General features: G+C 31.9%; 3 protein-coding genes across 3 annotated transcripts; 1 reads left to right on the forward strand and 2 right to left on the reverse strand.

Moving 5' to 3' along the window:
* Positions 1-6,237: 6,237 nt before the first annotated feature.
* LOC112769552 (monooxygenase 1) lies at positions 6,238-20,708 on the forward strand. Its single transcript, XM_025814061.3, has 6 exons — positions 6,238-6,482; positions 6,563-6,709; positions 7,643-7,696; positions 7,863-8,034; positions 18,786-19,020; positions 20,001-20,708. The coding sequence occupies exons 1-6, from the start codon at positions 6,400-6,402 to the stop codon at positions 20,528-20,530; spliced, it is 1,221 nt and encodes a 406-aa protein (XP_025669846.1). The 5' UTR covers positions 6,238-6,399; the 3' UTR covers positions 20,531-20,708.
* A 5,586-nt stretch (positions 20,709-26,294) lies between these two features.
* On the reverse strand, positions 26,295-28,648 carry LOC112789479 (protein BEARSKIN2). Its single transcript, XM_025831395.3, has 3 exons — positions 28,370-28,648; positions 27,369-27,646; positions 26,295-27,287 (listed from the first exon to the last, which is right to left on the reverse strand). The coding sequence occupies exons 1-3, from the start codon at positions 28,533-28,535 to the stop codon at positions 26,577-26,579; spliced, it is 1,155 nt and encodes a 384-aa protein (XP_025687180.1). The 5' UTR covers positions 28,536-28,648; the 3' UTR covers positions 26,295-26,576.
* A 10,089-nt stretch (positions 28,649-38,737) lies between these two features.
* Positions 38,738-46,225, reverse strand: LOC114927504 (protein MAIN-LIKE 1-like). The gene is made up of 4 exons (XM_029297513.2): positions 46,109-46,225; positions 40,011-40,726; positions 39,827-39,917; positions 38,738-39,730 (listed from the first exon to the last, which is right to left on the reverse strand). The coding sequence occupies exons 1-4, from the start codon at positions 46,223-46,225 to the stop codon at positions 38,738-38,740; spliced, it is 1,917 nt and encodes a 638-aa protein (XP_029153346.2).
* Positions 46,226-71,029: the final 24,804 nt, after the last annotated feature.

A 71,029-nucleotide genomic window follows, 5' to 3' on the forward strand; every position in this document is an offset into this window, starting at 1 on the left:
GATTAATTTACTAATTTAGAATATATTTTTTATTTTTAAAAATAATAATAAAAATATTTTAATTATAATATATAATTAAACAGATGCATAAAATCTTTTATCTAACATTATATTAAAATTAAATTAAAAAATATATAACAAATTTAATTATTTAAAAAAAAAGAAAGAAAAAAATTGTAAATTATGTTTCTATTATTTTATATAAACATATTTTTCATATAAAGATTTAATTTTTCTAGTATTTATATATAGTTCTAATTTCAAATTATAAATACTAATGTATTATTAGGCGTTAATGTGCCAGTTAATTCAGTCTTTTATTATTAAATGTCTATAAAAAAATTAGTTATGATAATAAGTTATCTATAATTTAATTAAAATATTTTAATTTCAAGTTTTAAAAATAAAAAATATTTTGTTATAAATTATATATAATGAATGATATTTTAAGAATAAAAATGTTTACTAACTCTTTTTAATTTTTATATCTCCATATAATTAATAATATTTAACAAAATTTATTTAATATATATATTTTTGCCCCCACTCCTAAAATTTTCTGGGTCCCTCACTGATTTTTACTATTGTGAAACAAGCTCTAAATTGTCCACACTGGTTTTCAACTATAAAAGAGGAGTATTCTGCCTTAATACAGAATCAAACATGGAGTTTGGTTCCTCCAAAACTAAATGACAATGTGATTGGATTAAAATGGGTCTTTGCCATTAAAAGAGGCCCTGATAATTCAATCAAAAAGTACAAAGCCAAGCTTGTGGCTAAAGGATGTCATCAAACTGAGGGTGTTGAATTCTCTCAAGGAAATATTTAGCCGTGATAAAACCATCCACTATTCGAATGGTTTTATCTATAGCCTTAACTAATAAATGGATTTTACACCAATTTAACTTTAATAACACTTTTTAAAATGGTGAATTAATTGAAACTGTTTTAATGTAACAACCATACGAATTTGTAAGTTCTAATTCTGTTGATGTATACAGGTTGAATAGAGCAATTTATGATTAAAACAAGTACCATGTGCTTGGTTCACTAAACTCAGTGAGACTTTATATAGGTTTGATTTTTAAAGTACTAAGGCTGACCCTTTTCCTTTCATTAGGTTTTCATCCACTTCTAAAATTTTTCTTTTGGCCTATATATGTTGATGACATTGTCTTTACGGGTGACAATCCTAGTGAAAGTGAGAAACTTATTGTTGAACTTAATGCATTATTTTTTCTTAAAGGCCTTGGTACTTTGCATTATTTTTTAGGACTTGAGTTTAATTTCTTATCATCATCTTCTTTGCATATTTTCCAAGCTAAACACATCTATGACTTACTTAATAGGGTTGATATGCAACAATGTAAACCTGTTCCTACTTGCAATATGCTACATTGACACATCCAAACAGGGACGGACCCAGGCACAATAATGAGGGGGCACTTGCCCCCATGGTGTTTTTAATTTTTATTTTAAAAAATATAGTTATATATAATATGTCCCACTTTAAATTTTAAATGATCCCACTACAAATAAAATAAATTCAATTAGCTAAAGTTTGAAATTTACTTTTTTATTTTTCTATCATTTTGACTATTATTTAACCTAAGCAAATTTAATTATTGTACCGTCACTCTTTTATTCTCTTAAACTCTCTTCTTATTTTTATATTTTTAACATTTTTTTTCTATTCATTATCTAGTGGTTATCTTCTCTTCATCAAAAAGTAAATTTTAAATTCTCCAATTTTTTTATATAACTCTTCATGACTCTATGTATCTTTTAATTTCATTGTTTTTCTTTTTGATATTTTCAATTGTAATTTTTAATTCAAACAATTATAGTTTAGGTATTAATCTAATATTTTATTTTTTTATGACTTTATATATTTTATTTTATTATCAATTTATTCATCTTTATTATTTATTTTTTATCTTTTATTCTATTATATGTACCTATGTTGCATATAAAATTTTAAAATGAACTGATTAATTTACTAATTTAGAATATATTTTTTATTTTTAAAAATAATAATAAAAAATATTTTAATTATAATATATAATTAAACAGATGCATAAAATCTTTTATCTAACATTATATTAAAATTAAATTAAAAAAATATATAACAAATTTAATTATTTAAAAAAAAAGAAAGAAAAAAATTGTAAATTATGTTTCTAATATTTTATATAAACATATTTTTCATATAAAGATTTAATTTTTCTAGTATTTATATATAGTTCTAATTTCAAATTATAAATATTAATATATTATTAGGCGTTAATGTGCCAGTTAATTCAGTCTTTTATTATTAAATGTCTATAAAAAATTAGTTATGATAATAAGTTATCTATAATTTAATTAAAATATTTTAATTTCAAGTTTTAAAAATAAAAAATATTTTGTTATAAATTATATATAATGAATAGTATTTTAAGAATAAAAATGTTCACTAACTCTTTTTAATTTTTATATCTCCATATAATTAATAATATTTAACAAAATTTATTTAATATATATATTTTTGCCCACACTCCTAAAATTTTTTGGTCCGTCACTGCATCCAAAAATAGCTTTTGCAGTAAATAGAGTTTGCCAATTCATGCAACAACCCCTGACTTAACATTGGCTTGTAGTCAAAAGGATCTTAAGATACCTTTCAGCTGCTACCTCACATGATTTAATCTTCACACTTAATTCTGACTCTAGATTTATTGCTTTTTCATATGGGGATTAGGCAAGCGATTTGGATGATAGATGCTCAAGCCAGTGAATATTGTGTGTTCTTTGATAACAGTTTCTATTTTTTTGTCTAACCGCAAATAAACAACAGTTAGCCGTTCCTCTATAGAAATAGAATATCGCTACTTAGCTAATATACAGAAGTAGAATTGCTATGGATACAGAAACTGTTTCATGAACTTTCAGTGCATTGTTCCTTCTCTCCTACTATCTACTGTGACAACATTAGTGCAGTTGTCGTGGCCCAAATCAAGTCATGATTGGTGCTCGAAAAACAAGTCTCTTAGTAAGCTAACTAAATAAATTTATAGAAAAACGGACAGAATATCTTTTATTTCTAAAACTTTGTCAATTGAGTATTATCTTCTTGTATCAATAAAAATCTATTTCTAACTACAACAATATATTTTAAATATATCCACAACTAAACATGTCAAAAGTCGCATCCTATATATTAAGTGATAACTAAGACATATAGTTAATCCTATAAATCTTACATAACCAAAATATAATTACTATCTAAACAATCAGAAATTCAAAATAACATAACCCACATGAGGACTCTAACTGTGACATAAAATATTGACATAATCTAGATTTTTATGCAAATGTTCCATTATATATAAATATAACACTTGGATAGAAGAAAGACTCACCAAATGACTAAGACCTACTGTACGATGGGTGAAATAGAACCTGAATTGACACATTATGATAGGGTGAGTTTTACAACTCAGTAAGCAAACATTATATCTATAATCCACATAAGACGATACAAATTTTACTTTGAAAGTTATAATTCCTTTCGGCTATAAGAAATTCATATTAGGTAAATACGCAAATAAATAAATAAGTAATTAAATAAATGAATTGAAATAGGAGTTCTCATTCCAGAAGTCAAATCAAATTGAATGCCACACAGTTGGACGGCTCCACCTCTAAGGGTAGTCCTTTCCTCTAGTGTGCTCTTACGATATAACAGATCCAATATGTGGTTTATACGTTAGGCTAGCAATGTCCCTGCTAGCTGTTAGATGCATCTAAGCTAACGTCATAACCGTCGTTAACTACAGTTTTCTAGGCAGAGTCTCCCGAACCAATATAAACTAAATCACTTATAACAAATCTCTAATGCTTGTAACATATTACTTTTTCATAATATATAAGAATGCATATTAAAATTTAATTAAAATTTAACAAAGTCAAATAAAAATATGGATATCATTTCATGTGTATTTTTATAAATTATAAGTTTTTCACAAATCAATATTCATTCCAATAATTCAAAAATCACAACAATTAAATATTTTCAAATGCTAAAAATAATGATTCAATTCAAATATTGATAATAATATACTTAAAAATAATTATAGACATAATATCCACTCACAACTTGGTTTCACAGAATCAGAAGTAACTCTGAGCGTGTAACGAGCTATCAAATGATGTCCAGTAATTTTACAACTCTAGAAATATGACAATAATAATATTTGTGAGCTACTAATATTTTTAATTAATATAATCTTACTCAATTTGACAAAAGTCCCAAATTTCCTAACCTAATAACCCTAATTTTGGATTTAAGTATATATACCCAAGCATAGGGATGATAAAATTAGAGATACAGCTAATTATTGAGTCAAAGAGTTATCTTGAAGTTTTAATAATAACTAAAACTAAAAAATTGAATGCTTTATTCACTCATTAAACTGAAACTCCATGATTTGAAAATTTGAAAAATGAAAAATAGAGTAGAAAAGGAAAAGAAAATAAGATGAAAAAAGTAAATTTAATGGTATTGTAGTTAGGATGAAAATCTTAGAACCAAGAGAGTAGAATGAAGGAAGAGATTAAAAAAAAGGGAGAAAATTTGAGTTTGTTTAAAAGAAATGAAGAAGGGGGAATGAGAGATAGAGAAGATCAAGATTCCAAAAAGAGAGAAAAGGAGGGTTTAAGATATTTAGTTTCATGCGTGTTGTGATTGTGCTTATATATACTGCTCTTCTCTGTAAATAACACCAATTCAAAATAATTACACTTGATATATCAGAAAATTTTTTTTAGTTCAATTCAATTCTTGCTCTAATTTCTATTTTTACAGTGTCAATTCTCTTACATTCTTATGTATTTCTTTTCTTTTGTAGTGTTTCTACTTTTTTTTATGGGTGATTTAGGTATGATGACATAAATATTTTGAATTTGGGAGGACAATACATCGAGAAAAAAATTTATCTATGAAAAAATTTTCATATCGAAAAAGTGTTCAAGTCTATTCAGAGTAAAAAAAAAATATATCTCATAATGTCGCATCACATTTTTGGTAGATCTAAAAATTAAAAAGACTCGGATTTATTTCAATTTTTATTTATTAAGATGTTTTGCAATCTAATTTTATACTCATTTTTAACCTATAGTTTGGTATATATAAAGAATATTTATTTTCTTCTTTATATTTAAATTCGATATTGTTTCTACTATTTGTAAGTGTTTTTTAATTATATATATGACTGGAATCTTTCTTGTGTCAAAACAATAGAAATATAGTTTGCATGTGTTTTCATTTTTATACATTTTAAATATATACATTTCAATAAAATTATATGAAAATACTAGTGGGACACCCTTATTCATACATATTTTTAATTTATTAAAAATATAACTATTTATATGTTTTTTTTTATTAATTTAAATTTTTAAGAGAAAAATATTATAATATAGTATCAGAGTTTCTATAAACAAAAAATTTAGAGTTCGATTCTTATTAATCTCAAACAAAAAAATTTCAGCATAACACAAACAAAGAAAGAGAAATAAAATTTATGCAAAAATTCATACAAATTCTAAAGGCTCTCTTATGCAAAAAAAAAAAAAAATACATTAGAGATATAAATTATAACTATTTATGTATTTTTTTTATTTGTTTAATTTTTTAGAATAAATAATTTTATAACATAATCAAGGCTTGATCTGGTAATTTTTTTATATAATTTTTATTTTTTGATAAAGAGGACAAGAAATATATGTTCAAAATTTAACATGTAGTTCTTTTTCTAAGCCTGGATCCCGCAAAAAGGTACGGTGCGGTGGGTATATAACAAGAATTTTGTTTGATAGACAATGACTTTTGTAAATAATGTGAATGTTGGTTTTAAAATTGGCCCAATAAAATAAAAATACAATACACCATAAATTATTCACCTAAATCTTAATATTAGAATAAGTATTCGTACATCTAGTGAATTGAACATTATATTTGATATATTCATTATTCATATTATCTAATATTTTTATTATCTACTTATACTTTTCTATATAGCAATACCTATTGAACGAGATGAGATAGACTTAATTAATTATGAGGGAAAAATGATCCGCCTACATTGTTGAATTTATTTGCTCTCCATCTTTAAAGCATGTTAAATAAATTGTATACCCATTTGCCCAAGATGCATGCAAAGTATATTGGTTAGTTGTTGTTGAGACCAATTCGCTTAACTAAAGAAATCGCCAAACTTAGTTATCCTTAGTTAACACATGTAGTACACAGTTGACGAGTCACACAAATTCCTCATATGAACTACTCTACAAGTATATATATATCTAAAAGATCGATCTTGCTCTATTATCTCTCTTAACTTGAAAAACGCAAAGAAGATGGAGAATAGTGCAGAAGATGCTGAGATTGTGATAATAGGAGGTGGTATATGCGGGCTTGCAACAGCACTTGCCCTTCATAGGTTATTGTCCATCCCTAATAATAAACTTAAATGATCTTTATTTCATGACCTTTAATTTAATTATTATTAACTACATGCAGGAAGGGAATCAGGAGTTTGGTGTTAGAGAGATCAGACAAGTTGCGAGCTACAGGAGCAGCTATAATTATGCAGGCAAATGGCTGGCATGCACTTGATCAGCTTGGCGTTGCTTCATCTCTTAGACACACTGCCATTCCAATACAACGGTATGTATGTGTAATCAAAACTCACGTATAATGATTTTTATGCAAAGGTGATAGTTGAAAACTGTTAAATAATTTTGATAAATTTAATTAAATTAACATTTAATAATTTTTTACTATCATCTTTACATGAAAATAACTATATGTGAGCTTTCACCAATATGTATATATATTTCTTCTAACTCATAGCTTTATAATACAAATGAATAAACATATGTCTTATATGCCTTGAAAAAATATCATACTAAAAATAAATATTAAGAGCAGGTGTTTTGGCCTTTTGGGGTAATTGACAAGTATGACTAAGTTTAGATAATTAATTTTTAATTAATTAATATTAGTTATTTTTTATTATAAAATTATTTTTAAATTTATTTTTTTAAATATTTAGGATTTAGAATTTAGAAATAGTATTTAAGATTTTGAATTAAAATTTAAGATTTATAATTTAAAATAAAAAATAATTTTAAAAAATCAGTTAAAAAAATTGATTCCCTTAGCTTGTTGAACTCAATAAATATAGGACACCATAAATATAAGTGAGATAGTACTGTTCATCACTTCTAACATTTAATTGAATGTGAACTAAGGTTATACTAATCTAAGAAATTTGTTAACTATTGTTAATTACGAATATAGAAAGAAATTTTTTAATAATTTAATATTATAGTAATTAAAAATTTATTTATGATTTTCTTGATCAATATTCTTAGCTAAATTAAACTCAAACCCAGGATTATTTTGGAATGACGAGGAATGGTCTAACTTGTTATTGGTCATCGCCACGACCATCAAATTGCTGAGTATATATATTTTTATTTTTGAAGATTTCAAATTGTACCAAAATAAACCCAAAGAAAATTATACATATATATACTAAAAGTGCTAGTACTCAGCTGATTGATCAACTTACTAAATATATACGTATAATTTCAGGGGGAAAACGATATTGCTTAGCGAGGCAGAAGAGGAAAAGGAAACACCTTTGGGGTGAGTTGAGTTGTATACTCAAAATTAGTAACAGAAAGCAGAGTAGTCTCGTTGTTAATTAACATGATTATATATGGGAAAAAACAATATTTTTACCTATGAAAATTACAAACGCGTTGATAAAATTATCTAATAAGATCAAAATAAATTTGTTGTTAATAAACAGAACTAGTAAAGAATTTCGGTGTTTAAAGCGTGCTGATCTAATCAAAGCCATGGCCAATAACTTGCCGGTAGGAACTATACGCACGAGCTGTCAAGTGCTTTCCATTAAATTAGATCCTGTCACACATTTTCAACACCTTATGCTTAGCAATGGTACAATCCTTCAAGCCAAGGTATATATTTATAACTTTCTTTGACTTTGACTTTAACTTTAACTTTGACTTTTCACGTTCCTTATTTAAAATTTAAAAATCATAGTATGTATGTATAATGATAAAAGATACAAAATTGCATGTTAATAAATTTTTGTCAATAATTAACAACATATTAAATTGGATTTGTTTGATTTATATTTTTATTATTTTTAATTTTAAAATTCTGTAGAGAATAAAATAAAATAAAGATGAAATTAAAAAATAAAATTTATTATTTTTAATATTTTTTATAAAATTTTAAAAACAAAAAACACTGAAATAAAAACATAAATTAAGCAGGTTTCGAATTTTAGACGTGTTATCAATTTCTACATATGCATGCGTATACAAATTGACCAAAAGTATTCATACATAAATTATCATTGACCACCCCTTCGTTAAGTATTACGTTAGTGAAAAAAGTCATAGTCACCTAACAAAATTAACTACACTTTATATTTGGAGAAGTTGAAAATGGAAGTTATTAGCAACTATACTTACTCAATTTGGGAAAAAAAATCAGTGCTGCATTGTCGTGCTTAGTCTGATATATATACATAAATAATGGGATGATGACTCAGCTAATTGTTGGTTGATCAACTAAGCATTTACTAACTTCTAAATATAGCTAACAACACTAAAACTAAATTAAATGACAAAATGAAGGTTTAATTACAATCTACTTAATATCTAATATTCCTCCTCAAGTTGAAAAAAAAAATATTAATAATTCACAACTTGTTGATTAAAAACTTGAATAAAGTTGGTTGGACAGACTTCGTTAAAAGATCTGCAACTTGATGAGCTTATTTCACATGAACCAATTTTATTGTGCCATCCTAAATTCTTTTTCGTGTGAAGTGACAATCTATTTCGATATATTTTGTGCACTCATAGAACGTAGAATTCTCAGCAATATATATATATGACTGCCTTGCTATCACAAAAAATGAACAGTAGCTCCAGTGGTGGAGCTTAAAAAATTTGTTTGGAAAACCAAAAATCTTAATAAAAAATTATATAATAATATTTATATTAAAATAAAATTTATAAATATAATTATTTTATTTTTAAATTTATTATTAATATGTAGAATTTTATATGATTAAGATTAATAAAAAATAATTCTGATTTTGATTAATAAAAAGTTTTGTTTAGATTAATAAGCTAATTTGATTTTAAATAAAAAATTAATTTAAAAAAATCAGTTTTTACATGAAAAAATTAGTTTTTGTACATAAAAATTTATTTTTATTTAAATTATATAAAATCAATTATAACATATAAATTATTTTTTAATATTTTAAAAAATTAATTTTATTTTTGATAATATTTATCTTTCAAAAGTCTCAAGATTAATTATTTTTATTACAAATTAAATAATATAATACAACAAAACAAAGTCTTAAATTTTTAATAAAATAAAAATATCAAAATTTATTAATATAAACAATGTTATACTATAATGGCATTAAATTTGTAAAGTTGATTTAAAAATAAAATAATAACTTTTTATTAATAACTGATATTAATACTAGTTATATTATATTTTTTATTATTCTAAAAATAAAATAATACATGAAACTATAGGAGAAGCTAAATATAATTTAGTGTTAATTCTATAATAATATTTAATTTGTAACATTGATTTAAAGATATGTCACTTGTTGATTTAAAGATATGCTATTTGTTATGTCAAATAGGATAGGATAAAAAGTTTGAAAGAATAATGGTGAAGACGAAAATGAAACTCAGATACATAAGTTAAAAGTATATCAATTTAATCAAACAAGCTAATTTTATTTTCTTTAAAGTAGAATTACTAATATTTTTACAAAAACTTTGGGGCCATGGCCCCTTATCCATACAAAACTCCGCCACTGGGTAGCTCTACTTTGACTTCAAGCTCTTTGAGCAACCTTGTAACCCACACAACCTCAGTAATAACATTTTTTTAAGGAAAAAGCTCAACACAACAAGGTGGAGCATATAAAATAATAAAGAACAATTCGACAACTCTAGTCATGACAACCCCTAGTTATCTTCGGCATTGCCATCAACAACCATAAGGTTCACCACCACTCCACTCATCGGAGAGCAAGAAGGATCTACTAATAATATCCACCACATGTGAGCTTTGATTCCTGAAAATTCTATCATTCCATTCTAGCCAAACTGTCCAGATAACAGCAAAGAAGCCAATCACCCACCTCCTCCTCTCACATCTTCTTGCTGCAGCATTCATCCAGCTTTCAAAGTGTTATTTGAGTGTACCAGGCATGATCCATTTCCTTTCAAGAGCGAATAGCCAAGCATACCACACTTGCCAGGAAATCTCAAAACCAGCAAACAAATGAAAAGCAGACTCCACAGACTTACCACATAAGACACATGTACGATCATTTGGGTTAATTACACCTAGTCTACACAGTCTGTCCTTAGTATTCACCCTCCCTACCAACACAAACCAAGAGAATAACTCGATCCTTGGTGGAACGAAACCCTTCCAAATTGCACTTGTGAAGCTATAGCTTGTTATTTCCTCCGGGAGAACCGCTTCCTGCAACACCTGCACAAATGAGTTAGTCGAATAAATACCAGATCTATCAAATTTTCAGACCACTCTATCCTCTCTCTCAGATGTTAGCTTAACAGATTGTAAAACCTGATGGAGTTGGTTTACTAGTGCCAACTCCCACTGAAAAAGCTCTCTCCTCCATTGAAAATTTCATATCCGTTCTAATCCATCCCAAAATTCGCAATCCCAAATAATAAAACCTTTGAAATTTGAGACCGAGAAAAGTCTTAGAAACAACTCTTTAAGAACACCGTGAGGTAACCAGGTATCCTCCCAGAATCGTACTATTTTGCCATTCTCTACATCCATATACAAACCCCTGATCATTTTTCTCTCACATGTAGCTCACTGATTTGTAACTGGCAAATATCCTTCCAAAGACCCCCTTGTAGGTACAGGCTGACCACACAGCATCTCATTCGGATTCGAGTTATTACAGGAGCAGACGACTTTCTTCCATAGGGGACAATCCTCTTTCGAGAACCTCCACCACCACTTAAAGAGCAAAGTTGTATTCCGAATTACTGCGTCTCCAATTCCCAAATCACCTGTTTTTTTTAGAGCCATCACCACTTCCCATTTTACTAGTTGTATCCCATTTCTCCCCTTCTCTTTACTCCACAAGAAGCGCCTTTGGAGTGAGATCAACTTCTCCGCTACCGCCTTCGGCATCTTGTATAGGCTAAGATAGTAGATAGGCAAACTATTCAGAACAGACTTAATAAGAACCAGCTTACCCGCTTTGTTTAGGGTCTTTGCTTTTCACAGACTTAACTTGGCTTCCACCTTATCAATCACCAGTTTTCAAGTCTTCACAAGCCTCGGATTTGCTCCAAGAGAAATGCCAAGATATCGGACTGGTAGAGACTCCTCCTTGCATCCCAGCAACTGACACATCTTACACGCCCAATGCCGATAACTATTAAGCGGAATGAAGCTAGACTTCTCAAAATTGATACTCAATCCCGACATTAGCCTAAAGCAACGTAACAATCGCTTGTAGTTCCTGGTAGTTTCTTCCTCAGTAGGACAGAAGAGAATGATATCATCTGCAAACTGTAAGTGCGACAGCTCAATGTTATCCCTTCCAACCAAAAGTAGATAGATGCGGCCATTCCTCACCGCCTCCCTGATCATCCTATGTAGCACATCAACAACTAGCACAAACAGAAACAGCGATAAAGGATCTCCTTGTCGTAGTCCCCTTTCCATCATGAAAGGCTTAGTGGGGGACCCATTTATCAAAATCGACATAGATGCAGAACAGACACACTCCTTAATCCACCCCCTCCATATATGGCTGAAGCCCATCTTCTACAAAACAATATCCACAAAGCTCCATTTGACCCCGTCGTATGCCTTTTGAAAATCAAGTTTAATAATCGCAGCTCTCTTCTTCCTAGCCTTCAGCCACTGTACAGTATCACAGGCTATCAATGCCCCATCATGAATTTTCCTGCCCTTCACAAATGCACTTTGTGTCTCTCCTACTAACCCTGACATGACCTTCCTCATTCTCCGAACCAATACCTTAGATATGACCTTATACACACAACCCACTATACTAATTTGCCTGAGGTCTTTTATTTCTTTAGCCCCAACAAACTTCGGCGCCAACACCACCCAAGTGATATTCGAATCTCTAGGTAACCTAGAAGACCGAAAAAAATCCAAGACTGCTCCAGTAAACTCCTTCCTAACTTCTTCCCAACACTTCTTGATGAAATTCATATTATATCTGTCACTTCATGGTGCTTTTGTTGACTCGCAATCCCATACTGCCTCCTTTATCTCTTCAACAGATGGCATCAACTCCAGTTCTGTTGCCTTTTCCACATCTATCTGCATTACTAACCCATCCCGAAAGCCTACGTTAGGTGACACCTCCTGTTGGTACAAGTCCTTGTAGAAATCTCTTATAGCCACCTTAATCCTGGCTTGATTCCTCACTACTCTTCCATGAGTCATTAAAGCATCAATCCGATTGTTCCTCCTTCGAGCTGAAGCTAAATTATGAAAGTACCGAGTATTTTTGTCCATATCCTTTGCATGCCTAGATCTTGACATCTGCTTCCAATGTACCTCCTTCCTGATATACCACCTCTTACAAGAGCTGACCAGTGCCTTCCTTCTTGCTTCCAAGGTTCCATCATGCACTCCATTACTGACCATATCGTCTACTTTCTTGATTTTCTCCTCAAACTTTTTAATCCTCATGTTCATAAACCCAAAATTCTCTCTATGCCATTTGCCCAAAGGAATCGTCATGGCCTTTAACTTGTCCAGGGACCGCACCTCCCCTAGACTTCTCCACTCCTCCTTTACCATCCTCAAGAACCCTTCATGAGTGAACCATGAATCAAGACTTCGAAAAGGTCTCGGCCCCCTTCCGACCCTTGCAGCTTCCATCACCACTGGGCAATGATCCAATAACCCTCTTGGACCACCTCGTAGCCTTGTATCGGGAAACTCTTCTAGCCATTCCAAAGTAACCAACATTCTATCAATGCGGCTACAAGATTGGCCCCTGAACTAGGTAAACAGGCGGTCAGATAAGTCTAAGTCCACTAGTTCCATATCCTGAATCCAAGATTTAAAGTCCCTGCCGACCCCGTCAAAGTAGTAGCCCCTTTTCGCTCTTCCACTTTAACAACCTCATTAAAGTCTCCCATAAAACAAAAAGGGACTTGACATAACCCAGATAAAAAGCTCAGCTCTTTCCACACAACCAGCTTTTCATTCCTAGTATGCGCACCATACACTAAACAAATAGCACAACGAAAACTACGCTTGATTAGCTCCCCCTCCATGCACAACCATCTATCCCCTTTATAACAGTTGCCTATCTTAAAAACCGTTTCGTCCCACATCAACAATAGACCGCCTGAAGCACCTTTCACCCTGACATACTCCCATCCTATCGCATCATTTTCCCACAGTTGCACAATATCAAATTTAGTTACTACCTCTCTTTTAGTTTCTACCAGGCCTAACATATGTATATTAAAATTTCGCCTAAAGGTTTTCACCATACTCAATTTTTCAACTCCCGCCAACCCCCCTAACATTCCAAGAGCTAAAAATCATTTAAAACTAGCTATACACACCTTACTCCAATTTTTTGGGCGACTTCTTCTAGCTTTCTCCTTTTGCTTTGCTTATCTTTTCTTCCGGGCTATTGCCTCATTCTGTGCCTGTAGTACTGCCATAATATCATCTTCCTCATTGTACTGAACCGCTCCAGATTCAACTGCCAGGTCCCAAGCCTTCCTGTTCTCTTGCATGTCATTCTCATGTTCATTTGCAGACTCTTCCGTGCCGGTATCACTGTCAGCATCCAGTGTTGCATCCCTCAGGTCCTCTGGCTCTCCCCTTGCACCATCCTCCTTTACCTCTGCCATTACTGCCAGACCTTGGCCTTCCAAACTGTCCGATCCTTTAATCAGTCGAACCCTTTTCGAATATTTTTTGTACGGACCGCAACTTGTCTTTATCCCCTCCCCTGCCAAATCACAACCCCGTTCCCCCTTCTGCATGTCGACGAGCTCAAGAGGACCCACCAACCCATACGAGACCCCCCTCTCAGCCTCGCCATCTCCAAGCCACCATCAATATGCTGCGTCCTTGCCGCACTCGACCCACCAGATTCATCACCACACCCTACTACGTCATTCAATTCGCGTCGCGCCCCACTCGCAGCTGTACTTTCCCTGTACGTACTGCTGATCTCAGCCCTAGGAGCCCTACAATAACTTCCATAGTCCCAGGATAAGGTTCGACCTGAATTTTCTTCCGTAATATTAGGTAGCAATCATACACCGTCAGCCGTTGTCTCTTTAAATCCCTTGATTGTTGTCGTTGCCATTTTAGAATTCAAAAATTTGGTACTCCATTCATTCAAAATCTCTGGGTGTATTACCATTCTGCCCTTCTGCTGTTCTTCATCCCTTGCCACCATGACAACCATCTCCGCCTCCGCTTCCCGTCCCACTACCTGCACGTGACTACATTCCCCAGCATCATAGGCGCTGCCGAGCATGGGCCCACGATTGCTGGCCACGACCTCCTTCAACGTACAACCCGATAAGGCCCAAGCATTACTTCCCGCCTCCTTAACCACCACATCAAACCCAACCGTGCCTACAACGAGATGGATTCTTTCACTAATGGCGCCAAGCCGAAACGTATCAATTAGCACACGCCCCACGCTAAATGACATAAGAGAAATTATCGCAGTATCACATGACACCATCTCACCCCTCTGTTCACCAATCATACGGAACGTAGTGTCTGACCAAACATGTAGAGGGACCCCAACGCACTCCAGCAAAACTCTTCTCTTATCACATCGTTCAGCCTCATTCCATCGTCTAACACTACTGAAGAACGTTAAAAGACTATCTAGTTTCAGAGCAAGAGCCTATTCCACACTACGAAGGCTATCGAAAACTAATAAAGCTTTATACGTCTCCATCTCGCAAATCTTTACCACATTAGACCAATTCGTCCGAGCTGTTGCAGTCAACAAATGAAAATCTATAGTAGAAGTTGTCATCCCAATAATACTCCTATTTAGCCAATCCAAATTAGTGGTATCCGCAGAGACCCAAATTTCCTTTACCGATGAGTCCCCTATATGATTACAAGCCTATGCGTCGTCCACAAGATAATAAGGTTTGCTACCAATAATCCCACAAGTAGCCTCCCCAATATCTGCGCGCCTCCTTTCATATACTTACTCTTCATCCTGTCCGGGGGATTTTCCATCATCAGCCCTACTGTCCATCGCATTCCTTCTCGTACCTCTGGTGTCTACCGCAGTCTTTCCCTTGGAGGTATCCCTCTTGTACTTAGCCTCCCTTACAAAAATCACCTTTCCGTCGTAGCCGCATGGAATTCATTTCTGAGACCGCCCCTCCCTTCGTAGTGTACCTGATGAACGCAAAAAGGTATACATCACCATTTCTCATTTTCCTTGAGAGATAGATGTCATTGATCCTCCCCGTCCATGAAAATAACTGAAACAATTCATACTTCGATATATCTCCCGGTAGCCTATCCACAAAGATGGTGAAAGAATCTTGTTCCAATCTAACATACTCTTCTCGGTTCCAAACCCTAGGATACTTGGTTTGAGGTTGTAGTTGACGAGTCCTACCCCGCCCGGTGTTTCCCCAATTCCCTCTCGAGAAAGAGACTGTATCCTGTTTCTTAGATTTTCAAAAAATCACCTAAGAACACGCAATAACTGGTTGTGGACCTTTTTGTTTCACCACAACTTTCCCAATCAACATTACCATAAGTCTTGACGGTCAAAGGTGATAATGATGAAAATAACAATCCTTGGCCTAGAACAGCTTTCAAGTAGCGCAATACATGGTGTACCGCATCCAAATGTGTAGTTTTTGGAGTAGATATGTATTGGCTGAGCTTATTCACTTTGATCTAGATATAGTGAGATAAAGCAGCCTACTAATAATCAGCCTTCTATAATGTCTTGTATCCTCAAACAATTCACTATTTGAGGCATTCAATTTTACATTAGGGTCAAATGGCAATGAAACAGGTTTGCAATATGAGAATTCAGTATCGTCCAATAGGGATCGGACATAATTTCTTTGAGAAAGAGATATATCTTCTTTAGATCTTGCAATTTCTTAACTAAGAAAATACTTGAGAGGACCTAGTACCTTGAGTTTGAATAGATTTTGCAGTATTTGATGTATTTGAGCAATGACTTCTTCATCTTTGCTTGCCACTATGATGTCATCAACATAAACCAATACTATTACAAGTTTCTTAATTGTGCCTCGATGAAATAAAGAATAATCAAATTTTGATTGGATGAATCCAGCTCCAACTAGTGCAGTGGAGAATTTTGTGAACCATTACCTTGATGCTTGCCTTAAACTGTATATCAACTTGTTTAACTTGCACACTAGCTTCCCAATTTGCTCTCCCTTGTTTAACTTGCACATTAGCTTCCTTGATCGGCGGAGCTGTATCATCTTCCTTCGATGGCAGAATCGTACCATCTACGAATATGAGCTTATTCTTTCTATTGAGGGCCATTTCCATCCATCATTTTCAAGAAAGAAAGTTATCTCCAGTGAGGACTTGCGAGACCAGTGCAAGGTTCGGCTGATCGAAGGAAAGGATCGGTTTCATCAATTGCCGCCATTAAATAAAGAACACGCAAGAAATAGAATAATCTTTGTGGGAGAGAAGAAAATGGAGAAGAAAGAAGATTAAAGAAAGAATTAGAAGAAATGAGGAGAAGGATCGAAAAGATCAAAGAAGGACAAAGAGAAAGTTTGAATATTCTTCTGATATCATATTAGCAACTGTATTTGCTTAATTTGGGAAAAAAATCAGTTCTGCATTGTAGTGCTTAATCAAATGCAGTAGAAGCAGAATAGAATTATTTGCAAGGAGAGTTGTAAAAAAGTGAAGTTTTATAGAAAAATAAAGAGATATTTTATTTTTGTCTACTTTAGTGTAGAATCAAAAATAGAGAAGATAGTAGAGAATAACACACAAATATATCGTAGTTCAGCTATCCAATACAATATAGTCTACATCCAGTCTCCATCACAACTATGATGAAATTTCACTATCTTTTCAACAGATTACAATCACCAATTCTCCCTAGGATCTACCCAATACAATTTGGGATAAGTCTAGATTCTAGCCTAACTTGAACTTGAAATAACTTGTAAGGGAATTTCTTCAGGATCATGACCACAAAACAAAAATACATACAAAATATTTTTGAAATAACTTAGACTTTTTCTCTAAGTCTAGCTCATTATCTTTTTTCACTCATTTATTTTTCTTACAAATCTCACTATTTTATCTTTTACCAATGAAACTCAGACAGACTAAATTGAGAAAAAGAATTATAAAATAGAAACCATGAAGGAAAAAAATTAATAGCCTAGTGAGCTATGGGAATCGAAACTAGTTCTCTCACTCTTTGCCCCAATCTTTGGCCGTTCACCCTTATTATAGAAGAGTGAAGCTTCCTAGGCTTGAAACCTTGCTTCAGCACATGTTGGTTTTTCTTCTCCCAAGATCAGAATCAGCAGCGACGTTCACAGAAGTGAGAGAGAGAGAGAGAGAGAGAGAGAGCAGAAGGAGTAACATACAACCATACATTTCTCTTTCATCCTTTTTCTTCATGCTTCTTAAATCTGGGCCATGCATCTTTTCTTTGACCCCAAGTTTGTTTCTTTACTGTTGATAAGCAGTAGAATACTATTGACTTCATTTTCTTCATTTTTTAAAACAGTGCTTGTAACTCAGAGGATTTCTTCAACATTTTTTGATGAAGCACAAATGGAGAAATCTTTTTTTGTGATTCTCTGCTTGGATGAGATCTTCCCTCTTGTTGTAGTCCATTTTCTTTCTCTTCTTAGAAACTAGCTTTTTGTTCTTTATTGTGCCCTAACTCTAAAAATTTTTCAATCTTTTTTTTTTGCTTCAGAGTGATGTGATGTAAAAGAATGAGATGAGAGAAAAGAGAGAATTTTAATTCGGTGGGTAACAGTGTTCGAATGAAATGAAAACCAAGCTCATGAGTGTGAGTTTTGGTTATGGACCATCGTATAGGCTTTTGTTTGATTATGAGCCAATTTGTTTTTATACTTTTATCTTGTTAAGGGCCCGTTTTTGTTTTAGATGAGAAGCATCTGAGCTGAAAACAAATGAACATTGGGCCTTGAGTGTGTGTGTGAGCCAGATTCCATATGGCTTAAATTATTATTTCTTGGTCAGTTTCAATTTATTTTGTTTTTTGCACACTAAATAAAATTAATTACACAAATAATTTAATATTAATTCAATAATATTTAATCATCATTTTAATTATAATTTAGTTCACTAAACTCAACAAAATATATATATATATATATATATATATATATATATATATATATATATATATAAAATGGGATGATGACTCACATAATACTAAGCATTTACTAACTTCTAAATATAGCTAACAACACTAAAACTAAGTTAAATGACTAAATGAAGGTTTAATTACAATCTACTTAATATCTAATAGAAGTGTAATAGGATAATTGACAAGTAACAAATTTATGTGACTACAATTAGTAACATTATATTGTATCTCTGTTTTTACATGGAGGCTGTTATTGGATGCGACGGGGTGAATTCTATAGTTGCAAGCATGATTGGTTTGCGGCCAGTGAGGTTCTTGCTCCTCTCAACTTGCGTTGCACGAGGCTTCACATATTATCCTGATGGTCATCAATTTGGTGCTGAGTTTGTTATGATAATCAAAGATCAAGTTCGACTTGGAAGGGTTCCAGTGTCTTATAACCTCGTTTACTGGTTCGTCACAAGGCCCTGGACTAATCAAGGTCATTACTTTCATCTAATCACCCTACCCCTATCTTTTTATTGGATCTTATTAATGTATTTTAAGAACTCATTTTAAGAGTATTATAAAAAATATTTTATCAAAGTAATTTATATAAAAATATTTTTTATATAAAAATCTAAATAATTTTTATTATTATATTATTTAAATATGTTTTAGAATACAAAATAACTAAATTTTTTTCATTTGTTTGTTTAAGAAAGCTTCAAATATTAGGTGAATGAGTAAAAATTAAGAGAAGAAAAGAAGAATTTCAAAAATATGAGAAATATTAGTTGAAAAGTTTATTTTGTATATTTTCTTAAAACAATTAACCTTTATTTCTCAATTTAATTATTCGATTAAAACAAAAATAAAGATATATTATAAGAATGTACTTATTATAAGAATAATAATATTTACCTAATAATTTTCGGTCTATACAAATAATTGAATTAAACTTAAAATAAAAAATTATTTTTGTCTTAATATTTTGATTAAATTCTAATTTTATTTTTAATAATTGAAATTAATTTTTTTTAGTATTTTATTTCATCTTATTTCAAAATTCTTTGTACAAAAATAAAATATTTTAATATTAAAAATATAATTAAAATTTAATCCAAATAATAAAGGCTAAAATAATTTTTTATCCAACAAAAATATAACTTTTCTATTTTCTAGGTATGAAATTAACAGTTTTATTAAAATTTGTCCAACACTTAATAAACAAAAAGAAAGTAAACAATCTTATACTACTAGATATAATCTTACACCATTAAAAATACTAATAATAACTAATTAATGACTACAAATTATAAAACTTGTTTGCCTAACACTTCTCTTCTAGGTTAGCTCTATCTTTTGTTATGTCTTTGTAATTTCTATTTCAAGACTCCTACTTATAAGTTATAACACAACAATTTTGACGATTTTGGATCGGAGGAGAACTAATAATCATGTTTGATCCCATAAAAACAGATTCAACCATTTCAAAAAACCCAGTTCTTATGAGACAATCTTTAATGGATTCACTGAAGGATTTCCCGGCACACACAACGGAGATGATAAGAAATTGTGATATGAACATGTTGCATCTCACGGACTTGAAGTACCGTCCCCCATGGGACTTACTTCTTGACAACTTCAGGAGAGGGACAGTGACGGTGGCCGGCGACGCCATGCACGGCACAGGGCCATTCATTGCACAGGGTGGCGCAGCATCCATAGAAGATGCAATTGTTCTAGCTAGATTCCTGGCAAAAAAGATGCACAATAATGATGCTAATAAGAGAGTGCAAGTAGAAGATAATACTCTCATAGAGGAAGCATTTGATGAATATGTGAAAGAAAGGAGGATGAGAATTTTTTGGCTCTCTTTAAATTCTTTCCTTATTGGGAAGAAGCTTGATGCGCAATCCCTCATGGTGAAAGTGACTATCCTTGCCCTCATTGTTGTTCTATTTAGAGATCCCGATTGGCATATCCACTATCAGTGTGGAACTCTATGACAAGAAGAAGATTTAAGGTTGTGTTTGGTTAGAGTATTTTAAAATTTTAAAGCATTTGGAATGTTATATAATTACATTTTCATAATTTAATTATATGTAATTTTAAAATGTTTTGTTTGTATATATGTATAACAAGATAATTAAGTGAATGAGATATACATGACAAGTTTAAAATAAATGATTTCTTTTTACAATTCTGTTAGGGAATCAAGAGGGGGTTCATCCAATTCCTGCCAATTTTTTAATGGGCTGGATCTCAAAACTCATCTTAATAAAAATAAGTCAATATACATGGATGTTTCTTCTGCTAAAGATTAGAATGTTTCTTTTCATACTAAATGGATGTTCTTTTATATATTTTTTGAATTTTTTTATTACAAATGTGAATGTTTTTATTTCTTTAACAATTTCATAGTTTTTTTTTAAATTTTATAGATATCTAATTATTTTTGTCAAAATATAACTGAATATTTCTTTTGTTAAGCATTAGAATATTTTTTCATATTAAATGAATTTTTTTATATTTCTGTAATTGTTCAAGAATAATTCGTACTCTACCACTCTTTCCTTAAATAATTCCTGAAGCTGAATCAAGTGCAAAGCAGAGACCGATTGAATGTGATGGAATCGCGATTTGACCGATTCAAAGGGAGATTGGATGTAATAGAATCGTGATTTGACTGATTTAACGGTGTGTATTTCTGAAACTAATTAACTGGTGACTACAGGAGAAAGAAAATAGCTACTGCATTGTTGAAAGCGTGTGACAAACTTTCCATTTCGTGGGGTCATGAGTTTCTTGCACTTCTGGCTTATGAAGAATGATCTTGGTGCACGCAAAATTATACACAAATGCAGGATACCATGTTGTGTCTAGAGATCCACCATGGACAAGTAATTGGATTGGACGAAAATGTCGTATTCTTATGAAAAGGGCAGAGAGGGCTCTGACGGTGAGAAAGAGGGGTGTGTGTGGTTGTTGGAGGTGGGTAAGTTAATGTGGGAGAAAAAAAGAAGGTTTTTATAGGTTTTAATTAGGTTTACTTAATTGGTTTTAAATTTTTTAAATTTTGAATTTAAAAAATTTAAAATTAATTATTAATAATTATAATTAATTAAATTGTTCAAGTTTTGCCTGGTTAGACATTTAGTTTCTTATACTTTTCTTTCTTTTTATTGTCAATAAGTTTAAAAGTGGGTAATTCCCGTAGACAAATCAATTGAGGGAAAAAATTACATAAATGTCTTAAAGTGAGACTGGTTATATGTATATATTATTTCCATATTTTTGTAAATCGAATTCAATTAATTCGATTTATACTTTCTCAATGTAAATCGAATAAATTAGATTCGAATTACCAGGCTCAGTACTAAATCGAAATAAGTAGATTTGATTTAGTAGTGATACTCTTCTGAAGCCCAACCTATAGTAAATTGAAACAATTGAATTCGATTTATAGACTATAATAAATCAAATAAATTGAATTTGATTTATAGTTGACGAAGCCTTAGGTAAATCGAATTAAGTAGATTTGATTTAGTCTTCGTATACTATATATATAGAATTTGAATTAGCTTGTTTCAAATTACAACCACAATTTTCTCCTCTTCCAACAACCCATGTGAGAGAGAAAAGTGAGGTCCCAACACGACAAGATTTAAAACTGCGGATATGGAAGATGACCCCGATCGTATCTACTGTTTGGATGGAGTTGCTCATATTGCTGGTAGCATCAATGAAAAAGTTAGTAAAGGAAATTTTTTTCTTCAAGATAGATTAGAAATGTTAGTAATATTAAGTCGCTTAGAGTATTTGATTAAAATCGTTAGTTAAAATTTTTAAACTTAGGTATAAATGTTAGTTAGAGTAATGACTTAGAATTATGTTAGAATTTTGAAACTACAAATGTGAATTAGAGTAGTGATTAGAAATTTTGTTAGAATTTTTAAATTATAAATGTTAAAATGACTAGTGACTAGAAGTTTTCTTAGAAATGGGTTCTATCAATACTAATCAGCGGCTTACAATGTCTAAATACATCGATACACAGTGGGAACAACTAAAAAAGCTGGTGGAAATAAGTTGATGACTCGTCAACCTGGCCTCCAAGTCGAACAGGACTCGTCTTCATATTACAATACTACCTGGCTTGTTATCTGGACACCAAATACTCATATTGACAATTCATTGTAGGACTCTTTTCAATTCCCATAAATCTGCACAATAGTTTTCTGCTTAGCCAACCAAACCCTCCTGTAAATCGGTCTAAATCCAAAATATACTTCTGTCGCATTCTGCAGTACATTGGTCGACACAACCGCATCAACTCTGATTATAGGAAGGATGAAAGCAGATATCACATGACAATCAAACTTCCTGTGATCACTAGAGATCGACGTGGTCAAATATGTGTGAGGTCCATTATATTGTCTTACCTCCCAAATATTCTTCCGCTGGCAAAGAGTGATCCAAATCAATCATATGCAACCGTTTCCAAACTCCTTACACTTTTCTTAGTACTTGACATGATCTGATTCCAGCATTCTATACTCAACCCCACAACAGATGCTATAAGTCTTCACACATAAGACGACTTTTTCTTTATTCTGAAATTACTGATCAACTTGAAACTCAACTAGACTTGCTTTATTCTGTGAATCTCAGGCCCCAAATTCGGATTCTATATCCGGGAACCTACGTTGTGTCATGGCCTCCAAGTCTAAAGTCAAAAGTGTCGGGGGTATTGCTGAGTTTTCGACTAGAATACTTCTCCCTAGAGCATCATCGCTATCCTCATCAATCATGGCGAGCTCTACATCATCGTCATCACTTAGTACATCTTTCATGGTATCCGAAATATCGATTATCACCTATTTCTCCATTTTCATCGCGGTTTAATTAGATCAGCTGCAAAAGACGGAGATGTCACCAAAACCGCCGCATGTGCAATTACAGATACAGATGAAGAAGCAACAACAGGGGTTGAATTAGAGGTTGCTGCCATTATTACTGATTGATGATTCCGATTCAATCCTCCTGAATTAGAGACCACATCCCCAAACTTGGCAATTAATTCATGGGTTCTCACCTCGAAAAACTGATGATAACAGTGAAACAAAACTTGCAAATCATCATTACTGTCTATTACAAAGGAGTCGTACTTTATCCCATCTCGAACAACAGAAATCAGAATTTTATAAAATAACATCTCCGTCCATCTCATGCCATGCAGCCCAGTTTTTGGCTTATAGTATTTTGAAACTAAAAAAAATTCGTATAATATTTGATAAAGACACTCAACGGATCCTTATAAGCTAAGTAAATTTTATTTCCTCTCGTATTTTTTTCTTAATCGTCCCTCTGTAGTGTACAAAAACTAAAAAATTATCTTTACTAGCCATGGTGAATTCCACTTTAATAAACACCTAACGTTCTAATTATATTTATATAGAATATATTCTTTAGTAAATCAAATTAATTTAATTTAATTTATACAGTTGCAGTCATGTATTAATAAATCGAATCAATTAGATTCGATTTAGTTTGGGTGCATCAAACGAAGTAAATCAAAACAACTTGTTTTAAATTATGTCACGAACACTCCTCCTTATATAGTAAATCTAATTAAATGGATTCGATTTATATAGACTTGTTATAACACTAGCTAAATCGAATAAGACGGATTCGATTTACATAGACTTCTTGTAAGCCGAATTAAATAGCTTCAATTTACATAATTGTATTGTTAAAACGAGACATATATGTAAATTATTTTGTTTTAAGACGTTAGTATAATATTGGAAGCCATTGATTTGTTTATGTCATTTATCCTTTAAAAATAATGATAAGGAATTTGAGATTTTTTTTATAAGAAAGTATTTTAAATTTTTTTATTTTGAAGTAAATAAATTATCTCATCAAGATGTTTAGAGTTTATAAAAGGTAATTATATATATGAAGATAGTTAAAAAATTTTATGTGAAAATATAAGGGTAATATTGGCATCTATTATATTACGGTTCAACTAAAAAATCGACTTATCTTTTAGGAATGACAATGAGTCCCAATGAGGTGGGAACATACCTGATATCTCCCTCGCCCCATCACCATAATCTTTCTTTCGTTCCTGTCCTGTCCTTGATACGGGTAACAGGCATCCCATATCCGTCGGGAATTTAGATATCCACAGATATCCACGAATTTAACAAATTAATAATTGAACACAGAAAATTAACAATTGAATAAATCCTAAATTTCCAAATAAAAATTCAATAACAATTGTCCAAACAAAGATAAAACTCGAAAGATTAACAATTTTAAACAATTTCAAATACAGAAAATTAATAATTGAACAAATTTTAAATTTATAAATAAAAATTCAACAATAATTGCACAAATAAAGATACAAACTCAAAAGATTAACAATTTCAAACATTGAACAAATTCTAAACCCCAAATATTGAAAATAAAAAAACTCAAAAGAAACTAATTAAAGAAAGGGACTTATTAATGTGGCGGCGACGACGAGGCTGCAGGAGGCAGCAACGATGAGCGGCGAAGAGGATGTTGGAGGCGACTACAACTGTGCTGATGGTGGTGACGATGTTGTTGGAGGCGACAACAACCAGAAAAACTGATTAGGAGGTTGCAATGATAATAAACGAGCATGAAACAAGAGGCAATGAGTGAGAGTGCGGTGATTTGCAATGTGAATGAATGAGAGAGGCGGTGATCAAAGATGAGACTTGTAAGCGGCGGAAAAACAGAGAATTTTGGAGTGGTTGGCGAGGTGACGAAGCGAGAAAAAAACGGCAATAACATTGTTGTTGGAGACAAGAAACGGAACTGAAGGCAGAGGAAGAAGGAAGTAACTAAGTCAAAGTAAGACTGCTAAGTGAGAGAGAGTGAATTTGAAGTGAAACTAAAATCTAGGATAAAATATTAGAATTTTTAATTATATATATATATCGATATTTATATAATTTTATATTTGCAGGTATTATACTGATGCTTACGGAGCAAATATCTTTTCTCTTGCCCCTACTTCATTTATTAGACGGATATTCGTCCCATCATCCGCAAGAACAAAATGCTTTCCATATTTATTTTTTGACAGATAAATTTCCGCAAATATATACTCAGTCAAAAAAATTGTCATTTTTATTATCTTTAAAGAACAATTGTTGTAATAGAAAAAAAAATTGGTTGGTTTAGTTTGATTCAGATAAATCATTCTATGGAAACAAACTTTTATTGAACATGCGCGTGCATCTTTCATTTAAAGACAATTCTAATAATTTTCAATTGAATTTGTCTGTTCATAAAATGTTTTTTTATTAATATCCGAAAAAACCATTTTTTGTTAAAAGATTTGACATGCTCTTTACCGAAACAAAATTCTCAATATATAGTAAAAATTAGTAATTAAATTAATTATTTTATATTTATATTAATTTATATATTTTTTAACTAAATAATCAACCATTAAAACGATCAATCATATCATAGTAAAATAATTAAAATTATTTGTAGTAGTATAATGAACTTTTTCAAAAAAATATCAAATATATATTTTTATATTCGTGATTAATTGATAATTGATTTTTAGTGTATACGTAAAATGATTAAATATATTTTCTCTTTTTAATAATTCATGTAAATACAGTTTAATTGTATTTCTTCTGTAATAATAATGAATATTGGTACCAAGTTATTAATGTTGATCCAAGCTAAGAAAAAAGTCATGCAAGTTGCATAAAGTACAATTAAATCTTTGACTGGACATATTTATAGTGAATACTATAATTAACATCAATAACCATGTATTGCACTTGCATGCAATTGCAACTGCATTTTCCAATTGACTCTATGGGTACTAAACAAACAATAATATCGAATCGAAAAATAAAAACATAGAGATAACAATCTTCAATAATCTGTATCAAAATATATATAAATGTCTTTCTTTGTTTCTCCCCGTATTTAATTAAATGGTTAATTAGAGGCAAAGATCGAACTCTTATTTATCTTCAATCATGGAGGAAGTTATTGTTTTCCATAGCCCCAGAAATCCATCTCTCCCCTCAAAGAAAGCTGGTTAATCTGGTGTGGATTTGCATCTTCAAACCTAATCCCTTTGTTGGCTGAATCTTCATTTCCAAGGTTCCCGGTTACAAGCCTATCAAGCACACCCCATTCATTCATTCCTTCTCCTCCTCCTCTTGTGGCCGCGGCGGCGCCCATTTCCTGGGCTTGTTCACATGATCCAACCTCCATACCAGGCTCGGAAACCTGCTGGTACCTCAGACCCTCGCTGCCACCGCTATCGCAGTCTCTAGGGTTAGTCATGAGCTGCTTAGCGATGACAGGAGGGTCTGAGGGAAGCGCGGGTGTATAAGAGTAGTCATAGACGATGGGCTTGTGGGCCTGGGGATGAAGAAGTGGTTGGGAGTGATGGAAGAGTGAATAGTGTGGGTTTTGCATGTGAGGATAGTGATGGAGACCGAGTTCGGGTTTATCGAGCTCATCAAAGCCTGAGGATGAAGACGATGGGTTCCCATTCCTAGGGTTTTGCTGTTGTTGGTGGTGATGCAGTAGGTAGTGGTTTTCCCTTTGCATGAAGGAACGAGCATTGGTGGCCGTTGAGTTGTTGAGTTGCTGGTCCGATGAGGTGTGTGTGGAGCCACCACCTCCTTCATTTCCAATCTTGAATAGGTTCTTCTTCTTGAACACCCTGCACACCACCCACCCATCTTCCTACAAAACAATATCAATAATATATAGTTAGATATCTAACTAGTCATTTAATTCACGAGAAAATGAGTTAGATATACATACGTTGGCATTTGCTTGAGGATCATTGGAATCTTCAAGGCGGTACTCGTGCATGATCCAATCAGTCTTCTGGCCATGAGGGGCTCTACCTTTGTAGAACACTAGTGTCTTTCTCATCCCAATCTTCTTGTAGGTGTTCCTTATGCACTTGTCTCTTCCCGTGGCTTTCCAGAACCCTGCGTTCGTTGCTCGGTTTGTCCTTGACCCTGTTGGGTACTTTCTATCCTTGTGGCTGAAGAAATACCACTCGTTTTGTGGTGTTGACCCTATTCTGCATCTTTCTGCATACATCATCATTTGTATTTCTATATAAATATATGATGTCTCTACATATATGCCGCCCTAGTAATTGTGCACAAGATTCGATTCGTGAACCTCCAACAAATCCAAGAGTATGATAAATCATACACGAAAATATATATATATATTAGTAGTAACTTAGGTGGTGAAAACTCATTCAAGTCGACTTTACGTGAAATTGATATATGAGAGCCGTTAGATGAAAATTTAGTCAAATTAATTAAATTATTTGACGGCTCTCAAGTATCAACTTCACGTGAAGTCGACTGCAACTGAGTTTCCATTGAGTGACATTTTCCTCATATCAAATTATACTACGAGGCAGTTATGCATCAAATTAAACAAAACAAATCAAATAATATATGCACCATGTGCTACTAATTCCATTATCTTATTCACGAACATATAAGCTTACAACAACTCATAATAAACCCTGTCATTCATCCACCATGTAGTAATAATTAAGAAATTTACGTTTCAAGATTAATTTCAGCAGATAGATCGGTGTTGGAAAACAATCCATCAATGCAAGTTATGTCATCTTGTTTATTATCATACTAGTTTATTATATAGTAAAAATCAATAATATGAATTGAGTAACGAAAACGGGAGATAAAGCAAGAATTAAGCTCAAAACTTAAAAGAAAAAAGGCCTTATTAGCTTAAGGGAATTAAAGAAAATTACATTAAGTTAATTTAATTACCTTGCAAGTCCCAAGGCTCCATCTTGTTGAGGTCGACCTCTCTAATAACATCCATGTCAAACTTCTGAAACGACACCTTCTTCTTCAAGTAGTAATGAAGCAATTCCTCATCAGTTGGATGAAATCGAAACCCCGGTGGCACACCACCGTTATTAGAAGAACCCATCAAGCTAGAATAATCACTTACTACTACTACTACTTAGCTGAAATTTAATTTGAACTTGGAAGGAAGGAAGGAAAGTGATAGATGATGATGGAGGCTAGCAATAAATTTTGTAGGTGGTGATTGAGGCATGGGACTTATATACCGTCATGGTTGTCAACGCCACGCACTGTATGTAACTATAGAGAAAGGGTTGACGGCCGGTGACTACGCCGACGGGAATGGTTAAAGCTACTTATCGTAAAAACCAAGTTTGCCCAAATGAATGTGACTATCTCTTACCTATATCTCTATCATTCTTATTTTTCTATTCTTAATTCTTTTCTCTTCTTAATCATACCTCCTCCCCCACTAGCGTATAAGGAGCGTAAGCTACACTCCCCTATCCGTATATTAGTCTACATTATTATTTTTCATAATAATAATTAAACATTCAGAAATTCATGTGCATGGAGTTGAATTGGATATAATTAACAAAAATATAATTTATTATTTTAAACCAATTACTTCGATCCGACTTTTTTATTAATTTAATTAATTTGTTACCAAATAATATTTATTTTAAACTGAATCGGTCTAATAACTAATTTTTTATCAAATTAAACTGACTGGTTATCAATAAGTTATAGTTCAAATGACATAATATAGTTTTTTTATACTCATCTAAGAGGTCGCAAATTCTAGTCTCTTTGTTTTTAGTACAAAAAAAAAAAAAACCAAACCTGATTGGTTTGATCTACAATTAATAATGCGAAAGATGAAAATAGGTGGTATATTTAATTTATTAGCAGAAATCAAAATATTAGAGTACAAATAATGGAGGGTATATATGGTGCAGCTATGACTATAGTTAATCTCAGTGCTTATGCTTAAAGGTAATGAATACATTTGCATGCCCTACTAATAATTTGACGACGATATGATTATTAACAGCAAAGCCGTTAATTAATAATGAAACTTAAATATCTTAAATTTAATTTGTTCGTGTGCACCATTATCAGAACCGTGCTTATGCGTAAAGGTATGATATATGATGTCTCGTTTCCCTATCTTGATATTATGTTAGCAGTAAATTAAACTTAATATGGTGGAATTTATGTTATCAGGGACCCGTGTGATTGTCCGAACTAATTATTACGTTAATGCGAACCTAAGGTATATAGAAGCAACATGCTTAATTTGTGGTTAAAGCTAACTTGGTCAAAACCCTCGGCTTTAGGATAATTTTCGATACTTCAAAGGAAGAGGGGTTCGTGCCCCAAATAAAACCCAACAATGACTGGAGAATATAGTACTATAGTACGGGGAGCTACCATGCAAAATCAAGGACATTGTATTTTTTATCTAAAGGTCAGCACCAACATTACGATGGCCACTATTATTCACATTATAACGATTTTTCATGCTAGCTATCACTACAAATCGGAGCGGCAGATAGCGGCGGTTAAAAATCCTTCGGATTGTATATGTTTACAATCATACCAGTATTAATGTATAGGGTATGTATATATATATATATCAAATGTGAAAAAGAATATGTATAATTTATGAACAATAACACCGAATAATAATAGGTGAATGCTATCATGTCTTCTATAAAATAAAGGGTAAATTATTTTCTGTAATTTATATAGTATCTATAATTATAATTAAATTGAATGTTAATCATAATAATTAGGTATATGTTCTCTATTTTTTTTCTCTTGTGTGATTATTTAAATTTAATTTAGTACCACTAGTCTATGACGGTGGTGGTGGCTGTCACTGCTGAAAAAATTTCTTTGCATTGAACTCACAAACCCATCAATAAGGTGCAAGTACATATTCAATTCATTACACATGGCAATATTTGTGCTAACGAGGTACGGAAAATCTCTACTACATAGGCGCAACTCCTTCCCAACCTCAGCGTATACCCACTGTGCCTCCTATCCATTCTCTTATGTATGGTGATAACATCCTCGAAATTCACTATCTGCAAAATTTTTGTCCCATAAAAGTGATTAAATTCTTATGCATAATAATTATCACCTCATCTTGCAAATCCTATTATCTCCACCTCATCGACAACAATGTCTTTAATCTCATGAGAATCCAAATCTACAATCCCTTAAAAGTTGTATTTGACATCATCAACAATAATGTCTTTAACTATATTTATGACTTGAAAATCTAAAGAATCATTTCAAATATTTTTATGACTTCTTCTATTATCACGGATCATAAGTTTTCTTTTACCTTCAAGTACATCAATTGTATTTGTAAAAATCTCTTCCATATTATAAAACTCATTTGGTGAATCACTTTTAATATATATATATTAAGAGGAGTAATTTATCTTTTATTTTAGAGGATAATATAGAATTTACCATGTTGATGCTATATATATATTGTTGCATATAGTATAATCCACGCGCGTGGCAGAAGGCTGTCAACTAAATCTTGCTACAAAAATAGGTTAACCAGTTTTCAGCAAATAATTAAATCAGGAAACGATCCCGAGAAAAAAAAAATATGGGTTATTTGATTGTTGTTAAAGCAATGTGTGGAAAAATAGCTACTAAAGCTTCTTGGGATTTCCGCATTTCATTGGACGGCCGAAGTTTTATACTAACAAAATTCTTCTTTATAATTTTTTTATACAAAATTATTGACGATCGCATAAAACTTTTGAGAAAATTTGGGTCAGTCTTAAATGTCCATAGAAACAGTTGGAGACGCAGTCGCCATAGCTGGGGCATGCACATGTGGGTATGACCTAAGGCCTCTTCAGATTGCTATAGTTTGATTCAGTTGCACGCTTCTTTCTCTATTTTTTTCTGATTTATTATCCCTCTTCCCTATGAGCTTTGCGATCCTTCAATATCATCAATCAATTATATGTATATATCTCTTCTCATGTTTGTTTATACTTTATAGAATTGAATATAGTTGGTGAATGGTGAATTGTACATATCTAGAAACTTTTTATATCAAAACCAAAAGAATGATAGTTGATAGTAATAACCTGTTAGAAGCTACAAATCATTGAGTTATTAGTTCCAATCATTAACTTATTGACTAGGGATCCAACTTAATTCAGCTAATTAATTTGAAATTTAGCTAACAGATAGGGAAAAATTGTTAAAAAGAAACCTCTAAAATTAAAAATAATAAGAATATTTAAAATTTAAGTAAAAAGAATATTTTAAAGTGAAGCAAAATAAAGATAATTTAGAATTTAGATTTAACATTTAAGATGTAGCTAGAAGTAGCTATGAATGATTGGCGATCGATAATAATAAGTGAAATTGTGGTGTTAAAAAAATAAAAAAGTTGAAAGTATAATAAAAAATAAAATAACGAGTGATTGAATTTGTCAAATTGTAGTCCAATAATTATTTATTTATTTATTTATTGGCTGAAATTAGTTAACGTGGTTGTATTATAATGTAATGTGCATCATCTCTATTCATGGAAACTTCATTTCTCTATTTGCATTCATGCATACATATTTCTCCTGTATGTAGACGGAATCAAATAATTAATTGGTGATGACAGCCTTTCAGTCATGTTGACTCAAATCTGCAGTGGAAAATTTGTACAATAAAAGCTTATATATTATATATAGATATGAATTCCTAGTTTTCATACATTGTCCTGATATATGGTATCCATATCTTGATTTTGAAGTTATCTTCTTTGGTTAAAACTGAACTAGTAGTGTGATGTATTATTGAATCCATATATATTCACCGTTTAAGATATTAGTTCAGACTGGATGGTTCTTGATGATTCAATAATTTATCCTCCGATCCGAACGAACGTAAATATATATCTAACTAACAAATTAGAAATTTAGTTTAATTTAATTTGTGTAATTAATGCATTAGTATTAATATAGGGAATATTATCATTTAGTGGGGGAGTGGGGACATAGTTAAATATTTTCGTTGTTTAAGAATAATTATATTATTAAATTATTAATCAATTTGAGTTAGTCTAATAATTAGTTCATTTAAATAGGTGTCGAAATTTGAATATTTTCTTATACATGCAGTAATTTATTATTTATTATTAAATAATTATTGTTATTGTTATTTGAAAGTAGACAATTTTCATTAGTTAATATATACACACACAAGCTAGCCCTACAATTCCAAGTCAGTGAAACTTACATACGAATAAATTTCGGAAAATTAAAAAAAAAAGTCCAATATAAATTTTAGCTGATTAATTTAAATTTAAATTTTTTAATTCGGTAAATTTTTTATTAATTGATTTTTGTTGTCTCTCTAATCTAAATAAAACTGATCACATATATAAGTAGTTTGGTTAGGTAAAGCTTTTACTTTTCGAAAATAGCTTATAAAATTATCTTTTAAAAGACAATTTTTTAAAAGATGCAGTACTTGTGTTTGGTAAAACCACGTTAAAAATAACTTTTAATAAGTACAAGCACTATAATTGTTTTACTCTCTATATTAATATAAATAAAGTTATCAATAGTCAATAATAAAATTGTATGTAATCCAATGGTAGTACTGATACGTCTATTACCCATATATATATATATATATATATATATATATATATATATATATATATATATATATATATATATATATATATATTGTTATTATAGTTTTGACTAATGTTCATAAAGTTGGTGTACGAAAATTTTATGATTAGTTTCCATAAATTAAGCCTTTTTCTTCACGTTTTAAAGAATAGATCTACTAAAAAATACAAAAATAACGCACAAAAAATAATATAAATAGATAGAAGTTCATATCTAATACGTGATAGAGATGTATTTGTGTTAAAATTGTGAAGATTAAGTTGAAAAATAAAAAATATATGAAGATTGTGTTAGAATTTGTGAAAGTTAGGTTGAGAAATTAGAAATATATGAGTATTTCAATGGTAATATAATGACAGGAAATATGTGTGGGAAAATAAATAAAATCTAGTGTTAATAATTAATAATGATAATTTTGAATATTTATTAGATTTTTTTTAATTTTGATAAGCACAAGCCAACTTTAAAAAGCTCACTCTTAGGTGTTTTCAAAAACACCTCCAACTTTTAAAAGCCGCAAACACAAATATTTAAACTTTTTAATTTACTAAATGCAAAATGAAATACTTATACTTTTGAAAAGTACAAACACCTCTTCAAAAAGTTTTACCAAACTCCCCTTATTCTTAGACACCGGCTGTATATGGTAGTAACGATACTTGTGGCATAGGTTCATAGATTAATAGTTTCATATATATTCACTTGACAAATTTCACAAAAATAAATTTTCAGTGTTCTTTCTAAAATCCAAATAAAGCACATCTCCATGGCACTTTGAAGTAGTAGTGTTTCCTAATACTTGAATATATGTTTCTCTAGACTAATCCGAAAGGTGTAGTTCTTTTACTTATATGGAGTTACATTGGGAGTGACCCATGAATAGCAAGAAGGCATTAGGCCACATGCATAATTGCAAAACCACAATAATGAACCACTAATTCAATAGATAATAATAATTAAAAAACCCTCGTGTTCTAATACCAAAGCTCCACACAAATGCTAAGAGTTAGGGTATATATTTGATTGGGTAATTAGTAAGGGTAGTAAATTCCATTCAAATAATTTTATGTTCAAATTAAATTTATAAATAAAGTTCACCTTAACTTTTATCCCCCAACTAATTAAACATGTCCTTAATTAAATAAAATATCAAATAAACTAAAAGATCAATAGACTAAAAATTAAAAGTAGAAGATGATGAAATCAACAGTGGCACCATATGAAGGGAACTCCCACATGGGGTTGAATCCGCTCAAAACTAGATCCAGAAGAAAATGGTCCAAGGGAGATTATTAGAGAACTACTAAAGCATTATAACAGGAATGCTAATACTAGAGAACTATTAGAATGTATTATTTAATTAGTAATATATGTTTAAAAGTGTGGGACGGATAAAAATATGTTATTAGATTTGCTAAGCTAAAAAAATTAGGTTAATGACTAAAAAAAATAATAAAAAATAATAAATGTTGCGTGCGCTCTCTCCCACCCAAATTCTAGAATCTCATATTGGTTAAGGATGAAAATTAAATGTTTGAGGTTTGAGATATGATATTAGTTTTGAGGCTGAGATTGAGCTTTACCTCTAGTTTTAGCTCTTAGGAAGAATAATGAAGATGGGTGATAATAAAATTACAATCACGATAAATATCCATACAAATTTAGCTATTACATTACATATATTAAAAATAAATTAAATAATATATATATATATATATATATATATTATAATAATTGATTTTTTGTGTACCTAGTATTTTTAATAAAATTGTAATTTTGAAGTTTGAGATTGAAACTAGATTGTTGATGTATTTTTTTCTTTCTCACTGATAATAGAGCGTTTGCAATAGGATTTTTTTTTGTAGAGTTACCATTTGTGGCTCATTTTTTTAGATATGATATTGGGGTGTGAGTTATTCTGGAATATGATGATTATGGGTGATTTACACTGTTATGGGGGCGCTGAATTTTTGGAATTTAGGGGGAAGAAATCGGTGGCACCGATTTGAGGTAGGGGAAATCGGTACCACCGATTTGTGTGAGTGAGGGGTAAAATCGGTGGGACCGATTTGTGGAAGGGGGAGGCTGTAGGGTATGAAATCGGTGCCACCGATTTGTGTGTGGTCTAATTTTATTTTAATCCGGGTTCACCAATCGGTCCCACCGATTTGGGTGTGCAGCGGTCGGTCCCTCCGATTTGCCATTAGTCAACACAAAAACGGATGTTGGTATCACAGAAGCCCCATTTCTTCCTCGTTCGCTAATGATCATCCTCTTCTCCTCTCTTCTCTTCTCTTCTCTGATTCTTCTCTTTCATTTGTGTAAAAAAAATTTCTGTGAGGTTGGGAATAGATAGTGTTATGGATGATAGAGTTGTATTGAAGATTTATTACTACGGACAGATCTTATTACAAACATATGACGAAGTTCAATTTGTGTGTGAAAATCCATTAGATGTTGTTATTCCGTTCACATTGTCATTTGAGGAGTTGAAAGGTGTGATTTGTGAGAAGATAGGCACGCAAAGATGTAGGAGAATATCGTGTATTTTGTACAGGTATCCTTTACCTGTGTTTGGCGGGTTTGTTCAATTTCAAACCAAGTATGTGATGGACGAAGCGAGTATGCAGGAAATGTTTTCAATGTACATGGAAAATCGCCACCGAATATCGTGCATCGAGTTATATATTGAGTTTGAGCAATTTGAAGCAGACCGTAACATTGAGTTGGAAGATTATAATAGTGAAAGCGAAGATGAATTTGAAAGTAACTATGAGATCGTCGGTCCAGGTGAGGACGAAGAAGAAGCTGTTGGCGCCATGAACGCAGATGTGGCGGAAGTTGCAAATGCACTAGCAAACCCGCATCCGTTTCAAGAGCCTTCTTTCATGCGGTCGTTGGATTTGGGGGCTATGCACGCACCGGAGTTTCCGCAATATATGAATACAGGTGCGTAAACCTAGCTAGCTACGTGAATCTCTGAAGTAGCAGATCGATAAGTCAGATGAGTAATGTATGTGATATGTGACCAGGCATTTGTGAGCATAGCGTTTGATTTTTTTATTAGTTAATAATTATTTGTTGTGAATGATATTTTAATTGTTGTTTACGTAGATGGAATAGAGAAAAATAAGACTATAACGATCTTACCTAGTAAAGTATGTTTATTAATTGAGTTGTAATGAAGGACTTCTTACTGAGTACATAATGAAGCATTTGTTACTTTTGATGTATGTAGCCCCTCCTGTTGTGGCGGATGGTGAGTTCACAGTGGGGATGGAATTCAGCTCAAGGGAGGCAGTAATGAAGGCAATGAAAGATTATACCATCCGGAGAGGTGTGGACTATCGGGTATATGAGTCGGAACCGACGACATTCTATGCCAAATGTATAGAATATGGGAATGGTTGTGACTGGTTGATCCGGGTAACCAAAATGCAGAAGAAGTACTGTTGGGAGATAAGGAGGTACAATGGAAGTCATACTTGTACCAGGTCTACTATTTCTCAAGACCATTCGAAGCTGGATTCCAAGACAGTTGCAGAAGCAATAAAGCCGTTGGTAGAGGTTGACCCGTCTATAAAGGTAAAATCTATAATTGCTGATATCCAGTCAAAGTTTAACTACATCATCAGTTATCGCAAGGCTTGGTTAGCAAAGCAGCAGGCGGTCGAATCAATTTTTGGAAGTTGGGAAGCATCGTATGAAGCTTTGCCGATATGGTTTGAGGCCATGTGCCACAAAGAGCCATCAGCAGTGGTTCACTTTGAAACAATGCCAGCTTACCAGGGGGATGATTTGGTTCCTGATATACGTGTTCTACATAGAGTCTTCTGGAGTTATTACCCCTGTATAAGGGCCTTCAGACACTGCAAGCCAGTGGTGCAGGTGGACGGGACTCATTTGTATGGAAAATACAAGGGTTGTTTATTGGTTGCAGTGTCACAAGATGGTAATAACAACATCGTGCCTATTGCATTTGCCATAGTGGAGGGAGAGACTTCTGATGCATGGCACTTTTTTCTGAGCAACATGCGTCAACATGTGGTGACCCGTGATGGTGTCGGACTAATCTCCGATCGACACGATTCGGTTAGGTCAGCTATTGAACGAAGTAATGGGGCGTGGTCTCCTCCAAGAGCTTTCCATATGTTTTGTATCAGGCATATTGAGTCCAACTTCTTGAGGAAGTTCAAAGCACCTTACCTGCAGAAGCTTATCGTCAACATTGGTAAGTTTGTATACAATGAACTTTTAATTTATTGTAAGCATGATCAAATAGACTGGTGTTCATAGCTGACTGAATGTTTTTCATAGGATATTCAAGGACGACCAGGGAGTACCAGATGCGCTATGAACGATTAAAGGAACGGGGTGAGGCTTACACCAATTGGCTTGATCGGATCCCTCGTGAGCAGTATGCTTTGGCATTTGATGGTGGTTACCGATGGGGTCATATGACCACCAATCTTGTGGAATGTATCAACTCCGTCTTAAAGGGTGCACGCAATCTCCCAGTCACTGCACTTGTTAAGGCGACATTTTACAGGCTGAATGAGTTGTTCACTAGGAAAAGAGCTGAGGCTGAAGCCCGAATCAGTGCTGGACTTATATTCTCTGAGATGGTGACAACCAAGCTGAATGCAAATCAACGAGCATTAGGTAACATACAGGTTAGCTGTTTTGATAGAGAAAATGAAGTCTTCGAAGTACGCGAGATGCCTAGTAGGGTTGAGTATGCAGTTGACATGCGCCACTATCGGTGTGACTGTGGTGAATTCCAGGTTGACCGAATTCCGTGTAGGCACGTGTTTGCATGTTGTGCAAATCAGAGGTTGGATTGGAAAGTGTTCGTTAATGACGTTTACAAGATGGACCAAATTCGAAGAGTATACAGGGCTAGGTTTCGACCACTGGGAAATCCGGCAACGTGGCCTGCTTATCATGGACCTAGATTCGTTGGAAACCCGTTCCTCAGACGGGTTGCCAAGGGCCGGCCGAAGATGACCCGCTTCTTGAATGAGATGGACACTCGTATGTTGCGTCGCCCGAGGCGATGCAAGCAATGCGGTGCCGAGGGCCATAGTCGCAGTAGATGTCGTCAAAGTGGTGGACCGAGTGCAGGTCCAACCGAATAGTAGTAGTTACCTTTTTTTACATTTCGTTTGGATTTCATTTATGTACGACATTGACTTTTGAATTGACCAACCAGTGCTTATATTCATTTCAAACCTGATTAACATACACGATAGGAGATACGCAAGAAGTAATAACAATCTACGTGTAGTACTCATTAAGTAAATACTCAATAAGTAAATACTAGTTAACATAGTCAACAATAACAACCTAGTTAACATACTCAATAACTAAATACTAATAATGAAATTAACATAGACAACAATAACAATGTAGTCTACAAAATCAATAAGTAGATATCAATAACCAAATAAACGTAGTCAACAATAACAACCTAGTTAACAATAATAACCTAGTTAACATACTCAATGAGTCAATAGTACACATTATTTCTTAAATAGTAGTAAGAACCTAGGTAACATTCTCAATAATTAACTAGTTACAACTTCACTTCCTCGGTGCCCACTTGATATCTTTGTATATCTTTCTGCACTTCTTTGCAATCCTGTTAATAGTACACATTATCAGCGTCATCCCCCTCATCCTCAGACTCATCCTCATCATCAACCTCATCCTCAGACTCATCCTCAACCTCATCCTGATGAACTGCTCTATGACTCTCATGAATCAGAGTCATCGGAATACGTCTAGGATTTCCACTTTGTATGATCCCTCCCGCCGCTTCATTACTTCTGCTCGAGTCAACAGACATTCTGGCACCAGAATTATCAGATGAAGTGCGACCCCGATATCCCAAATCCAATGACCTCCTAGCTGGAGTAATTCCACCAAAATGTGCTTGATGGTCGGTGGGAATGTCAATATAATTACCTGAATGTGACTGGTGCGACCCCGATGCCATCAAACCAAGTAGCTGACTGAATGAAGGTTGCTCTCCATACTCAGAATGTGGACCACCCCAAAACTGATGGTGTGACGGGACTGACGCTGAGTAATAATCAGACGGATGCGTGTAAGGAACATATGGTGCAAAATACTCAACCCCCTGATGTGGCGGTTCCGGTGGCGGTGGTGGTGGAGGTACGGCCACCGGTTCCGGTTCCGGTTCTGGTGCCGGTGGTGGTGGTGGTGGTGGAGGACCTTCTGGATTCTCTTCAAAAACAAGGTTTGACAATTGCAAGTGGTCACCATATGCCTCTCGGTACCAATGCATGTAAATTTCTAACGGATAATGTAAATGCTCCAAGTCTTCAGATAGAATGTGACTATATCGATTGATCCATTGCATCACCCAACGCGAGTGGGTATTGGTCCAATCTTGATTCTTAGGCCCAGTTAGAACTTCCCCATGTGATGCACCTAGATCCTGCACTTCACTAGGAACACCCTGTGTCAATCCAAATTGCCTCCTGACTTTATCAGTAGCATGCCACTCGATGCATTCAAAAGATATAAGTGGCACTGTGGTACTCCACACCACCGAATTATGACGGATGGCTAAGGGAATTACGTCTGGGTCGATGTATCCAATGCCATAAGCCTGCCAAAGAAACTAGACAATTCTCCCAGTAAGATGATTACACAACAATTACTTCACTTAAGAATTTACACAAGGTACTTGTATTTTACACAATACCTGTCCTTCTTCTAGATCATCCAACAACCTCCTGTAGTGGGCAAGCGTTTTATATCGGTAGGCATAGTTTTGACGGTCCCAGTTATGCCACCTGCAGACGGACAATCCATTTGTTAACTTATCTTACCATAAACAAAATACAATTTAAATCAATTATTTCAATGCATACTTTAATCAAAATTACCTGTTTGCAATTGGAAACACTCGGGGATTGCCAGGAATCGGCGCTAGAAATGGTAGCCGAATCCAAGCCCAACTGACCAACAGTGTCAGTGGACCGTCCATCTCCTTGCAGTCGACACGAGTTGCCCTGCACAATGATCTATACAAGTGTGCCAGGCATGCCGAACCCCAACTAAACTGTATGATCTGGCCGAAGTTGCGGAGCAAGGGTAAAAATTTCCAGTGCACCCCTGCACCCGACTTATCTGCAAATATAACTTTCCCAAATAACAACATTATGTGACACTTTACATACATCTGCATGCTAACATCATCATTCAACACTATACGATCTCTCACACCCCTAAACCACGTTAACTTTATAAAGCTCCCTCTGCATTCATTTTTGCTGGGTGCAACTCCAAAGTGGTGCAAGCACTCGGCTTCCAATGCCTCAAAGCTACTCATGGTCGGACCTGTAACCGGAAGACCATTTGTTGGCAGACCGAGAATTACCGCCACATCCTCCAAGGTCACGGCACACTCACCAACCGGAAAATGGAAAGTATGAGTCTCGGGCCGCCATCTCTCAATCAGAGCATTAATCATTGCTGACTGGCCTTTAATAACTCCAATTTGGGATACATAATAAAATCCAGTCTCGCGTAACTGTGCCTCAACAATTTGGTTATATGGATCCGGCGGGTGTAAATGATCGCACATCAACATCCTTGAAGCCTACAATACCACATTTTCCAGTATAAGAACAAGTATAACACAACTATATTATTCAATAACACAAGTATACTTAACATGTCCATTAAAACTAATTCCCAGCATAAAACCAATTCAAACAAAAAAACAGCATACTAATTTCTGATGATTATTATTATTATTATTATTATTATTATTATTATCATTATTATTATTATTATTATTATTATTATTCAAACAGGATACATACATACTAATTTCTCTATTATTATGATTATTATTATTGTTATTATTATTATTATTCGTATAAAAAAACCATACCAAATTTATTATTATTATTATTATTATTATTATTATTATTATATTCAAACAGCATACATACATACATACTAATTTCTCTATTATTATGATTATTATTATTGTTATTATTATTATTATTCGTATAAAACGTACCATACTAATTTATTATTATTATTATTATTATTATTATTATTATTATTCAAATAACATACATACTAATTTTTCTATTATTATTATTTATTATTACTATTATTATTATTATTATTATTATTATTATTATTATTATTTATATAAACCAAACAACATACTAATTTTTTATTATTATTACTATTTGTATATATACTAATTTTATTATTAATCATAATAATTAACGATCATAAATAAAATAACTAATAAAATTTTCATTATTAATCGTAACAATTAATTAAATTCGATTACTAACGCTGACAATAACAACAACAATATATTAATATCTCCCTATTCCAATTTATTAGGTACAGATTTTCTTTTCTTTCTTTTTAATGTACTATTTTTTCAAATATTTTTTTTCTTTTTTTTACATTAAAATACACTACCCAGAGAGCTTCATCTTCATCACCATTACAAACAAACATTCATCTCAACAAACAAACATTCATCTCATCTCCATACATACATACATACATACAAGGTTTATTCCTATTTTTATTTCTATTTCTAACCACCTAATAATAAAATACATACATATATGTTTAATTTCTAATTTCTACTTAGTGTCATTACAATATATACTGTTAATAAAATCTAAAATTATCACTATCATTATCATTAAATAAAATTATGAAAAAAAAACTTACATGATTTAGATCTCCAAGATAATTAACAATATGAAGTTCCGGTTGATTTACTTCCTTAGTTTTTCTTTTTTTTGGCATTTTTTTTTTCTTTCCCTGATCTGTGGTGGTCTAACAATGGTGAAGGAGTGGGGTTGAGAGGAAGTAGAAAGGGAAAGTTGAGAGTGAAAGAGAGAGTGTTGGAGAGTGAAAGAGAGAGGGGTATACGGTAGGGGAAATAGAGATAAGGGTCACGGGCCACCACGGGAGCCACCTGCATGCGCGACATGTGGCAACGGGTCACTAATCGGTGCCACCGATTTCGGCACCTCCCTTCTCCACAAATCGGTCCCACCGATTTCCTTCCCCCCAATCGGTGCCACCGATTTCTTTACCAGCGCCGTCACATTTCCGTCAAACACCCCAAACCCCCATAACGTCGAACAACACCAACGCCATCCCCATATCAAAATTAAAAAGCCACCATTTGTTCGTTCATCTCTTTTTTGTGGTATAACAATTAATTCTCCTCTATATATAGTTAAAAGATGGTATATGCACCCATAAAAATAACTATTATGAATTTGTGTACAAATGTATATTTTTCATTATTTTAATAAATATTTTATAGTTTAATACATATTATACTCTATATATTTGACTAATTTTTTATATATAGGTAACATGAATCACAAACAAAACTTTAAAGTTTTCTCGACCACAAACAGAATAATCAAAGTCAACTTTTATCCTTCCCATCATCTTTTTTTTTTTCCTATTTAAAAATAGGATAAATTTCTATGTTTTTCCTATAATATTAACGAATAGTTAAAAAAATAATTCTGACATTTAATTTTCACTACAAGAAAAGAGAGTTATTTTAACATGATTTTTTTAACGGCCATAGTTAAGTGTAAAAATTAATATATATTTTTGACAAATATCACAAATGTCAAATATTTTATGTTTTTTTGATGAATAATTTGATTGTAGAAAATTACTCCTCAATTTTGACACTTATTTATTTTCAACTTACTCCATTATTCTTTTTCTTCGTTGAGTTCTGTCAATTTTGGCATCACACTACTCTCAATTTAGGATCATATTACGCATTTTTTATCTTCAAAATCTCAGTTTATTCTTCAGTTTCAATATCTCATCTCATTCTTTGTTAAAAATTTTTGTTGAGAATTTTTTATGGTCAATAAGTGTCAAAATAAATAGTATTTTTGACGATTAATAAGTATCACAAAAAATATATTCTCAAATTTTTCTAACAAAGTATTTTTTATGGCCAATATTTATCAAAATAAAATTTAAATTTTTTTTACAATTACTTATATGTCAAAAATTCTATTTTTGACAAAACTTTTATTAACATATTTTCACAGTTAAAATAGTGTCAAAATTTATTTTTTGACGAATTTTAATTTTTTTAATACATAATAATTCTAAAAAATACTCTATATTATTGTAGTATTTTCTACTATTTTATTCTTAATCTTTTTGATAAATTTCAAAAGTATTTTTATTTTTTATTTTTATATAGTAAAAAATTAATCAACTTTTTATTTGGATTTTACTCTTTAGTTATCTCAATTTAAAAATTTTAATCCTAATTTCAATCTCAATTTCAATTTTTAAATTAAGTACACCACACCAGCATATACCCTACTCTCCAGTCTCCACCCTCAACTCCATCACCTGCAACCTCCAACCTAGGGACAGAGTTAGAGAGACTCCAGTGGGAATCATAATCTGCCAAAAAATTTTAAAATTTTTATATATTATATAATGATGTATTTAACTTTAAAATTGAATTATTAGTCTAGCAGTGGCTAATTAGAATATTCTTTGTCCTATGACTTGACTTCAAATTGAATTAATAGTGTATTATATTCTTTTAGGCCAATTATTTTTATCAATAAATTTTTTTAATTGTTCTTTCTATTCTTTATTTTTTCATTAACCATTTGTTTGAATGAATTCTTTTTTTATTGTTTCTTCTATCTTTTTAATTTTTTTCCTTAACTTTTAAATTTATTATCTTATAAAAAATAATTTAAATTTTATAACAAATTCTAATTGAATAGTAAAAAAAATATATACATAAAAATAAAATTATTTTAATATTATTTATTTTTTCATGATATTAAAATAATAACATATTAAATAAATTATATATTAGTATGAATTTTTTATATATTTTATTTACTAATTTATTTTAAATGTGTAACACCCTAACTTTTAACACGTCATGATTGTACCAAAACTAAGGCGTTACTAAATTTCACAAAATTTTGTTTCTATTAATTAAAACCACATATCAAAGATTTTTAAATAATAATAATAATCACATAAATACTATTAATAATAAGTGCTATACAAATAAATTTAATATAAAACTCGAATACAATACATATCCGTCTGGAGAAACTAAAGCAACAAGGGGAGGAAATTCTATAAAAGCGATAGGAATCATAAGTAAATCTACTAATCATCTGCAGTTTCATACTGAGTCTTCGAACCTATGTCATTGAAAGGGTGGAAGATTTTGGGGTGAGAACAAACTACACGTTCTCAGTAGGGAATCTGAATGCCGTAAAAGTAATGAATATAATGCATATAAGTAACTTACTCAATAAAACTATTTTGTTAAACCTTTAAAATACTTTTTACTTTTATTTTATATAATTAATTACCTTATTTTAAAATTTTCGAACTTAAAACAATCTCAATCACAATCTAATAGCACAAGAAATAGATCAACACATAAACAAATTGTAACAAGACAAACAGCACAATCACAGAGAAACAGGCAAACACAACCAAATGCAGGTGCACAAACAAGGATGATGCATGTCTAGTCCTACGCAGGTCATGAGTTCATGTGTCGGTTGTCTACCCGCTCTCGATATTACCCGGGTACGAGTCCCAGATATGACTTTCCAGATGCATACAGTGTGCTTATAAGTCTTATGCCTTGGCCGCATACAGTGTGACTTTTAAATCAATGTGCTTACATCTGGAAAACAGTTCCCAGTGTGTGGGTGTCTCCACTATACATTTGGCACTAATGCCCAAACAAAGTCGCATCTGCTCTCATGTGGCAAATAGTCTTTTAAAGGTTGTTCTTTATCTTTGCCCTCTGCTCTCCTGTGGCAGAGATTTTCTTCAATTAATGCATTCTTTTAATCTTTGTTCTCTATTCTCCTGTGGCAGAGATTCCTTTAATTATCTCTCTTTCCTTTACTTTTCGTTCTTCTTCTTTTCTTTCTTATCAAACCAAACTCATATCATAATTTAAATGAAATCTCTTCTCAAAAGATTGGATTTAAAACATTATACTTTTCTTAATAAATTGAATGCAAAATAGAATATATCTTTTCTTAACTAAATAAATCTCAAATAATTTAATTTTTCAAAATCAAATCTTTTAAAAATAGCATTTCAAATAAAGTCTCAAATTTTATAAAATTTCGACAACATTTCTTCTAAAACTCGGACTTAGCCACCCTTACAGGTTTCCCCTTTCTCAACAATTCACCAGCCCTTTTCTCAATAATTATCAAATCAGCGAAATTCTTAATAATCAACATATTTTAATTTATCGCCATATAATTTTTGGTAACTCTAAAATTATTCATAAAACCTCAAAATTATTGCTTCAGTTAAGGAATCAATTTTAGGAAATCAGTTTAGAAATCCAAGCTCAATCTATTTTTGGTTCATCAAACCTTAATCTCCACAGTTCACTGATCTTTTTCTCAACAACGATCAAAACAATAAGGTTCTCAACCCATTCAGTTTAGTGACCAAAGTTATTGATAATATAACCAAAATTTACAAGCACTCATTCTCAATACTCACCAAACAATCACAGTCAAACCATCATCATAATAATTTCAAACCGAGCACAAGCCTAAATCAATTTAACACTCAACACAATATTATTCAGTAAAATTAATGTATCCAGCAACCAATAATTCTCAAACAAGCTTGCAACAATATCCATCACCATAAATAAATCTCAATTTCACAACTAAATCAAGAAATCAGCGTAACCAGGAATTCGAGTAATTAGTTACTTTTAAATAATTAAATCATTATTCACGAATCACAGCCTCGAATCAAAATCATTCTCAATACCACACCAATCACAATTTTACAACCTCAATCCAAGCTTATCTCTATCAATTAATCACACAAAATGTTTATAAATTATTTACAGTTACTCACTAGACCCATTGGCATTCGTGAATTAAAACATTTAATTTTAAAATACATCTCCTACCTCAATTAACCGGAATTCGAAGAAATCATTAACCACGTCAAATTCCTTTTTCCAATCTCGTAGCAGCAGTAGCCTCACACAGAATGAGTAGCAGCTACAATAGTTCCAAAACGGCATCGATACCAATACTAGTTGCAACAAAATTTTAGAAGGAAAGTGGCAAAAATAAAATAAGAATATGTGACTAGGATTAGAACATGAACATGGCAGAGGAACAAGTTTGAAGCAGAACAAAGATGGGAGTGTTACAATTTAAAAAATGGAGGAATCGAAACCAGAACAGCAGCTCCAGTGTTCTTCTCTGGCATCAAAGACGACGGTTTGGCTTACCATCATCAACAATAGCGAGCTCGGATGGTGGCGGTGGCTCCTCTGGCTCGCGGTTCCTGCAAAAGCTTTGTTCGTCACTTCTTCCCTCTCGCAGCTTTGGTATCTCTTACTCTCTTCTGGCGCACTTGCTTCCTCACCCTCCGCGAATGGCGACGGCAACGACGTGGGGTATGGCGGCGTGAAGGATTACCATGTGTTCATAACCTTAAAGATCTATTTTGTGCTTAAACTTTATTCCAATAATATATAGATCAGATTTAAATACCTTTAGACGCTTTAGTAAAAACTTTATTCTTCGATTGTACGAAGACTCTATGCGTATCCACACCGAGACCAACCTTTGCTGTCAACTCCTTGACCAATGGACATCTGATCTAAATTGAGAAAGCTTTTGCAACTCTTTACATGCCATAAAATTCTTCTGTAAAAATTAGGCTCACATATATTTATGTATGTAGAGGTAAAGGAATAAAACTCTTGTTATTCTCTCTTTTCATTTACTCTCCACATACATATATATAGTATGAGATATGTTATTGATTTTAAATTTGATTCTCAATTCAAATTTAAATCATATCTTGAAATTCCAAATCTGAATCATTCAAATTTTATGAATCATATCATAACTCAATTTGAAAACGGAATCATGTAGGATCTCATCCAAATTTAGAATTCAAATTTAGAAATAGAATAACTAATTATTCTCAAATCTCATTTAATATTCTCAATTACCATACTATTATTATATTCTTAGTGCTAGCAAAGAATATAATAATATTCTATTTAAATTAATATAATTATTTATTTGGTCAAATCAAAATAATAATTAAATAATTCTATAGCAAAGATTAGAACACTCGTTAGTGTGTGACCCCATAGGTTCAATACTAAGCAGGTAGTAATTAGTCATACAAAATTTACTAATCAAGGTTGGCGTCTAGCAACACTCCTCAATGACCCGATATTATAAAGTAATATATTTTTACTAAGAACCTCAGAAGAACAAAGTATTATTCCTTTTATCTTTCTAGCTCTTGGTTAACCCTTAGAGTATGATTTAATTGTCAAACTCTTACTTGTTACCATTATTATAATGAACTGTGAATGACCTAAGAAACTCATTTCTTCATTCATTCAATCCCCTTGGCCAAGGTTTTATTCATCTCAGTCATTATAATCATAGAGTTCAAACTCTTTACTGAGAGTTGACGGATTTCTTATTGACTAATCATTAATTCTACAAGTATTTAAATCATACCCAATGTCCATTCAACTAGCACCCTAAGGTATTAGGTGTTCGGAATCAAAGTATAATAAATACATTGTTAATTACTATGACAGTCGCAGATCAAAGGAAACTCTATTACTATGTTCATCTTGAGAATATCCTATTGACAAATATGCAGTAATTGTAACCATTAAGGATTCTCAGAGTGAGTCAGTTCAATGATCATATCCCTATACGCACCATCTATATATATAATTTAATAAATGAGATCTATTAATCTTCATCCAATGAAGACCATTATATATATATATATATATATATATATATATATATATATATATATATATATATATATATATATATATATGTATGTATGTATGTATGTATATTGATCTTTCCAAATTATTAATGTCCTTTTTAATAATCCTATGACCAAGAATAACTTAGATTAAATTATAAAAGATTTATCTATCAATATTATGATCACTATCACAATGATAAATCTCTAAATTTAATCAAGAACCTAATTATATTAACATTTTAATATAATAACAATAACAAATTATTTGATACATGATTGATTGGATTGTGGTCATACTCCTTATTCCCAACACAGCGGTGACGGATCCTGGTAACTTCCTTCTTCCTCTTCTGTTCGTGCATCCTTCCTCCTTCTTTGCTACAATGTCAACGACGACTGCAACGGGCATGGCTACAACTGCTATGGTTCGACAGTGATGGCGGCGGCATCTTCGACGGTGAGCTCGACAGTGACCAGGCGCGATAGAGCTGGCGGTGTCCTCTCCTACATCGCATTTTCTCTCTCTCTGCTCTTCGTCGACAATGCGTAGAACAGCGGCTCCAAGACAGATCGATGGCGACGCTCATGATGGGATCCACAGCGGTAGGACACGACTGTAGCAGTAGTAAGACAGCAGCCCCTCCACCTTCTCTTCTACCCTCAGCATTTCTTCATTCTTTTGGTCTTTTCTGAAGTTGTGTTAGGTTTTGGGAAAAGGGGGTGTAGCAATGAATGTGAGTAAATGGTGAGGAGAGGATAGCGTGGCTCACCGAGGAGTTAACAAGTTGGGGGGTACGTGTGTGTATTTTAGAAATTGGGGTTAGGATTAGTGAATTAGGAATTAGGGTTTAGAATTAGAAATTTAGGGTTTGAGTAGAGTTTTAATTTAAAACCAAATTTAATCAATATAATTAATTTTAAGAATACTATTTTATTTTTTCAAATTACAAATTATTTTTAATTAAATACTTCTAATTTAAATTTATAGATAAATAAATAAATTTTTTTTAGTTCATAATATTAATCAAAACTTCTAATTATTTAATTTAAATTATATACATAACTCTCTTTTATCTCCATTTACTAAAACTTTGAATTTTATTTAAACAAGAACCATTAATTCCGGTAAATAAAAAATATCTAATTATAATTGAAATTTATATAAAATCGAATTAATTTAAAATTGAAAGTCTCATAACATTCCTAAAAATTAAACCACATAATTGATCTATATTATTTATGTTATATCTTTTATAATAATAAAGGGTAAAAATTAAAAATTTAGTTATTATGAATGATATCAAATATAAAATTATTATTTTTAGTAGAATCTTTTATTTTAATATAGCACTTATTAATAATTTTTTATTAAAAATAATAATAAAAAACAATATCATCAATTATATAATTCAATACTTAATTATATAAATATTTAATTTTCGACCCCTATTCAAAAGATTTATGAATCCGCCCCTGCTCCAACCCATCAGCCCAAAACCCCATTGTTTCTACATTTGCCTCACCCTCGTTTATGGTCGTCTTTGTTAGTTTGCCTCCATTTCTGTTGCATATATTTAAACAATATTTTTTAAGATTTGGTGTATAACTAAACATTGGGTTCACCCTAAATTCTTTTCTTGGACTAATTTTTAAAATATTGAGCTTAATTGGCCTAACTACTTCAACTAACCATTTTGGAGGTCTAAAAGAAACTGATAAACAAAATGTTTCAGCTATGCACTAACGCACTTTAAATCGTTCACCAAACTAAAAAAATGGAGAATAAAACTCATTTTGTGATGTTCGGTAATATGAAAGAGTGATTTGACAGTTGGACTAGAGTTTTATTAGATTTTAGACTTTTTTTTATGTTGAGAAAGACCCAAATGTTGGTATCCAGATCTATAGATAGTTAAATTTGTTGAAGATGTGCTAGAATTGTAAAGAGAGATCTCATTTTGTCAAAAATACAAGCATTAAGAGAGAATGAAAAAAGAGAACATTGTCGACGTTTTTCAGCAGAGCAGCAGACTTCAAACGTTCGTTTCTCACTCGTTCACCGTTGGATCGGCGCGAAATTTGGACGGTATATTATCTCATCTTGGTCTTCACTCTGAACGGTGAAGATTTTGATTGGAGGCCTATGGTTGGAGAAATTGAGCTCGGATAGAGGCTCTATTTTTGTGGTATCTTCATCTTCTTTGTTCTTATTTATGAGCTTTGAAACTTGGGTTGTTTGGCTTGTTGTATGCACGTTTTGTACAGTAATTTGTGACTCTCTTGTATCCTATTTTTCATCATAGTGAAGCTATTTCCTAGTCTTGGTGACTCATGATTTTTACTTCTCACATTGAGAAGATTTTTCACGTTAAAAATCTTGGTGTGTTAGCTTACCTCTATTTTCTGGTTTATGTAATGTTTCCACTACTATTTGGTATTATTGTTCTGTTATTACTTGTAATGACTGAGTATTGTTGCTCCTCTTATTCTCGCAAGTAAAAAACTATGTGTTTTATTCCTATCATTTGGTATCAGAGTTCAATTTTGGCATTTCGTTATAACTTGCTTGAAAGATGGAGACAAATAATTTTACTAGGAAGATAAGTTTGAACATACACTAGTTACCATGTATGGAAGGACAAAATGAAGAACTTGTTGTTTGTCAAAAATTCACATTTACTCGTATTTTTTACACAAAAATCAGAGTCTAAAATAGATGAACAATGGGAGTTTGAACAACAAGTTTGTGATTTTATTAGGTAATAGGTGAATCATAATGTTTACAATCATATTGCTAATGAGACTCATGATAGTGCTTTGTAGAATCAAATTGAATTCTTTTATGCTTTTAAGTCTAGCAATAATAAATTGTACTTGTTAAATATGTTGCTGAATTTGAGATACAATGAAGGAGTACAAGTATTAGATCACTTGAATGAATTTTAATGATTTTTTGATCAGTTGTCAAGTATGAAAATAAAGTTTGAAGACGAGGTTCAAAGATTGTGGTTTCTAAATACTCTACCAGATTCTTGAGAGATATTTCGTATCTCTCTTACTAATTTTGCTCCGAATGGTAAAGTGAGCATGCAACTTGTTAAAGGTGAAATTTTAAATGAAGAGATGAGAAGGAAGACATATAATTCTTCGTCACAATCCGAAATATTAGTAATTGAAAATAGGGAGAGAAATTAGAGCAGAGGTCAAAAAGGTAGAGGTAAAAGCAAGAGTAAATCTAAGTCAAGATACAAGAATGTTGAGTGTCATTACTGTCATAAAATGGGTCACGTAAAAAAATATTGCTTTCCTTAAAAAAAGGAGAACAAAGATAAGCAAGAAAAGAAGGATGATGGTGGTAATGATCGTGTATCTGCTATTTTAGATGATCTTCTCATTGTTAACATTGTTGATTATGAGTACAAGGTCAATCTTATTTTTTACGATGAGTTCAACTGGGTAATCGATAGTGGCGCTTCAATACATGTTACACCAAAGAAAAAGTTCTTCACTTCTAATACTCCAGACAATTTTGGAGTGCTTAAGATGGATAATAATGGTTTGACTAAGGTGATTGGTATAGGAGATGTTTGTCTTGAGACCATTATGAGAATGAAGTTGTTACTCAAAGATGTTAGACACGCTCCAAATGTTTGCTTAAATTTAGTTTCAGTTAAAAAGGTTTGATAATGAAGGTTTTGTAAATATTTTTTACTTTAGACAATGGAAGCTTACTACAGGCAATTTAGTGGTGGCTAGAAAAATAGGTTTTTCAAGTTTGTATGTAATGTATGCCATGATTGCAAAAGATAGTGTGAATATGATTGAAAATAAAGAAATTTGTAGCTTGTAGCATAAAAGACTTAGTCATATTAGTAAAAAAGGACTTAATTGTTTGGCTCGAAAGGATGTACTTTCCAGTTTGAAGAATGTAGAGTTGGAGAAATGTTCTCATTGCATGGCTAGCAAACAAAGAAAATTGTCCTTCAAAAAGCATCAACCTTCAAAAAAATCAAACTTCGTAAAATTGGTGCACTCTAATATTTGCGGTCCTTTGAAGGTACGGTCTTATTAGGAGTGGGCAAAAAAATCCAAATTTTGGATTTTAATCCAAATCCAAACCAAACCATTTAAAAAAAACCAGTTTTAAACCAAAAAAAATCCAAACCAAATTATATTTATTTTATAATTTGGTTTTTGATCCAATCCATTTAAATGGTTTTAAATCCGGATCCAGATCCAGATCCAAATTAAGATCCAAATCTTAAAAAACTAATTTGATTGAATTTAATTGACAAAAAGATTAGTACGTAAAATATTTCTCAATGAATATATTTAATCATGACTTTATATTATTGTACCTGTTTTCATTAGAGTTTTATAGCTTAATTATTTTGTATTCATTCTCTTATATCTATAACCATACAAATATATTACTTGATACCAGTACTGAAGATATTATCAAGCAATGTTGATAAAGACATGATTTAAAATCTCCCAAATTGGATTTACGAGCAACCTCGTTGATCACAATCTCTTGGTTATTTCTTTCGCGTTAAAATTTCCTACAAATATAAGCATCATGTCACATAATTGGTGCGGTACATATCTAAATGCAAAATCTCATGCCATTGATTTAATATAATATATTAAATAAATAACTATTTTAAGTATATACTAAAATTAGTCATCAAGATAGAATATAATATTAGAATATAAAATATATATTAATAATGAATTAAATTACACACACATATATATAGATTTTTTTGTGGTATTCTTTTGATGTCTTGAGAATGTTTAAATGTTATATAGATTAGTTATTGTCATTAGATTTATATAGAACCAAATTCTAGTTGTAAACTTGTAATGAACCTACACACTTTAAAATGACTTTAGTATTAATTTTACTTTTAAAAAAATTATGGTTTGAAAATTAAATTTCTAAAAACTGGTTTCAAAAGTCGATTTTTTGTTAAAATATCTGGTTTGAAAATTGAATTTTTAAAAACTAGTTTTAAAATTGGATTTTTGGTTGAAGAAACTGGTTTTAAAACTGGATTTTAAAAAATCTGGTTTTAAAGCTGGATTTCATATAAAAAAAACTAGATTTTAGATTTGAATTAAAAAAAAAAACAGATTTTAGATATGGATTTTAAAAAAAAAACCGGATTTAAAACCGGTTTTATATGTAAAACTGGATTAAAAACCGGTTTATAAGTAAAACCGGATTTAAATTATAAAACCGGTTTAAAACCGGTTTTTATTTTTTCAAACCGGTTTAAAACTGGTTTCTCTCTTCAATCCAGTTCTGGTTTGGTTTTATGAACCATAAAACTGGTTCTGAAATGGATCCAGTTTGGATTTACAAAAATCCAAACCATGCCCACCCCTAGGTCTTATAGTGGAGCTATTTACTTTATTATTTTTATTGATGATCATTCAAGAAAGCTTTGGACTTATGCTTTGAAACAAAGAACCAAGCTTTTAAAAGGTTCAAACAATCCCAAGCTTTAGTTGAAAGGCAAACAAGTAAAAACTTTAAATGTATTTGCACTGATAATGGTGGTGAGTATCATGGATCATTTGATGAGTATGGCAAGAAGCAAGACATTAGACATAAAAAGATACCTCCTAAAATACCTTAGTTGAAAAATTTGGCAGAAAGGATGAATAAAACACTTATTGAAAAGGTTAGGTGTATGCTTACTGAAGCTAAGCTACCTAAAGTCTTTTGGGGTACAATATTATTTATACCGGCTCATGTGATTAATTTGAGTCATCCAATTGCTTTGGACAATGATGTTCTGGATCATGTTTGGTCGGACAAATATGTCTTGTATAATCACTTGAGAGTGTTTTTATGCAAAGCATTTTTTCATGTTTCAAAGGATGAGAGGTTCAAATTGGATATGAAGGCAAGATAATACATTTTTATTGGGTATGGTCAGGATGAGTTTAGTTATATGTTTTATGATCCAATTAAAAAGAAGCTTGTAAGAAGTCGTGATGTAGAATTTATTAAAGACCAAACCATTGAAGACATTAATAAGGCAGAGAAGAGTCAATCATAAAAGAGCAGTGACTTGACTGATGTAGATCCAATTCAGTCGTCCCCTTCACCAGAATTAGCAGAGAATCAAGATTAGGAGCATATGCAGCAAATGAGACTTTGGTTCCTGATGACCAGGAGATGGAAGATCTAACTGATGATGATGATATTGATAGTCAACCTGAACTACCTGAAGACCCACCAAGTTTCTATCATGGACGGACGCAAGACCAAGAATGAGGGGGCACTTGCCCCACGGTATTTTTTTATTTTATTTTAAAAATATAGTTATATATAATATGCCCCCATTTTAAATTTTAAATGATCCAACTACAAATAAATTAAATTAAATTAGTTAAAGTTCTAAATTTATTTTATTTATTTCTTTATCATTTTGACTATTATTTAACCTAATCAAATTTAATTTTTGTGCCGTCGTTCCTTTATTCCCTTAAACACTCTTCTTATTTTTATATTTTTAATTTTTTTTCTTACTTCTTGTCTAGTGGTCATCTTCTCTTCATCAAAAAATAAATTTTAAATTCTCTATTTTTTTTATATAACTCTTTATGACTCTATATATCTTCCAATTCATTGTTTCTCTTTTTGATATTTTCAATTACAAATTTTAATTCAAACAATTATACTTTAGGTATTAATTTAATGTTTTATTTTCTTCATGACTTTATATATTTTATTTTGTTCTCGATTTATTCATCTTTATTACTTATTTTTTATCTTTTGTTCTATTATATGTATCTATGTTACATATAAAATTTTAAAATGAATTGATTAATTTACTAATTTAAAATATATTTTTTTATTTTTAAAAATAATAATAGAAAAAATATTTTAATTACAATACATAATTAAACAGATGCATAAAATCTTTCATCTAACATTATATCAAAATTATATTAAAAAATATATAACAAATTTAATTATTTTAAAAAGAAATAAAGAAAAAAATTGTAAATTATGTTTCTATTATTTTATATAAACATACTTTTCATATACAGATTTAATTTTTCTAGTAATTATATATAATTCTAGTTTCAAGTTATAAATATTAGTGTATTATTAGGTGCTAATATGCCAATTAAATCAATCTTTTATTATTAAATATGTATAAAAAATTACTTAGGATAACAAGTTATCTATAATTTAATTAAAATATTTTAAGTTTAAGTTTTAGAAATAAAAAATATTTTTTTATATAAATTATATATAATGAATAATATTTTAAGAATAACAGTGTTCACTAACTCTTTTTAATTTTTATATCTCTATATAATTAATAATATTTAACAATATTTATTTTAGTATATATATTTTTGCCCCCACTCCTAAAATTTTTTGGGTCCATCACTGTTTTCATCCTAGGAGGTCTACTAGAGAACAATGACCTTCAACAAGGTATCTGATGAATCTATATTTTATGATAATTTTGGGCTTCAAATAAGTAGATTTCATCACATAAATTGCATTTATTCACTTGAATAGCATGCTTTTGTGAATTCTCTCTAAATTACACCTAATGGTTGAAAATATGCTTTTTTTGCTCCAAATTATCAATTTAATTCCACTTTTATTCCATTCAATGCCTTGCTATATTTTGTTGAGTGATTTCAGGACCAATAGGCAAGGATGGCTTTGAAGAAATGGAAGAAAACCATGCAAAGTGGGAGGATTCATAAAGAAACAAAGGAGAGGAGTACTCTGGTGTGTGTGTGTACGCACACGTATCGTGCGTACACACAAGTAGAGCATTTTAGTGTATGCGTATGCACACATAGCTATGCATACGCACGAGTACGAATGCGTACCTTATTTAGAAAGTCATGTGCTGCGCGTTTTTGGGAGGCTCTTTGGCCCAAATTCGAAGCTCTGAAGCTCTAACAAAGGGAAAAATGCAAGAACACATGGGGGACAATTAGGATAGCTTTAGCATGTTTTAGTTTAGATTTCTAGAGAGAGAAGCTCTCTCTTCTCTCTAGAATTTAGGATTTTAAGTTTAGTTCTCTCCTTAAATTTAGGCTTTAATTCTTGTTTTAATGTAGTTTCGTTTATAATTTCTTATTCTAGCATCTTAATTCTCTTGGTTTACTATTAATTTCCTCTATTTTATTACTTTATGTTTACGAACTCTTTTGTTAATTTTGATTCTCTTTAATGCAATTTATATTTTCATGATTTTGCTTCTTTTAATTGTTGTTATTGTTATCTTGCATTTGGTAGCTTTAGATTTTATTATTATTGTAATTTTACCATGCTTTACTTTTATGTCTTCCAAGTATTTGTGAAAATGGTTCTCTTAGTTTTAAGATAGATTTTTATACTCTTGGCTTGGAATTGAGTAATTGAGGTGACATTGAGTTACTAATGTCTGAATTGATTGACAATTTAGAGATCTTAATTAATCTCGTTTCCATTGACGAGTAAGGCCGATGGATTGAGGTTGATTAAGCCCGGTTGACTTATCTCATCATTCGAGGTTGACTAATTGGGTTTGCTCTTATAATTGTCATGTCGTGGATAGTGATGCAAGAGTCATTGATATCCAATATTCATTGGTAATTTAGGGTTGTTAGTTGTTCTTGTTTTCATTGACGAGTAAGACATATGGATTAAGACTGACTATGCCTATTTGACTTTCTCCCGATGTTGGTGATGACTAAATGGGATTAACTATAGGTAATCGCTATGTTTGTGATTAATGACTTGGTTAGGAATCCTTGATTCTCAATCCTTACCATGAGTGTCTTTTAGCATTTATATTCTTTAGTTGTTAGCTTTATTTTCTTGTCATTTAATTTCTTACCTGTTTATCTTCAACCCTCGTTATTTTCATAATCAATAATATGCACACCAAACTACAATTCCTTTGAGAGACGATTTGAGGTTTAATACTCCTGGTTTTTATTGGTTTGCATTCGTGACAAACAAATTAAAATTTGATACGGGTCAATTATTGGTTTGGAACTATACTTGCAACGCGATTCTTTTATTGAGAAATTCTAAAGCGATGTTTGGCCCGCATCAAGTTTTTTGGCACCGTTGCTGGGAAGTTGCAATGGTGTTATATTATTGGCTATTGTGAATATGTTAATATGTAAAATAGCTTAATTTTTGGGTGTTTGCTTATTTTTGTTAGTAGTTAGGATTGTGTTTTTCTTATTTCTTGATATCTTTTGTTTTTATTTTCTCTCTTTTTTATGAATTCTCACTCTTTTGGCTTGGAGTTTGGTTGTTACTATGTTGGAAGGAATGGTAACTTCAATGCCGTTTCACATTATGGGACAGAAAATCAATTGAGGGAGGAGCTGCATGCTTATGCACCACCCTCATGACAACAACCTCCTCCGCTTCACTATGAGCACAATCCTCCCTATAGTATGCACCAATTCAATAGATATGATGGATCCTCTTACGGTTATCAACCACCACCATATGCCTATGAACCATACCCTCAATATAGCCCTCAACCACAAAATTTTCAAGCTCCATTCTACCACCAAACACCTCCATATGAGCCTAACTCATATCTACCATACTACCAACCTTATATGCCTCATGAACAACTTTATGAACTTAGAACTATCCCATTCCAATACCAATACTCTCATGAACCTCTTGAACAATTACCCTCATACACACCACCTCATTACTCTTATCAATATCAACCACCTTCTACATATGAAGACCTTTGAAAGAAGGAAACCGTCGGTCTAGAATTTCTTCTCAATAAAAGAAATCTCTTCGTTGCAAGTGTATAGTTCCAAACCAACAAACAATCCTCAATCAAAGTTTAATTTTAGTTGTCACAAGTTCAGGCTAATAAAAATAACCGAGAGTATTAGTCCCGGGTCATTCTCCCTAGGAATTACAATCGAAGTTTTTAATTATTGATTATGAGTTTCAAGGGGTTGGATTGATAAAAAGACAAGGAATTTAAATGACAAGAAAGATAAAGTAGACAATAAAGTAAATCAACCACTAAAGATAACAATTACTAAAAAAGAGGCATTCATGACAAGGATTAAAAATCAAGATTTTCTATCCTAGTCATTAATCATAATACAATAATTACCAAGAGTCAAGTCTATTACGTTATCTCCAACATCGGAAGAAAGTCAAATAAGCCTAGTTAATTCCAAACCATAAGTAATGTTAACGGAAACAAGATTAACTAATCACTCTAGATCACCAATCTAAATTGGGTATTAATGACTCAAAATTGCCTAATTTCTCTTTCCAAGCCAAGAATGCTCAAAAACTACTCTAAACCTAAACCAAGCATTTTATCAAACACTTGGTGTGTATAAAAGTAAAAGCATATTAAATTACAAGTAATGTAAAATCTAAACTACCAAATGCAAGAAAATAACAATAATAACTCAAGCAAGCAAGAAAAGAACATGAAACATCAAATTGCATTAAATGAAATTAAAAGTGACAAGAGTATTTATAAACTAAAAAGTGGTTCAAATAAGAAATTAACAAAATAAACTAAGGGAATTAAGACAATAGAACAAGGAAGGTAAAAGAAACTAGATGAAAACAAGAATTGAAACCTAAATCTAAGATGAGATTAAACTAAAAACCCTAATTTCTAGAGAGAAGAGGGAGCTTCTTTCTCTATAACTAACCTAAAGCATGTTTTCTACACTACATTAATTGCTCCCCTCTTGTTCCCTCTTGAATTCTGCATCTAATAGCTTCAGAAATGAGTTGGATTTGGGCCTGAATGGTTCAGAAATCGCCCCAACCGTGTTGCCTTTAATGAGGTCACGTGACGCTTGTCACGCATACGCATAGGTCACGCATACTCCTCGCATGGCAGATTTTCAAAACTTCATTTTTTCATGAATTCTCCATTTTTGCATGCTTTTTCTTCACTTCTTCAATCCAATCCTTGCCTTATAACCCTGGAAACATTCCTATTTTGTTATATTTTGGGTGAATTCTCTTTAGTAAGTGCATTAAATTTAGTGAAGTGAATTAGATTGCTTATTCATCAAAGTTTTTGAAATCAATATAGTCACATAACAAAGTACTTGTTTTTTTAGTGTTTTGACTTGACTTGACTTGATTCTCGTCAAGCATGTCTTTCTTTGCAACAAGTACTTCGTTCTTGTGACCATTTTATTCTTTTGGGATGAATAAGTAATTTGGAGAATTTTGGATTGGATATTGTTTATTGTGTGATTCAATATCACCTTGCACCATTCATTTGCACAATCACTCAATATCCATTCTTTCAAAGTCCATTTCACTTGTGTTGTGTTTACCTAAACTTGTTTGTGCTTTGATCTTTGCTCATTCTATGACATGCGTCTTAGGCCGCTAAATTGAGAAACTTTTGCTTAATTGTTGATTATGTGGCTTAACGTTTAACCGGCCAATGTGTGTGTTCTCATACACACATTGTCTTTTATCATGTCACACTACCATAAACTATTCCTCAATTTAGTGTTTGTTTGATTTCTCTTGCATCCATGACTACATTGTTGTTTTCCTCATCTTCTATCTTCTTTGCGCTACTTGTCTTATGTTCTAACTCTATCCTTTTACCCTTTTTCAGGATAGGCCGCAAAGGAAAAGAGCCGGCCACCTCATCATCCGCACCTGTGGCCCTTGGCTCCGATTCTTCCATTAGCCAAAGTAGTCAACCAGATACTTTTGTCAATGACAAGGCCGAAGATCAATATGACCGCCTTACTAAAAGGGGCATCCGTTGGGAGCGGAAACTGAACATACCATAGAAGTTGGCGCAGTTATCTATGACCGCATAGCCTTCTTTTAGTGAAGGTTTCTAGAGCTTAATTCGGTAGAGATCAACGAGTCAATTGTTGAAGAATTCTATGGGAACCTCTTAAGCCGAGATGTGAAAATAACGTTCCTCTGAGGCAAGCAAGTGGATACTTCCACTCAAGCACTCAAGGCTTTCTTGCAGATTTCACACATACCGCTAAACCAGGATGCTTATAAGAAGATAAAGGTAGATATGTCAAAGGCGAGCTCCCATTGGATCCGGTATTGAAGAAGATTGGTCGTCCTGATGCTCAATGGGAATATAGTTCGGAAGATCACTCAGTACTAGTGAGCATAGCATGCTTGGACTTGACTCTCGACACAAGGGTATGGCAACAGATAGTTTCTGATTATCTGTTGCCTGGTACTCACGCCACCCACATCGGCATGCGCATGTCGCCATCCTGGTTTAGGCTATTCTTGAGGGAAGTAAGATGGCTGCCTTACCATTCATAAGGGAATTCATGTGAAAGGTGAACCAGCAGCAGAAATTTAACATTCTTTTTCCATCCCTTGTCATGATATTGGCTACTGCAGCCAGAGTAGAAAGAATGTCAGACGACATCATTTTTCGGACACTGAGCGGCCATCAATTTCTACCTTTTGGTGAGTGGGATGAGTCGGCAAAGCGAAGAATCAAGAGGAGGAAGTCAGATCCAGCATCATCAACAGTACCACCACCACCATCAACACTAGCACCTCATAACCGGCACCTTTTTGGGTTGGTCCAAGAGCTCCTTTAAGAGGTCTGCATGAACGAACACCGCAATGTGCGGCGATTCCAATGGATAGCGACAAAGCTAAAGGGAGGAGATCCGGGACCTGCCCCTGCGGATTCACCTGAGCCAGTAGAGGAGGATGATGCAGAAGATGGAGATGCTGAGCCGACGCTTGACATGGTGATATATCAGCAGCCTGAGCCCTTGCATCTGCCAGCTGAAGATGGTGATACATAGAACCCTTCTCCATCCGGATTATCATGCATGCACGGTGGACCGTGCAGAACTTAAGTGTGAGAAATGATTCTCAACTTTTTGGAGCATAAAACTTCTCTTCTGAATACTTGCATTATGTTTTGCTTTCTGTTATTATGCTTTTTATGGATATCTGTTAGTAACTTTTTGTAACACCCGAATTTTCGCAAACTAAATAATGATTTATTTATGATTCATTATCTTTATTTAGGATTTTATTTTCAGGAAATATTTTTATTAATAGTAATTAAATCAAATTTTATGATATTTTGAGTTTACAAATTTATTAGGACCCTTATATATAATATTCATAATTATTGGATATTTTCTTATTTAATATTTAAAAGTTTTAATAATTTGAAAATAATAAGATTTGATTATTTAATTTGAATAATTGAGATTTGAAATTTAATGCTTTAATCTTATGAACTAAAAAGAATTTAATTGAATTATCTCTAATTTAATGTTATAGTACTTATTAGAAACTAATTAGCAAGTTGATAATTAAATAATAGGTTAAATTATATAGTTGGTCCCTACACTTTCAGTGGAATTGTAAATTGGTCCCTACACTTTAAAAGTTTGTAATTGGGTCACTAAGGAAAATTAAAATTTTTAATTTAGTCCTTGCCGTTCAAAGAATGTTTGATTTAACAGAATATTCTCAGCATATGCTGAGAATATTCTGTTAAATCAACACTTTATTGGAATACATTTAATTTTTAATTACTACTCTACTATCTAATTTTATTAAAACATCTAAAATATCCTTACTCTTCTTTTTTACTTAACCCTAATTTTAAATACACACTCACCCTCACCTCTCACACATATGCACTAACACTTCTCACTCACTCAGTCACTCTCACTCTCTCTCAATCTGGAACCACAAGGAAAGAAAGAAAAGAGAGAAAAAGAAACAAAGGAAGAGGGAAAAATGGAAGAAGATGGGAAGAAGAAATGAAGAGAGGAGGGAGGAGAGAGACAGACCGCACGGCAAGGCTTGGTCCTGCCACCACCATTACCATTGCCGACACGCACGCACGCATGCACCCCGCGTGCGCGCGGGCGCACACACACACACACACACACACACACACACACACACACACAGAGAGAGAGAGAGAGAGAGAGAGAGAGAGAGAGAGAGAGAGAGAGAGAGAGAGAGAGAGAGAGAGAGAGAGAGAGAGAGAGAGATGTACCGACCGCTGTCACCGTCGAGCAATTGCCACCGTTGGAGTTCGCCATTAAGGCTGCTAGAACCCCTACCTGCTTGCTTCGCATTCTGCCCTTGCTCTGCTCTACCGGAGGCTGACCCTTGTCTCTCTGTTGTTCATCAAAGCTTGTAGTACTGCTGCAGGAGTCACTGCTAGAGGAGAAGAACTGCCGCCACCCCTGTTCTGCTGTGTCCTTTACCGTCGATGCTGGAGAGGATCATCGAAGCTGCTCATGCTCCATCCCCTTATTTTCTTTGGTAAAACTAATCTTGTTCTGCCTTGTCTTGCCGTAAAGCTCTATTATTGACTCTGTCCTATCTTAATTCCCTTTCTGCCTTTGCTCAGTTTTAAACCACCGTAGGTTGTTGGATTCACTGCCATTTTTACTGTGGTTGCCCCATGTTGTTGCTACTAAATCTGCCAATGATGTGTTGTCATTGCTCCATTGATTCGTTCGTATATTGGTAGGCATGAAGCTTATGTTGTTGCAGCCACAACTTTCTGCTGCCCCGGTCCAAATTTCGTGTACTTTCATTCCATTCTACCTCAACCTTCCTCACCTTTTATCTTGGCACTCCGAGTTTGGTCTCTTCGGTCCCTTGGGACCAATTTGTGAGTAGACTTTATATTTATAATTATAATTGTATGACTTTACGTCTATAATATATGGGGTGCTTTGAACTTAGTTATACTTACAAAGATTACTATCAAATGATTTTAAATTGATTTTGATAATCGATTTATTAGAACTAAATATTTATCCTTGTTAGGCTCATTTTAATACGCACATGAGACTATATATTTTTTATGAGACCATATGTATATTTGAAGAAGTTTTATATTATTTTAAAGCAGATTTTACTCGAATATATATTTTTGAAATATTGAAGTATTTTTTGGTACTCACTTATTTTATAATTGTGAAATATATTTGAAATGCCTTAAGATTGAGAAAACATGATTGAATATGATTTGGATGAGAAAGTATTATTTGATTTGATTTGATACCTCATGTTTGAAAGACCAAAAAAATTGTTATATTCGAAATTATATGTTTTGGATTGGTTTAAGAGGCTCATATTAGAAAATCGTAGTTAACGACGGTTATGACATTAACCTAAATGCATCTGACTCAGATCTCAGCTAGCAGGGGAGTTGCTAGCCTAATGTGTAGGCCACACGTTGGATCTATTATTTCGTACGAACACACGAGAGAAAAGGGCTACCCTTAGAGGTGGAGCCGCCCAAGTATGGACTATTTTATTTGATTTCTGTGTGAGAACTTTCTTATTGATTCACTCATTTATATCAATTATTAGTTTCTAACTAAATTTTTTTTTATAATAATGTTTATATGGTCTCATGTAAATTATAGATGTATTGTCTAGTCATTGCAAAACTCACTCCGATTTTCTAAAAATATTTTTTGATTATGTGAGCCTTTCTATTCAAGAGTAATGATCTGCAATGGGTACCTATTCTTTGTTGAGTTCTTAGACGTCATCTGCTCCATATGTCATAGGCAGGATCCTTTCATATTTATTTATTTATTTTTGTTAAAAATATGTAGTTATTCATTCTAGAAACTGTAAATTTATCAAAAATATTTGTATCCTTTTTATTTATCTTATATTCGAATCTGTTAGGCTTGTTGGGGGACTATTTCCTTGAGCGCCAGTCATGGCTCATTGTGGGCTGTGACACTTTTAGCTATTGCGCTTGCACTTTCTTATTTTGGTCTGTATATATCTTAGCATTTTCTTACTTTTACAAGAAGACTACTTCTAATCATTGTGTATTTATTAAATAGTTTGTTAGTAATGATTTTATTATCCTTTTGATATATGTTGATGACATGCTTATTGTTGGTCAGAATGCTTCTAGAATTGACATGTTGAAGAAGCAACTTGTGATGTCATTTGCAATAAAGAACCTTGGGTTAGCAAAGGAGATTCTTGGTATAAGAATCAAGCGTGATAGAAAGGAGAAGAAACTTTGGCTGTCACAGGAGAAATACATTGACACAATATTTCACAGGTTTCAAATGGAGAAAGCAAAGGTCGTTAGTACTCCACACACTTCAAATTGAGATGCAAGGAAAGTCCATCAAGTGAAGAAGAGAAAAAAAATCATGAAAAAAGTTCCATATGCATCAGCCGTGAGTAGTTTAATACATGCTATGGTGTGCACAAGACCAAATATAGTTCATGTTATTGGTTGTATTAGCCATTTGTTTCAAACCCAGGAAGTGAGCATTGAAATACTGTAAAATGAAAAATGAGATATCTTCGTGATACTTTTAGAATGAAGTTGTGTTATGGAAGTGAGAAGCCTATTCTAGTTAGTTATACTAACTCAGATATGGCAGGAGATATTGATTCTAGAAGGTCCATTCAGGCTTCTTGATCAGCTTTGCGGGTGGAGCTGTATCTTGGCAATCTAGTTTACAAAAATATGTTGCTTTATCCACTACCGAGGTCAAATTTATTGTTATTACCGAAGCGTGCAAGGAGATGTTTTTGATAAAGAAATTCTTGAAGGAACCCAAGTTTGTTCAAGAGAGACATGTCTTATTTTGTGATAGTCAAAGTACTATACATCTTGATAAAAACTCTACTTTTCATTCTCGATCCAAACATATTGATCTGAGATATCATTGGATACGTGATGTTTTGGATGTCGAGTTGTTGAAACTTGAAAAGGTTCACACTGATGAGAATGGTTCTGATGTGATGACCAAGGCATTACAAGGTGGAAGTTTGAAGATTGGCGATTACCTCCACATAGTCGTGAAAGGGAGATTTGTTGGGTTTTGGGCTCTCTTCCTCTGTGGAGAAAGACCAAAATGTTAGTATCCAGACCCATAGATAGTTGAAGTTGTCGAGGATGTGCTGGGATTATAAGGAGAGGTCTCTTTTTGTCAAAACACACAAGCATTGACAGAGAAAGAGAAGAGAGAACATTGTCCACGTTTTTCAGCAAAGCAATATAATTTGAGTGTTTGTTTCTCATTCGTTTACCGTTGGATCGGTGTAGAATTTGGACTGCATATTCAACTCATTTTGTTCTTACTTCTGAATGGTAGAGATTTTGATTGGAGGTCTATAATTGAAAAAATCAAGCTCAAATACTCTATTTTTATGGTATCTTCATCTTTGTTATTGTTTATGAGCTTTGAAATTTGAATTATTTGGCTTGTTATATACACATTTTGTGCAATAATTTATGACTTTTTTATATTCTATTTTTTCATATGAAACTATTTTTTTTACCTTAGTTATTTGTGATTTTTATTTCTCACATTTACAAAAAATTTTACATTAAAAATTTTGGTATGCTAATTAATTAAAAATAAAGATAAATATTTATCTTTATTTTCTGATTTTATATTTTTTTTTTACTGTTATTTGATATTATTGTACTGTTATTATTATTTGTAGTGAATAGATATTATTGTTTCTCTTATTTATGTAAATAAAAAATTGTGTATTTTATTCCTATAAAATTTTATTGCAAAAGGAAGTTCAGATGGGTTATTGGTTTTTATACAATAATTTGGCATGTCTGATCGAGCAAAAATGAGTTAATTTTTCATTGCTCATCAACATATGTAAGAGAAGTGATTTCATAGATCCTTTGTCAGTGATAAGGACTGACAGACGGTTGATCTTAGTGGTAGCTGGTGACAATGCAAGAGTTAAGTACAATTTTTATTGAGTACCGAAAATTAATGATGCTAGAAATCTATAGATGTCAATCTTATTAGATGCTCGTACAAAATAAATATTCCTATTATTATATTTATTAAGGGTCATGTTTGATAGTAAAAAAGTAAATTATTATTTGTAATTATGGTTATTCAGAACATTAACAAATTTATTTAAAAAAATAAAATTAAAATTATATCTATAAAAAATTAATTTTAATTAATAAAATTATTCAAATATTAAAAAATTATTTTAAATTTTTAAATTATTTTTTAATCCTTATTTATTACCTGACTTCCATTCTCTCTCTCTCTGACACCCAAAAATTTGTTCTTTTTAATTTGTTCTAGTTTTACCCAAAATTATTTTCTTTTCAAATGTCTTTTGATTTCTTCTTATTTTCATGAAAAAAAAATCATCTTTCTTCTGGTTTTTGTTTATCAGCTAACATAGTTTTGTTTTCTCTAGGTTTTTTTTTCTTTTTTTTTCTTTTTATTTTTAGTATTTGTTTGGCCATTATTATCTTGATAAAAAAATATCTTTTTTCATTTTTTAGCGTAGTTGACAAATTTCTAGTAATAAAAGTGAAAATACTAAAAAATATAAAAAAAACATCGTTTTTGAAAAACTATAATTTATTAATTTATATCTTTTTTTAAAAGATCATTTTTCTTAAAAAAAGATATTTTCGTATAATAAATAAACAAAAAAGTATTTTTATATTATTATACCCAAACATAATTGATGAATAAAAAAATTATTTTACATGAGATACATACTCAAACATAAAATTAACTTTTATTTCTTTTACAAAATTTTTTAAAAAAAGATTATTCAAACAAAATTTCTTAAAAACTTATTCAAACAAGCCTATCAAATCTCTTTTTTTTTTTTGTGGTTATGTAAAAGTCGAGAGCAAAATCGAAAATTTTAACCAAAAGGTAATTGAATTGCAATAAAATTTTTAAAGACACAAAGAGATGCTGATAAGAGATAGCTAATTGTGCAATTTTTTATTCATATTTTAAAACTAATAAACACAAAGGTAAAAGAAAGATACCAAGAAAAAGAGGGGGATTTGAGTATTCGACAACATCAATGACAAAGAAATTGAGGATACCAAAAAAAATCACATCGCTGCTACCGCTAGAAAGCAGTGACATTCAAGGTGTTACAACATACAGCAGCTTCAATGGCATTAGAATTCTTCAACCTTCCTTATTTGAAAATAATGATCAAGTGCAAAGATAAAAAGGTTATTTAAAAATTCTCAGTATTGCTATTCGTTAATTTTTTAGTCACCAAAAAATTAACGATTAGCAATAAAAATTTTGTTAAATGAGATGAAGAATGGAAAAAAAATATGCTAAATGGAATGAAGTTTAAAAGTATTTATGTTATTTTATATATTTTTGTAATTGGACTCTCAAATCTGAATATTGAATTTGTGTATAATAAAAATAAAACAAGATTTAAAAATGGAAGTGAGATTAGGTTAGAAAAATGGAATCATTTAAGAATTTAAAATAATTTTTTAGTGTTTAAAAAGTTTTACAACTAAAATTGATATTTTATAGGTATAACTTTTAGTTTTTTTTTTTAAATTTGTCAGTCTTCTAAATATTCATAAATAAAAATAATATTTAAAAAATTAATAAATAAAACATATTTAGATTAATTATTTTATATTTTAAAGACACATGTTAAATTTATAAATAAATTTTTTATTATAAATTAAAATTTTTAGAATAAGTGACAATTAAATTTTTGAGAATTTTGTGTTTGGACAATTTATTTTTAAAAAAAAAATGACAAATACATCTTCCAAAAAAGCAGATGTTAGACACATTACATCCTTCCGTCAACCCATGTAATAAATATAATGGAGTTGCTTTACTGTCCCGTTACGTGAATTGATGTGTTTGTTTCTGCCACATCCGTAGTACAATGTCGTTTTGAAATTCCCTTCCTTTATATTTATTTCACTTTGGCTCTTAACCTCTTCAGTTATCCTCTGTTTTTACCCATTAACCATAAGGGGAAAGTTGAAGTCAAAGAATCTTAGTTTAGTGCAGTAACAAAAATCACAATTCTTCTTTCAACATACCAACAAAGTAGAAGACGTCGTCAAAAAAATCGGTGTTAGCAAAGACATTCTTGACTCGGGTAAAAAATATTGATGTTTTTGTCAGTTAGTATATTTCTTTGTCAGTTGCCTTTATGGTGGGCCCATTATTTGAAACAAATTGCTTAATCTTTTGAAAAGCATAGTTTTCAGCTTATTTTATTAAGTATGACACATTTTACTACATTAGGAATTGTTTATGCATTTGTTGTTACTTTGTGGGGCTTTTGCTTATTCGTTTATGATTACTGAAAGTAGTGATTAACACAAATATTAGTATCACTTTTCGTATTATTTATGTCATAATAAAAAAAAGATAAATCTATTTTTGATTCTTTAGTTAACTATTGTCCCAATATATTCACATGATAATTGTGTTTCTACTTAGCAGAATTTGCTATTTTTGTGTTTAACCATGGAGAAAATTTTGTGAGGAACAAACGGGGAGAGTTGAGTTATCGGAATGGGTTAGTTGGGAGGTTTTCAAAGATGGATCTGGACCTTATCAACTTCTTTGACTTAAAAGAACTGTTCAAGAGTTTGGGATACGATGATTATAAAGCAATGATGTGGTTTGATCCGAATGCTACTAATTTAGAAGCCAGTTTGCATCCTATTTTTTGGAGAGTCAGAGATCAATGCTTTAAGGGAGTACAAAATGCAAAACAAAGAGTGAGGAGTTCTATATATATTTTGAGCATCATATTCTTAGTGGTGAAGATGCTATAGGCTATGATGGGGAATGGATCCTCTCAATTGTTAAAAAAAATTGAGAGTGTAAAGTGTGATCTCTAACCCTTCATTATTTTTTCTCTCATATTTATTTTTGGTCCCACTTATAAATTAATGGTGAGAGATCACACTTTACTCTCTCAATTGTTAAAAAAAATTGAGAGGATCCATTTTCGCTATGATGAAGCCGGTGATCCCCTTATTTCTGATGATGACAGTGATAATGATAGTTATGAGAGCGCTGAAGATAAGTTGTACAAATCCCCCACCTCCTGCTTTTGGAGAATCAGACACTGATGTCCAAGAGGAGCTTGCAAGAGAGATGAAAAAGAAGAAGACTGCAAACAGTAACCATTCTTCCAAAGAAAAAAAGTTACAAATGAAGAGAGTCCTAAACTTAGCAAATTTTCTAAATGTCGAAAGAAGAAAGAATATAAAAAGTCTAGGAGGAGTTCAAGACTGCGACAAGAGGCTACATAGCATGTGGGGAATTCTAATTCAAGTGAGCACCTAATTGAAATTGGAGATAATGGAGATGAAGAACATCATGAACATCCGAAAAATGTGAAGATGACCATTTTGTTAGGTCCTTTTTAAGAAAAATACGTGCTCACAAAAAATCAGATGATGAGAAAGTGTTTGATTATGAATCGAAGGACTTGCATACTCCTATTAGAAGCAATGCAGAGGATGATGTGAACATGACTGATTTTGATGACTTCTCAGAGGATGCTAAATTTGGGATGTAAAACTAGAAATTGGTATGAAGTTTGACACTTTGAAACAGTTCAAAAAAGCACTCAAGGACTGGACAGTAGCTAAGGGTAGAGAATTACAGATTTACAGTGCCTAAAGAATGACAAGGAGAGGTCAAGAGTCAAGTGTGTTAAGAAAAATTGTCCCTTCTTGATTTTTTGCTCATGAAATTAATGGGAAGATTGTTTTCAAATTAAGATTTTTTTTTCTGAGCATACATACAATAGGGACTTTGGAAGCAATCAGGCAGATGTTAGATGGATTACTAAAAAACTTAAGAAGCAGTTACAGACACAGCCAAAGATAACCCAAAAGAAAGCATTAGAACACATAAAACAGGATTATAAAATGCAAAATCACTACGACCATGCAAAGGGCGCTTAAAAAAGCAAGAGATTTAGTAATTGGTAAAAAAAAGTGAACAGTATGGTAAATTAAAAAATTACCTGGCCGAGATATTGAAAAGCAACCCTGGAAGCATAGCCTTGTTGGGAATTGAATCAATTCCACAATCTCCTCTACTATTTGATAAACTTTATATTTGTCTATGTAAGCAAGGTTTCAAAGAAGGATGTCGCCCATTGATGAACTTGACGGATGTTTTTTAAAGGGCTATTATAGGAGATAATTATTATCTGTTGTGGCTCAAGATTCGAATAACTATTTCTATGTGGTGGCTTATGCTGTGGTTGCATCAAAGACCAAAAAAACATGGAAATAATTTCTCACCTTATTGCTACAAGATTTAGGAGACATTCAATTACACAAATGGAACTTTATACATGACCAACAAAAGATAACATTTTAAAGGTGTTTCTTCATATGTTAGCATATCTTGATTGTTTATTATCATTATGGGCCTAAATTGTATGTGTTTGCTATTATCCTTAGGCCCCTGCAACATCAACTGCTCAATTTAAAATTCCAATTAAAATTCAGTCAATATTCTTTGCTGCTAAGCTATTGAATCCAGTTTTGTTTAGAAAAAACCAATTAATTGTGAGGCCTAAACAAATTCCACTACAGCTAAACTCACCACAGCAATCAACAACAAATTCAAGTGATAGTATTTTTACAAAAATTTTGACGGTAACAAACAGTTAATCAGCTTCAAGAATGTTTCAGTTTATTTCCACCCCCTAGATTTAAGTTTTAGTTAAAGTCTTGAATGGATGTAATTGTAATATTTTTAAATATAATTCTTTATTATTTTGAATATCATTGTCTAATATTTTGTGTATACTTTTTATAGATTTAAATCCTGTTTTAAATTAGATACAATATATTATACAGTTATAATAATGTTTGCTATATGTTTTCTTTTGATTAACACAAATTTCAAGTGTTCCGTCTCTTCTTGGATTAAGTCTTGTAATTGAAAACAATCATTTGAAAGCTTTGATAATATAATAATGCTCTTATGGCTATATGGTTATTTGATTTCTTTATTTCATTTTATCGTTGTGAAGATCATATTCATTAACACCAACATCCATGATAAATCATACAATGATTCAAAAATTCTTGTTTATTACTGTATTTATAATAACACAATTATAATACTATTACATTCATGCATTAACTATTTAATTTGATTCATTCATAACCCTTACTCGACATGTTCACAATGATTGCAATTAAAATACCAGCCATAAAATACACATCATTCCTAAATGTAATTTTACTTG

The sequence above is a fragment of the Arachis hypogaea genome, chromosome 3 (assembly GCF_003086295.3).
Source record: "Arachis hypogaea cultivar Tifrunner chromosome 3, arahy.Tifrunner.gnm2.J5K5, whole genome shotgun sequence".
Taxonomy (NCBI): Eukaryota; Viridiplantae; Streptophyta; class Magnoliopsida; order Fabales; family Fabaceae; genus Arachis; species Arachis hypogaea.

Excerpts from the sequence above, each read along its gene's own strand:
- LOC112769552 (XM_025814061.3), top strand. The coding sequence starts at position 6,400 with ATGGAGAATAGTGCAGAAGATGCTGAGATTGTGATAATAGGAGGTGGT. Across the intron at positions 6,483-6,562 it reads ACAGCACTTGCCCTTCATAG|GAAGGGAATCAGGAGTTTGG; the intron begins GTTATTGTCCAT and ends AACTACATGCAG. Across the intron at positions 8,035-18,785 it reads GTACAATCCTTCAAGCCAAG|GCTGTTATTGGATGCGACGG; the intron begins GTATATATTTAT and ends TTTTACATGGAG.
- LOC112789479 (XM_025831395.3), bottom strand. The coding sequence starts at position 28,535 with ATGGGTTCTTCTAATAACGGTGGTGTGCCACCGGGGTTTCGATTTCAT. Across the intron at positions 27,647-28,369 it reads GGAGCCTTGGGACTTGCAAG|AAAGATGCAGAATAGGGTCA; the intron begins GTAATTAAATTA and ends TGATGTATGCAG. Across the intron at positions 27,288-27,368 it reads ATCCTCAAGCAAATGCCAAC|GAAGATGGGTGGGTGGTGTG; the intron begins GTATGTATATCT and ends ATTGTTTTGTAG.
- LOC114927504 (XM_029297513.2), bottom strand. The coding sequence starts at position 46,225 with ATGCCGTTTTGGAACTATTGTAGCTGCTACTCATTCTGTGTGAGGCTA. Across the intron at positions 39,918-40,010 it reads GTGTTTCCAATTGCAAACAG|GTGGCATAACTGGGACCGTC; the intron begins GTAATTTTGATT and ends GTCCGTCTGCAG. Across the intron at positions 39,731-39,826 it reads ATGATCTAGAAGAAGGACAG|GCTTATGGCATTGGATACAT; the intron begins GTATTGTGTAAA and ends TTTCTTTGGCAG.